We start from the raw sequence: 72,089 nt of genomic DNA on the forward strand, positions 1-72,089 counted from the left end.
GTAATTAACAAGGATAATCTGGTGTTTTTTAGTCGATGAGTAGTGCAGATATCACTGTAAAATCAATCGACAGTAAGAGGAATACTTACTTCCGGGTGTACAATTCTCCGTTATCCAATGGGAATGGACGCTCACATTGCCTTTAAGGGCAGCCGACACAAACGAATGCCGTGCTTCCATGAGCGTCAAATCCCGCCGCAGATGGGAATACATTGCAATCAGTTGAAAGCTATTTGCGTCCCTTTATGAAGCTGAAGGAGCCTAGGAGCGTCACAATTGGACGCCACGGACACTGACCAAACGTCGCTCCTGGATGCTTAGGGAGTGAGAGTGTGTTGGAAATACACATATACATCCTGTTGAGCAGGATCTACAGTTTCCAGTATTTTCCGTTTCGTAAAATGATCAAATGCGGCGAAGATATTCAAATATGTGCTTCCATTTTTCATACTTTTGAAATGTATTAACTTTATATCATCGTATCTCCGTGTTTACTGGGTCTTTTTACATTAAACAAAGACTGGGATATAGTTTCAAGCCAGTACTTTCGACAGAAACACAGGGCAATGTTGTCCGGACTGTTGTTTTTATGCGGCACCGTCTTGAACAGGTCATGTGATCTGATCACGCCGGCGTGACGGTCGACTCCAAAGGGTTAATATTAAATACATATAAGTATTTTTACAACTTGTATTTAGAAATACTCTGTTGTAATTATTGATGCATACATGTGTTCATCCATTCAATGTGGCATCTGCTATAATGGGGTTAATGTATGATATTACTTAATAATACAATACATTATAATATATGATATGATAATTACATTTTAGTTTTATTCATTTCTTATTTTTATAGTTTCTCATTATTATTATTTTTATCGCTCATCTTATTTTTGATTTTATTAATCTGTGTGATTCTGTGCTGTCCTGTTTTTCACTCTCACCCTGTTGCTGTTTGAACTACTGAATTTCCCCACGGGATTAATAAAGGTCCATTTTATCGTATCTTAATGTATAAATTCAATCTACTGTACTGTGTAAAAACACCCCAACAATATTACAAGAAATATACTGCATAAAGCAAACTATATACTTTATTTGATCTAAAATATTGATGTTTTTTCATTATAGTAGCTTGTGAAAACCATACAGTAACAAATAAGTGATTAAATGCTACAGTATTCAGCAAACGCAACTGCAGAGCTGCAAACATTGCAAACAGACTAAGTTCTACAACACCCAGTTGTCTTTGTGTATTTTGTGAATGAAGCGCCATCTCATGGTTAAATCCTGTAATTGAACAAATGGGGAAATTGGGCAACGCCCTCTAGCAATTTGGCAACAACTCCGCTGGGGTTTTGACTGGGACACACCCATTTGAGTCTGATCTAGAGTGCTACATCTGTATGACAGTAAAACAAGAATACAGTTTGAAAGGGGAGTGATTAGTAAAATATCCATAAAGAAAAAGAACATCTGCTTACAGTTGTGTTTCATCTGGGTGTTGAGAGATGTATCCATAGATCTCTTAATGTTGCTCTCAAAGTGCACCAGATTGATGCTTTTAACTTCAATATTTAAAAAAAATCTTCCCGGGGGAGCATCCCCCTGGACCTCCCTAGAGGAGGTGAGGTCCGCTCCCCACTCGTAAAAATAGCACTTTACCCCTGCCTATATGCCGTAAGCTGATTATCGAGCCTTCATTGTAACAGTCGCGGGTGTACTGTGTGTTTGCGTGTGGGGAGTGCTTTTGTGCGTGCTCTATAGTGCCCGTAATAGTGTTCACTGGAGTCCAGCACACCTCAACACCCCCACTCAAAATACCTTCCCGTGCCTCTGCATGCACACACACACACACACACACACACACACACACACACACACACACACACACACACACACACACACACACACACACACACACACACACACACACACACACACACACACACACACACACACACACACACACACACACATACCATGTATACATCACTTCAGGGGACATTACATTGACTTACATGCATTTCCTAGAGACTTATCATAACCATAACCAACACATGCCTAACCCTAACACTTACCCTTAACCTTACCCTTACCCTAAACCTAACCAAGTCTTCACCCTAAAATGAATGATCCCCCTTATGGGGACCTACAATTTGTCCCCATAAGGGAGGCGAGTCCCCACACGTGACTATGTAAACAGATGTAGGTCCCCACAAGTATAGTAATGCCACACACACACACACACACACACACACACACACACACACACACACACACACACACACACACACACACACACACACACACACACACACACACACACACACACACACACACACACACACACCTCCTCAGTTTAACTGTCTGCTCAGTTTTATATTTTACTGAATGGTACATGTTCAGATATGGAGACAGATTTGCTGTTTGATAGATTTGATAAACATTGGATAAAAGTCCTGGAGGCAGCACTGGTTATTGTTGACACGTATACATGTGCTACAGCGTGTTACTCATTTTGTTAAAGCACAGCTTTATATGGGCTCAGAACAGTCTCATAATACACACATGCACACTGTCACGATCTGTCTTTATGGTGTTTTGTCTTGTCTATATCTGTTTTTGGTTTTCTGTCTTCGTTGTGTTTTGTCTTGTTTAGATCTGTCTGTGGTTCCCTGTCGTTAGTTTCCCTGGTGTGTCTGATTACCCGATTGTGTTCACCTGTGGCCCCTGTGTTTTCTCCTCCCTCCTCACCTGTGTCTTGTTTGTGTGATTAGTCTTGTGTGTATTTAAGTTCTGGTTTGTCTGTCTGTCTTTGTCGGTTCGTCTTGTGTATTGGCTTGTCCACGGTGAGTGTTCTGTTCTGTCATTGTCCTAATAGCCTTGAAATAAAGGAATTTCACGTAAATCTGCATTTGGGTCCTACCTGCTTCACACATCGTAACATTACGAACCGACCACAAATGGACCCAGCAGATGATCCATGGGAGGTTGAATTGCAGCATTTAACCTTCTATCTGGCTTGCTGCTTCGATTGGTGGAAGGGAGCGTCCAGTGTTCGGCAGAAGAGGGCCGCTCTGGTAGAGGCGCTCCGGTTGGCAGCAGAGAAACCATGTTTTGTTGAGTTCTTACCTGACTGGATTTTGGACTTCCTTGAAGCATGTGATTCCCGGCCTGCTAGCCCTAAGCATGCTAGCTCCATGTCTCCCAATTCCCAATCTGGCACCATAGGCCTTGGTGGGTTCCGCCTGAAGTCAACCCGTGCTTCTGCCCCAGTTCCTGCTCCTGTCCAGGAGTCGTATTCCGGAACTCGTCTGGCTTATGGAGGTCCACGGAGTATTCAGGTGACTGCTAAGAGGAGTCGTCGCAAGGCCAGGCTAGCAGCCCGAGCCCCAACAGCCATGGTTCCGGCTCCAGTGCCGGCCCCAGCAGCCATGATTTCAGCCCCAGTTCTGGCCCCTGCAGCCATGGTTCCAGCCTCAGTCCTGGCCCCAACAGCCATGGTTTCGACTCCAGCCCCTCGTCTCCGGCCGACGCCAGCTCCCCGTGTCCTGTCGGCGTACCGGCCGACTCCAGCACCTCGTCTCCTGCTGGCTCTCCAGCCGACGCCAGCTCCCCGAGTCCTGTCAGCATACCGGCCGACTCCAGCACCTCGTCTCCTGCTGGCTCTCCAGCCGACGCCAGCTCCCCGAGTCCAGTCAGCATACCGGCCGACTCCAGCCCCCCGTGTTCTGTTGGCGAACCAACTCTCTCAAGTCACCCCTCCAGTTCCCTCTCGAGTCTCCTCTCGAGTTACCTCTCAAGTCCCCTCTCGAGTCATCTCTCAAGTTTCCTCTCCAGTTCCCTCTCGAGTCTCCTCTCTAGTCCCCTCTCGAGTCCCCTCTCAAGTTCCTACCCAAGTCCCCTCTCAAGTTTCCTCTCAGGTCCCCTTTCGAGTCTCTTCTCGAGTCTCCTCTCAAGTTCCCTCTCAAGTCTCCTCTCGAGTTCCCTCTCAGGTCTCTTCTCAAGACACTTCTCAAGTCCCCTCTCGAGTCATCTCTCAAGTTTCCTCTCCAGTTCCCTCTCGAGTCCCCTCTCGAGTCTCCTTTCAAGTCACCCTTCCAGTTCCCTCTCGAGTTCCCTCTCGAGTCCACTCTCAAGTCTCCTCTCCAGTTCCCTCTCAAGCTACCTCTCAAGTCACCTCTCAAGTCCCCTCTCGAGTTCCCTCTCAGGTCCCTCCTCGAGTCCCTTTTCGAGTCCTCTCTCGAGTTCCCTCTCAAGTCTCCTCTCGAGTCCCCTCTCGAGTTCCCTCTCGAGTTCCCTCTCAGGTCCCCTCTCGAGTCTCTTCTCGAGTCCCCTCTCAAGTCTCTTTTCGAGTCTCTTCTCGGGTCCCCTCTCAAGTCCCCTCTCGAGTTCCCTCTCAAGTCTCCTCTCGAGTCTCCTCTCGAGTTCCCTCTCGAGTCTCCTCTCGAGTCTCCTCTCGAGTTCCCTCTCGAGTCATCTCTCGAATTCCCTCTCGAGTCATCTCTCGAATTCCCTCTCGAGTCATCTCTCGAATTCCCTCTCAAGTCACTGCTCGAGTTCCCTCTCGAGCCCTCTCTCGAGTCCCAACTCCATGTCCTGAGCCGTTGGAGGTCCCGCAGACTGCTCTTCTGCCGGGGGTCCTGCCAACCCCATGTCCTGAGCCGTTGGAGGTCCCGCAGACTGCTCGTCTGCCGGGGGTCCTGCCAACTCCATGTCCTGTGCCGTTGGAGGCCCCGCCGACTACTCTTCTGCCGGGGATCCTGCCTACCCTGTGTCCTGTGCCGTTGGAGGCCCCGCCGACTACTCTTCTGCCGGGGGTCCTGCCATCCCTATGTCCTGTGCCGTTGGAGGTCCCGCCGTCTACTCTCCTGCCGGGGGTCCTGCCAGTCCTGTGTCCTGTGTCCTGTGCCGTTGGAGGCCCCGCCGACAACTCTCCTGCCGGGGGTCCTGCCAATCCTATGTCCTGTGCCTTTGGAGGCCCCGCCGACTACTCTCCTGCCGGGGGTCCTGCCAATCCTATGTCCTGTGCCTTTGGAGGCCCCGCCGACTACTCTCCTGCCGGGGGTCCTGCCAACCCTGTGTCCTGTGCCGTTGGAGGCCCCGCCGACTGCTTTCCTGCCGGGGGTCCTGCCAACCCTGTGTCCTGTTTCGTTGGAGGCCTCGACATTACATGTCTCGCCGGGGGTCCTGCCAACTCCTTGTCCTCTTCCGTGGGGAATCTTGCCGACAACTGTCCCACCGGCTCTGGTTACTGTCCGGTCAACACCGGCTCCTGCCCGGTCCCCTGAGAGCTGTGGTCTTCGCCCCTCCTCGAACTCTGCCTTGCCCCCGGGCCGTCCGCCCGAGAACCCCTTTTTGAACTCTGCTTTGCCCCCGGGCCGTCCGCCCGAGATCCCTTCCTGGTCCTCTGCTTTGCCCCCGGGCCGTCCGCCCGAGATCCCTTCCTGGTCCTCTGCTGTGCCCCTGGGTTGTCAGCCCAGACCCGTCCTCCGGACCCCCTCCACTCACCCTGGTGGCCCTAGTTTTGTGTCCCTCCTCCGGACCCCCTCCACCCACCCTGCTTGAGGTTTTGGACTTTTGTGGGGTTTTTTTTTTTAGGACGTCTGGAATCCGTCCCTTGAGGGGGGGGTTCTGTCACGATCTGTCTTTATGGTGTTTTGTCTTGTCTATATCTGTTTTTGGTTTTCTGTCTTCGTTGTGTTTTGTCTTGTTTAGATCTGTCTGTGGTTCCCTGTCGTTAGTTTCCCTGGTGTGTCTGATTACCCGATTGTGTTCACCTGTGGCCCCTGTGTTTTCTCCTCCCTCCTCACCTGTGTCTTGTTTGTGTGATTAGTCTTGTGTGTATTTAAGTTCTGGTTTTTCTGTCTGTCTTTGTCGGTTCGTCTTGTGTATTGGCTTGTCCACGGTGAGTGTTCTGTTCTGTCATTGTCCTAATAGCCTTGAAATAAAGGAATTTCACGTAAATCTGCATTTGGGTCCTACCTGCTTCACACATCGTAACACACACAGAAGGATTCACACTTGTATTTCATGATCCGCAAAAGGATTCACACTTGTATTTCCGGATCCACACTTGTGTTTTTCAATGCACACACAAATGTATTCCGTTTAATATACATGTAAATAAAATCCAAATACAGAAAAAAGTTTTACATATGTATTTTTGATTCTCACATATTTCTTTTCCGTTTAAAACCTCTGAACCTGCAAACACAAACAGCTTTCTGTGCACGGACCGCTGTGCATTCGTGTGTGGGTTTTTTGAGACTCCCCTGACGCTCACCCGATTCGTACTTGTAATTATTTCTATCTATAGCCTATCAGATGTCTCCTCAATTCTAAGCCAATCACATGAGCGCGCCCCCACGAGGGTAGATTTCTTGCGTTCATGACGTAGCGCTTCATGTACGCATTTTGCGCAGTCCGGAGCTGACAGCTCCTGCCTGCAGGCGCTAATCTCAGGACACCTCCACTCTCAGTACATTGCCACTTTCCGAACAGGAAATGCACGCAAATACAAGCCTTTATATTACTAAGGCACCGCGCCACTTTCCAAACCATTGATGAATGCATGTGTACACAAAAACGGCAGGCAAAACCGTTTTAAATGCGTGTTTCCTGTATGGCGAATACAGCTGCTTTATTTATGTCTGTATGAAGTTGTTGTGAGTGTGGAGGGAGCAGCTACAGGTTAGCTTAGCCTAATCGATCAGTGCACTACGAAGCCAGTGCTAGACAGTGAACTGTTAACGGGGGGAGCCCCGCCGGTCATTATCGGCCGATATTCACTCTTAATAGTTTGATCGGTGCTCTCTATAAAGGCCAATCAGGAGAGCTGGATCTGATCGATATGGACATAAACGCGAGTGAAGTATAACCGGACGCAAGAGAGAGAGATCAGATCAGCTGCTGAGTCTGATGGAGACACGCTGCTCTGCATGATCACCTAATGCTCCGCCCTCTGTTTAGCGAGCTGACCGGACTGCGCAAAATGCGTATATGAAGTAATCTTACCCTCGTGGGGGCGCGCTCATGTGATTGGCTTAGAATGAAGGAGACATCTGATTGGCTATAGATAGAAAAAATTACAAGTACGAATCGGCTGACCGTCAGGGGAGTCTCAAAAAACCCACACACGAATGCAAAGCGATCCGTGCCCAGAAAGCTGTTTGTGTTTGCAGGTGCAGGGGATTTAAACGGGAAACTAATAAGTGCGGATCAAAAATACATTATGTAAAACTTTTTTCTGTATTTGGATTTTATTTACATGTATATGAAACGGAATACATTTGTGTGTGCATTGAAAAATACAAGTTTGAATCCTTCTGTGTGCATGTGTGTATTATGAGACTGTTCTGAGCCCATAGCTTTACGCTTAGATTTCTCTACTCACCGCACATCTAAGTCAAAACCAACCGTTGTATTATAGATAATCTGTCTATAATTAATTATATCTTTATTTTAAGAGCATCAAATGTTTTCATTTTAAGAAAAAAAGGCAGATCCCTCTTATATCTTCTTGGATGTTCACCACTTCTCGTTGTTTCCTTTTCTTGTTACTATGTTTTATTTCCTTGTCTTTTTATATTACCCTTTGTCCTTGTCTTACTGTAAATGTCTGTCATGGTATTTCCTGCCTTGTTTTCCTTTGAGCAATTTATTTCACTTTCTAACAGTGGGTTGTCACAGGAAATTACGTTCTTGTAATTCAGAAAAGGTTACACAGTTAACAAACAGATGGAGAGGAAGATTTTCTCAGATTGTTCATTTTTGGTTGCAATAGAAAATACATTTTGATTATGTTCACTTTGCGGTTTGGGTTTTCAGATTTATTTTGGAAAGAAAACTTGCAGTTTTCCTTCTCCTGATGTGCCTCCTTGAACACCTGATCCCACACTGCTCCTCAAACTGGGATGGGTTCAATGCAGATTTGATTAGGATCCTCCATTTCTTAAACGGCAAGCAATTTAATAACAGAGGATCGGAGAATGTGCTCACCACCTATAGAGCAGGGTTTTTCTCGAGAAATATAGTATGAGTGCAATAATGTGGCTCTGATCTCGTATGTAAGCTATATCAAATACGAGAACATAACGCCTCTATATACAAGATGGCGCCGCAAAATAAATAACAACGAGACGTCTGAACTCCGTGAAAACAAAGCTGTCTATGCCGTCTGACGGTCTATTTGACCAGATTTTCATATTTTTGGAGTATATATACAGTTTTTGACGAACAGAAATATTGTTTTCTGGCATCACTTCAACATTTTACGGGGAAAATCTTTATTTTGGTATGAGGTCGCACGCCGAAAGTCAGAGGGCACACACCCCTGTTACCTGGTTTGACAAAACCCTGCAGGGAGGCATTTATGATGCAACCACGTTCACCAGACTTAATGTATGTGTTGACTGAATATTCTTTTTCTACACAGGCTCAAATTCTGTGCCTTGCGGCCTCCCATCACTTTCACATCTCAGTCATTTCTTTGAGCAGCTGTTACTCACGGAAAATGCCTATTGCTGCTGGCCCACCGATGGGAAAAAGCTACAGATGCTGCTTCCAGTCGCAGTTCCTAAGTTGCATGTAACAACTGATCAAGGGATGCCAACTTTACCTGTCTTCTGGAGACTAAACCTGACTCCCTACCGTATCAGTGTTCCCCAGACTTTGTTACTCAAACACAACGACTATGTAATTATTTTAATTAAGAAGATTTAGTTTATAAGAGGACCTTTGTGCTTTGTGGTTTTGCCTTTCCTGTAGTTGTAGTGTATTATGTTTTTTTGCATGTAAATGTTTCAAAGTTAAAATCCCAAAGTTCCCTCCAGAGGGAACCGAAATAAGATAAAATACTTTGCTGCGACCAAAAGATTGAGAAAAGGGAAATTAAGCAACACCATTCAAAAAGAAAACGGGATGATTTACAATCATTCAGGCTGTCAATCATCTTAGACATGAGCTTACTTGTTATGTGTAATTATACCAAGATATCTGATATTTACTTAGTGGTTGAAAACAGTCATATGAAGCAACTTTCTCTATTGACTCTTTCACTCCATTCATCCATCCGCACATCCATGTGCGCCCATGTATCCGTGGATTAATTCATCAGCCATTCTGAAGCGTCACCATTCTGTTCCCTCTCTCATTAACTCCTCTTCTTCCCCATCAATCCATCCGTCTCTGCCCCCCCACCTCGCCCTACTCTCCTCTCTCTAAGTGCCAATCATTAAGCTGTCAGTCATCTAAAGTTTGCCTGTTGACGAAGCCTCAGGAATCACATAAGGATTTATGGCTTTACAGACGCTAATGTAAAGGTTTCTTTTTGACTAATTTGTCTTATCTAGTTTCCCTGATCTAGTTTCTCCGACTCCCATTCCTCTATCTCCACTCTACTCTCTCTTTTATACTTCTTTTTGAGCTCCCCTATCACTCTTTTTTATACCTCATCTCTGCCCTGTGTCGTCTATTCTCTTTCTCCAAACTCGCCCTCTGTCTCTGGCTGTCATGCCTGTAACTCCCTCATCCATCTGTGTATTTTTATTTATTTTTACAGCCATATCTGTTAAAGTACCTTCTGACTCTATTCCCGTTTCGCAAAAACACAGCGATTTACACCCCGATTCCCACCGAGGCGGGGGACGTGGATGGCGGGATGGAGTTTTGAGATGAGCCATCAACGAGCAGATTTACAAGTCTCCCTCGGACAATCTCCCTTCTATCCAACCTCTGAATGGTTCAAGGTTCAATTCCATTTGGAGCCTGTTTAGTAAGAGCGTGTCTTCCCGCTTAAGAAAAAAAGAAAAAAAGATATGACGCTTAACACACCGAGCGATGGCCGTGTGTTTATGCTGCTGCCAGCAGCGAGGCGGGGAGATTTACGTGTTGGTGCTTGGAGGAGCGAGAGCTTTCGATCCCTGTATAGCGCAATATTTTATTGTGTCAGGGATACAACGAGATAGGCCGCTCCGTTCCCTTCAAGGAAAAAAGAAAAGACACCAGAGTTTTAGACAGGGAAGAATGGAAAACGGGGGTAGAGAGAGAGAGAGCAAGAGGGAACGATGAACAGAGCATGAGTGAGCATTGTACCGCTTTCAGAGAGCTTAGAATAGAAAGCCGGAGGGTCGTATAGGCATCAATCAAGACGCTGATCAATGAATTGATTAGTAAATCAGGCACCATACAGTAAGTCAAGGCTGAAGCTCCATTAGGGAAGAGCTATGTCATCATTACAGACCAGAAACCAAAGGCTTTAGGTAAAAAACCTGCCATCCATTTTCACAAAGGCCTTACAGAGAGGGTCAATAACACAAGAACTGGGACAGTGAGTTTAAGTTAAGCATTTATTTTCCCGCTGTTGACTCATCTACACTGAGATGGATTGTATGTCAAAAGTTGCATGTGAGGCATAACGAGATACAATTGCTGGATGACACCATGCTAATATCATTAACTCTTAACACACATCTGTAGCCAATCCACACAAGAAATGTATGTGGCTGTAAAAGCTACAATATACACTTTCTACTGCCACATAATCACATTGTATTATCTATTTGTGCCACTCATCCTGTTGTGACTGTCTTTTTAACTGACATTATTTTGTTTATGGTAATATACATTTTACAAATGTTTCAAATGAGGACATTTACTTTTTCTATTTAGAAACAACTAGACATGCTGGTGTAGTAAATGATTTGGTTGCTTCAGATATATTTACTAATTTGTTTGTTCTTTAAATAAAAAGTTTTCCAACAAAAATGTGTTTTCCTTAAGGCAGAATTGTAAAACTCCAATACTTTTCTCGTCTATCTAATTACTTGCAACTGTGGAGTTTGCACAATGTTACATGGCATTCAAATGCATTATTTTAAATATATGTTGGAATTCCCACCAAGAAAAAAACAAATCCATGATCAAGGTTGCAGAAATGAATATAACATATTTGAGAGAGTCTGTAAACATAAACGTATAAAAGCATAAATAAAAAACATGTACATTATGCTATACAGTAGGATAGTGAAAAGGCAACCGAACTAATAAACAAAAAATCAACAAGGAATAACATCTTCCATCAATGCAATGTCAACTAAAACAAGGTCAGTTGCAGAGAGCTGGGGGCACGTTGTTTGTGAGACTAAATATCCATGTGTAAATGTAACATATTAATATTTCATTTTTTAGACATCACAGTATTCATCAATATTGCTATATCCCTCCAACACCTTTGAAAACCCAGACACCTTGATTTGTTTTATTCATAGTTATGCAGCCTTATGCATAAACATACAAACAGGCACACAAATAACACACACACACAGGCAGTGCATAAATATCCACACGCACAGTTATTCACTGCTGTTTTACAAAGTAATATAGATCACTGTATTTGACAGGATGTAGTGCTTAATGGAATGGGAATCTGCTGAGGAGGTTGTAGCGAGGCAACAAATGGACGGACACACATGTTTCCTAAGGGTCTGCTTAGCTTACCGCTGCCCCTGTGATAATGTCCCATTTGATGCATAAAGCCCACTCTGGTACCAATAGCTTTAAGACCTCGAATTCCTTGTTTCCACCTCTGCATTGCTGCGAGTGTCCATGGGATCAGCATCTTGATGCTCAGCTGCTGCACAGCGCTGTCTGCAGCTGCACAGCGCTGTCTGCAGCTGTGAATTTTCACAGACTGCCCATTATTAGGCAAGGCAAAGCAAGTTTATTTATATAGCACTTTTCAACACAAGGCAATTCAAAGTGCTTTACAAAAAATGAAAGACATTAAGAAAATGGCATTTAAAATCAGTCATTAAAAAGAAAAGATAATAAAATAAACATTAAAAGAAAAAATACATGGATAAAAGTTACAGTGCAGTCTAAGATATGAATAGTTCAATTAAAAGCAGCGACAAAAAAGAAAAGTCTTCCGCCTGGATTTAAAAGTAGTCAGAGTAGCAGCGGACCTGCAGGTTTCTGGGAGTTTGTTCCAGATATTTGGAGCATAATAACTGAATGCTGCTTTACCATGTTTAGTTCTGACTCTGGGGACAGAAAGCTGACCAGTCCCTGAAGACCTGAGAGATCTGGATGGTTCATAAGTTCATTTAGCAGGAGGTCAGAAATGTATTTTAGGCCTAAACCATTCAGTGCTTTATAAACCAGCAGCAGTATTTTGAAATCTATTCTTTGACACACAGGAAGCCAGTGTAAAGACTTCAGAACAGGAGTGATGTGATCCACTTTCTTAGTGTTAGTGAGGACTCGAGCAGCGGCGTTCTGAATCAGCTGCAGCTTTCTAATAGATGTTTTAGTGAGACCTGTGAAGACACCATTGCAGTAGTCGAGTCTACTGAAGATAAAAGCATGGACAAGTTTTACCAAATCCTGATGTGAGATTAGTCTTTTAATCCTAGATATGTTCTTTAGGTGATAGTAAGCTGATTTAGTAACTGTTTTAATGTGACTGTTGAAACTCAGGTCAGAGTCCATGACTACACCTAGATATCTGGCTTTATCTGTTGTTTTGAACATTGCAGACTAAAGCTCAGCGCTAACTTTTAAACGTTCTGCCTTGGCTCCAAAAACCATTACCTCAGTTTTATCTTTGTTTAATTGGAGAACATTCTGACACATCCAGTCATTGATTTGTTCAATGCACTTACTCAGTGTTTGAATTGGAGCATAGTCTCCTGGTGAAATTGTTACGTACATTTGTGTATCATCTGCATAGCTATGGTAACTTATTTTGTTGTTCTTCATTATCTGAGCCAGTGGTAGCATGTAGACGTTAAAGAGAAGAGGCCCGAAGATGGAGCCTTGAGGTACCCCACATGTCATATTTGTCAACTCAGGTGTGTATTTACCTATAGAAACAAAGTTGTTTATGTCCTTTAAGTAGGATTCAAACCAATTTAGAACTGTTTCCAAAAGTCCCACCCAGTTTTCCAGTCGGTCGAGTAATATGTTATGGTCAACAGTGTCAAACGCAGCACTGAGATCTAATAATACTAACACTACTAACTGAAGTTCTGCCACTGTCTGTGTTTAAGTGGATATCATTGACGACCTTTACAAGAGCAGTCTCAGTGCTGTGGTTTGGACGAAAGCCTGACTGGAACACATCAAAACAGTTATTTAAATGAAGAAGTTACTCAACTGTTGAAAAAAAACATTTTCAATGATTTTACCTAGACATGGGAGGTTTGATATGGGCCTGTAATTGTTCATTACTGAAGCATCTAGATTATTCTTTTTTAAGAGCGGTTTAATGACTGCAGTTTTCAGGGCCTGTGGAAAAATACCTGAGTGAAGAGATTTGTTTACTATATGAAGTAGTTCTGAGGCCATGCAAGGCAACACATCTTTGAAAAATCCTGTTCGAATAATATCAAGGCAGCAGGAGGAGGATTTCAGAAGTTGAATAATGTCCTCCAGGTTTTTATCATTAATCTGATGGAATTGTTTCATGATGTCTGAATTGATATTAGGTGGACATAGGGACAACACATTTGCTGTACCTGATACAGACGCACTGACTGCTTGTCTGATTCTCTGAATGTTGTCAGTGAAGAAGGAGGCAAAATCATTGCACGCCCTGGTAGATAGAAATTCAGAGGCTACTGACACTGGGGGGTTAGTTATGGCGCGTTTCCACTGCAGCGGGTAGCTCGCTTTAAGCGTGCCGAGCCATGCGGGGCCCGTTTTTGGTTGCGTTTCCACTTGGCCTAGTACCGGCTAGCGGGTCCCAATTCATAGTTTTTCTAGCCCCATAAAATCGTGGTTCTAGGGCCAGGAACAACCAGGCTGAGTCGGGCTGAGTATGCTAAACTAGAGAGAGAATCGCTGGCAAGGGGGCTACAACTACAACAAGATGAACATATTTGACTGTGATTTAATTGTAATACATGTTTCAAAATGATGCCGAAGTAACAACATACTGTTAGTAAAAACCATGAATTAATGCTTTGACAAGTCTGCAGACAGACGGCAGGCGAAAACCCTTTTAAAATGCGTGTTTTCCAAATGGAGCTTGGCTAAGCTAACGTTATATATGCTCCGACCGTCCACACTCACAACAACGGCCTATACAGACATAAATAAACCAGTGACTGTATTCGCCATGACACAGGCAGTCTGTGGTTTGTACTTGTTTAACGTTTGTGTAGTTTCTGAACAGATATGAAGAGCTGTGAGCTCTGAGTGCTAAGAGCTAACGGCTGTGTTGTTTTTATGGGGCGCTCATTGAAGATGACGTCACGGCTCCGCCTACACTGCGTTACTATAGTAACTACCCCAGTTCCTAAACTGTAATGGAAGCGCAGCATTAAAGTGAGCCGGACCTAATAAGGCCTAACCACACCGAGCGAGGCCTGCAGTGGAAACGCGCCATTAGTCTGTCGACGGTAGCAAACAAGGCACGTGCGTTGTTTTTGTTTTTGGTAATGATGTCACAGAAGAAAGACTGTCGTGCGTTTTTCAATTCCAAATTATAAAGGCCAAGTCTCTCTTTATAGATTTCAAAGTGAACCTGGAGATTTGTTTTTCGCCACCTGCGTTCAGCTTTTCGACATTCTCTTTTTTCTGTTTTCACGGTCATGGCCTTTCTACATGGAGCTATTTTCTTGCCAGACACTTCCTTTACCTTAGTTGGAGCAATGGCATCTATACAATTTTTAATTTTTGAATTAAAATGATCTACTAGCTCATTTACTGAGATGTTAGCAGGGGCAAGTGTGGAAGAAAAATAAACATTTCCCTAGTATTTTCTGTTAAATATCGCTTTGTGGTTACCTCTTTTTGAAAAATGTTGTGAACAGAAATAGAGCTCTCAAAGAAAACACAAGAATGGTCAGAGAGTGCAACATCAGTCACCACAACCTTAGAGATATTCAGACCCTTTGAGATAATTAAGTCCAGAGTGTGCCCCTTATTGTGCGTGGGCACCATAGACTGTATATATAAATGGACGTAGTGTCCGTGACGTCACCCATAGGATTCTGCAGAGTTGCCGGGAAGCCCTTAGTAGGCGGAGTCGGCCACAAACGGCTCGACTGTGACGTCAGAGTCTAATCTCGCCTGCTCCAAATAAGGGCAAAGAGGCGGAGCCGAGGCAGGACCTGCTGCCTCAAAACTGGAAGTAAACAGAGCTAGCTCAGGCTAAGAAGCTAAGCTAACATGAAATACATGCATACCAAGTTACTGCTAACAGTGTAGTTCCCCTATATAAACGTTACATTCATAATCAAATGAGACAATCTGCAAGAGAATTAGCTATATTTTGTTATTCTTAATGCTTGTCATTCACACGTTGAGAAAAGACGGACTCCACCGCCCGGACGGAGCCGCAGTGGGCTAGCTCCGGGACGCCGGCTGGAGCTAGCCCCCCGCGGCTACGTTAGCTCCGGCGGCCACCACTGGGATAATTGGTTCCCCTATTAACATTTGCTCCCGTTTAGCATTATAAAAGTCTTACCCAAGGCTGAATCATAAACGAAAATGTATATGTATGCATAAAGGGTTACGTCCTTAGCTGGCTAATAAGTAACAAGCTAAGCTACCAAGCACACAAACACCTGCGAACGGGGTTAACATGTATAATATTATCATTGTAGACTTCTTGGAAGTTCTGTTAGTACATTAAAGCGCACAGCACGACATTTTAATTGTCTGGTATTTGTAACAATATTCCCTAAAAGGCACAATCACCACGAACACGGCTAAAGCTAAAGGGTCAAGTACAGTACTATGACTAACTAACGTTGTAGCCTCTATGGTTGTAGCCTAGGAGAGTGGACAAGTTGCTGTTAGCTGACAGTGAGGCATGTACGTGTCCATCAAAGTGACCACGCCCTAATTTATGCAAACACTTTAAGACCTAATATAAATAAAAGGGTCGTGTTAGAAAACAATTCACTCACAGATTCATAATCATGAAGGTGGAATCTAACTATATCGATAATAATATTTATTGCATCTGTAACAGTGTAAAGAATGAATGTTTGTTTTATTAAATCCTGTTAAACTGGGACTACAGACATAATTTTGTTATTTTATTTTATTTTGAAAAGCCGCAACCGGAAGCTAGTGTTGCGCTGAATGTGGTGCATTTTGGGAATCCGTCAGTATTAGAGGATTCTTAGCTTTGGGTGAGTTGTTGCTCTGTTCACTCAGTTGTAGATATAATAATAATTGTGATCTACGTGTACTATTTTGTGTATAATCTGTGCATTTATTGGTTAGCTAAATGTCTTTAGATTCTGTAGTGTATCACTTTTTAAAAGAATTGTACATAAACTGAGAGTGAGCCGTTTTCCAGCTAACTAGTTAGCCGCTAACTAGTTAGCCGCTAACTAGTTAGCCACTAACGTTGTGGAGGAGTGCACGTGGCATTTACGTTACTGACGTGAAACTTTCCTTTGTAGAGCAACATCTCACTGAACTGTGGCTAAACTGTTGATCTGTCTGTTTATTCCATGGTTTGCAGGTATGTTTATTTTGAACTGTTAAATGTTTTATTGAATACTGTTCATCTAAGTAATTTGATTAATCTTTATTGTCACAATTACAAACTAAATAGTTTTATGTTTGTAATAAATGTTATTGAATTTCTTTATATTTAGAATCCTTTTTCTCTAAACAAATGATACCACTATACGATCACTGTAAAAGTATTAGAGGATTCTTAGCTTTGGAGCAACATCTCACTGAACTGTGGCTAAACTGTTGATCTGTCTGTTTATTCCATGGTTTGCAGAATAAACTAATTGATACCTCAAACTGACTCCGGTGAAGTACAAAAAGCAACAGCAAAGCAGGACCCAAGTGTCACACATCCATGGGTAGAAACATGTTTTTTTCTGCTGTAAAGTTGGGCATTTTAACATGGGGTCTATGGAAATTGCTCCTTTCTGCAGCCAGTCCCTAGCGGCCCATGTATGAACTGCAGTGTGTGGCACTTCCGTATTGGCTTCCCGGCTGTTCCCCAGAGTTTGCCGCTTGGTGGGCACCGTCACATGCTGAGTCAGTCCATAGCTATCAAGAACACAAAACAGTTATTTTGCCCCTCTGTCCTGGGGGTTGTCAACATGGATGTTAAAATCACCAACAATGACTAGACGGTCAAAGTCAATACACACCATAGTACGGTGGCCCTGAAGTGCAAGACACCACAGCATTTCACAAAACACAACAGCATTTCACAAAACGCCGCAGCATTTCACAAAACGCCACAGCATTTCACAAAACGCCACAGCATTTCAGAAAACGCCACAGCATTTCACAAAACACAACAGCATTTCACAAAACGCCACAGCATTTCAGAAAACACCACAGCATTTCACAAAACACAACAGCATTTCACATTGGACGGAAAGGGTATTCCTTAGGGAGAACACTTCTTGTTTGTGATTGGACAGAGCCAGCCATAGAAGCACTGCTGTGATTGGTTGGTTTTGCTGCCAGTCAAGAAATTACGCTTCGTGATTGGCCCAACACATCAGCCATTAGCCGTTAGCACACACTCAGAGCTCACAGCTCCTCATATCTGTTCAGAAATTGGACAAAAGTTCAACATATACAAAACACAGACTGTCTATGTCATGGTGAATACAGTCACTGCTTTATTTATGTGAGTGTGGACGGAGCAGCTACAGGTTAGTTTAGCCTGATCGATCCGATTCCGATAGGATTTACATGGAGAGGCGGCCCGCCCCCTCTCCAGCGTCTTGTTTGAATGACAGGAGTAAACACATAATTAATGCTTTATTAATTCATGGTTTTTAAGGGGCTTATCTCCATGTAAATACTATGGTAGACCACCCAATATTCGCATCGCTCTAATCGCTCGAGTTTCACCGCGGCTGTCAGCTGTGTTTGCTCCTGTCATTCAAACAAGAGGCGCTGAGAGGGGGCGGGGCGTATCTCCATGTCAATTCTATGGGAGATACCAACTACAACAAAATGAACATATTTGACAGTGATTTAATTGTAATACACGTTTCAAAGTGATGCCGAAGTATATACTGATAACGGTTAGTAAAAACCATGACTTAACGCTTTGACAAGTCTAGAGATAAGACGGCAGACGAAAAGCTTTTAAAATGCGTGTTTTCTGAATGGAATCGGATCCATCAGGCTAAACTAACCTGTAGCTGCTCCGTCCACACTCACAACAACATCATACAGATGTAGCGCTTCGTTTCAGACGCCTACCCGGGCGGGTCCGTGATCGGCACGGGGTGGGCCCCTGCTGAAAAGGAAAACCCCCCCGCAGGATTTGAAACGCCCCCTTGATAAATACATTTAATTATAATGAAACCAGCTGCAATGGATCATGGATCCACCAGGGGGAGCCGTGAAAAGCTGCCACACTGAAACTCATGTGAAATAAACAGCTGATCTACAGGGATCTGATATAGCGGATATTTGTTAAGATCCATATATGTCACGGATAGGATCACATTCTGTGCTTAAGTAAGAGACATGTAATCATTTACTAAACATCACCATGTTTTTATTTAACAAAATAATGTTTAATTCACGTTGGCGTAAGTACAAAACCATCGCTATGTTTTTAGATCAGGAAATGCATCCAGGGTCAAACAAACGATGTTTGATCGTGATCCTCGCGATCATTTAATGTATCATATGTTCGCGAGTTGAAATGAATGCACAACATTTAATCCACGTGAGTTTACAACAACGACAATAATCGCTTTGTTTTTATATCACATCCGACGCAGCTACCGATCATCCTAATCCCACGGGCAAACAATAATATGTACAGTGTTAATAGTGTACTGTATTATTAGTGTCTAATATTACTGCTATAATAATCACACATTGAGTTCACATCCGACGCAGCTACCGATCATCCTAATCCCACGGGCAAACAATAATATGTACAGTGTTAATAGTGTACTGTATTATTAGTGTCTAATATTACTGCTATAATAATCACACATTGAGTTGTTGAAATCAGACCGTCGTTTTTTTTAAACGCTCTGAATGAAACGGCAGCTCTCAGGTGATCAGCTGTGTGTTTACACAATAACATATGCATAGTAATTTAATACCTTCCAACACACATTGTAAGAACAGTTCTGTTTCATATGAGTGTTGAGAGCCGTATCCACAAATCTACTAATTTTGCCCTCAGTGCACCAGATTGATGCATTTAACTTCAATTTAAATAAAAACATCTTCTGTTGTAACAACAATAACATTATAAATAGTAACATAGCATGGTATTGCACATTTACTGTAGCTTTGAGTGTTACTGGCCTGAGATTTTTTTATGACATGAATGAAGGTGACTGAGGCTTTTTAATATAGACTTTTCAGTGTCCCACATTTTGCACAGAACTGTCCCACATTAGGAAAACAGATTGTCTGAGACAACTTGGCACTAAGAGTACTAATATGTCTACCATTTCTTGTATGAGTTTAATATCTGCATGTTCTCTTTTGGTTTGATTAGGACACATCCTGGGGATTTCAGAATGTTACTGGATTTTGATTTATTGTATCGGCTTCATGTCGCAATATATTCCCGAAGTCTGAAATGCAAAAATGTTCCACATTAGGGCAATTCACCCTGCATTTAATCATTTTGTTTATTTTTAACGAAATAAATGTGGTTTAATAACTTTTAAATGTTATTTTATCATGTTCTTATACATTTTTAAATTCTATTTTATCATGTTTTATCACCACTGTAAAGCGTCTTTGAGCACCTGGAAAAGCGCTTCGAAATGAAATGTATTATTATTATTATTATTATTAATCCATCATGAAATTAATGTAGGCTATTTACTTAGTACATATCTGACATTAACGATTAACACACTGTTCATACTGCTCACAGGCTGATATCTAGTGTATTCATACCCCTCACTGTTTATTCATCATTCAATTCATTATATATTTTATTCTGTAGATTGTGAACATTACTTTTCACTTTACTGCTTGTTGCACCTGGTTAGAAGCTAAACTGCATTTCGTTGTCTCAGTACCTGTAATCTGTGCAATAACAATAAAGTTGAATCTAATCTTGAGCAGGAACTAATGTAGGCTATTTACTTAGTAGGCCTACATATCTGACATGAACGATTAAACACGTTTGTGCATTCTTTATGAATGCAAACCGAGTCATTTCGTTTATTTTTAACGAAATAAATGTGATTTAATCCACATAATTTACTGTGTTAATTGTTTACTTAGTATTGTTTAACTTGAATGTTCTTCACTTTTTAAATGCCTCTGTGATGTGCTGCTACCCATTTCCCCTCGGGGACTAATAAACGAATACTATGACATTAACGATTAAACACATTTGTGCATTCTTTATGAATGCAAACCGAGTCAAGCCGACTCTAATAAACGAATAATATATATTGAACGTCTATTGAATGGCCTTTGTATGTATACAGTACAGTATAGCCCAACCATTTACACCTTCCTTTTTTCCCGTCAAGAGTTTGAATTGGAGAAAGGTAATCGATGGTGCTTTTATAGCCTATTGCATAATAACTGTGTGCTTTATATTGCTTTTCAAATGCATATGGCCACCCATTTACACGGCTCTTCCCGTCAAGAATATGAATAGAACTTAGTTAGATCACTTTACATTTCTGCGAATGAATTTTTAATCACACACGTCTCCCCATCCCGAAAATAAAAAGAGGAAACAATTTTCAAGTTCAGTTTTCACCATTTTATTTAAAATAACTGACATACAGTAACAGACACATGCTGTAGGCCTATCTGCTGCGGAAACCAGGACGAGCGATTTCGGGATCTGTTTTTCTGGGGCTCCTCAGTCTCTCGTTTACCCGGCTCCTGATCTTATGCCACTGGTCAATGTTCAGATTTGGGAACCGATTGGAAACATAAGACTCAATCTGTTGCTTCACATTGAGGGGAAGAGGCATTTTCCCATTGGTCCCAGTCCAGTTGGTTATTTTCACCATTCTCCCATATGTTACAAATGGCGTTATGGCCATGAACATATTAGCAGCATAGATCTCAGGGCGATGCTGTCCCTTAAAAAAGCTGTCCTGGTAAAAACTTTCCTCTCGTTCTGAGGAAACAGCCCTGGTGGGTTCATCAGGAGTGACCGCCGATACTGAGACAACGAAATGCAGTTTAGCTTCTAACCAGGAGCAACAAGCAGTAAAGTGAAAAGTAATGTTCACAATCTACAGAATAAAATATATAATTAATTGAATGATGAATAAACAGTGAGGGGTATGAATACACTAGATATCAGCCTGTGAGCAGTATGAATAGTGTGTATGAATATGCTAAGATATATAAAGTATGAAAACGGTAGGACCATACCGTTCTCCAGCCCCAACCCCCCCATGTTTCATATGTATGTTGGGGACCCTTTGTTTAAAACTAATTGGCCATCGGAATGTGTGGAGTCACATTCCACAGCTCTCCCCCCTCCTGTGATCCCCCGCACACAGAGAGAGAAATATCAAACATTTAATAAAAGTGAAAAACAATGAACAAGACTTAACGTATTCATCATAATTAATTATATTTATTTCGTTTGGATGTAGGTGATCTTCTACTATATGAACATTTTGGACCCAAAATCACAACATATATGTAAAAACAGATTTTGAAAATGAACATACACAACGAAACCATTTAAAAGCTGGAAATATATACATGGGATGTGACTATGATAATGTGAAAGTTTGATTGAGGTAGCATGGGATTTCATTCTGATAAGGAAAAAGTGTTATTATAAATATAATACAAATATATATATATATACACATTATGTACAAAAATCTGTTTTTTCTGTCTTTATCTGTGCCACGCTTCAAAGCGGTTTCTGTCAACTACGACACAGAGGGCAACATCACAGATTCCTCCTCCTCCATGTCAAAAAACAAGCTTAAAGCTTGACTCACGTTCAGAGTTCTCTTCATCATAGTTGAGTCTTCAAAACTCTAAATATATCTAACTATATCTACATTTTCATCGCTATCGCGGCTTCCGTACGTCGTACAAACGTAACCTATAGTTCTCATTCATAACACTCCGTTCGATGTCTCACTATGGGATATTGTAGCTCCCGTATTGCCAGACGAGCTTATCTCGAAGATCACCGATCAACCAGAATTTAACAGGTGGAGTCCCGACTCAACAAGGTGCCCAGCATTGCTCGGGCCACGCTTGGAGCGGAGACGTCTAGCCTGTAAAAGCGGACAAAAGTGAGCGGCGAAGACCAACTTGCCGCTGCACAGATGTCTTGGATGGAAACACCCTTGAACAAAGCCCAGGATGTAGCCAGGCCCCGAGTCAAGTGAGCCCGCAGACCCGAAGGTGCTTGCAGATTCTGACTCGTATAGGCCAAAGCAATCGCCTCCACGATCCAGTGGGAGAGCCGTTGCTTAGTAACAGGCTTACCCTTGTGAGGTTTAGCCCAGGACACGAAGAGTTGGTCATTAAGACGAAGCTCTTTTGATCTGTCCATATATGTGTGTAAAGCCCGGACTGGACACAACAGATCCTGCTGCTGCTCCCTGGAGGAAACCAGCTGCGGAGGAAATGCCTCAATGTCAATTGGGGTACACGAACCAACCACCCTTGGTGTAAAGGCAGGGTTGGGTTTCAACAACACTCTCGTTTGCCCTGGGGCGAACTGAGTGCATGAGGGATGTACAGACAGTGCATGGATATCGCTGACCCGCTTGGCGGATGCCAGGGCCAGTAACAGCACTGTCTTGAGTGACAGATGTTTCATATCAGCTCCTTCCAGGGGTTCAAATGGGGTCATTTTGAGCCCATTCAAAACCACTACCAGGTCCCATAAGGGCACCAGCGACCTGGAGACGGGGAGGAGCCTGCGAGTTCCCTTCATAAAACGGCAAACCAAAGGATGTTGGCTAGCCGTCTTACCCTCAAAGCCCACGTGGCATGCAGCAATAGCAGCCAGGTACACCTTGATCGTGGAGAAAGCTCTGTTTTTTTCGATCAAGTCCTGTAGAAATGATAAAATCACCCCGACAGGACATTGAAAAGAGATGTGTCCTTCTTGAAGGCACCACTCCTCAAACACCCTCCACTTACAGTCGTAAAGAGACCTGGTGGAGGATGCTCTCGCACTCTGAATAGTGTTTATCACCTTCTGAGGGAGTCCCACTGTATTCAGATTGTACCACTCACGGGTCAGGCCCATAGTGCCCCGTGCTCTGGGCGTGGGTAAAGGATCGCCCCCCCCCCCCCGCCTGAGACAATCTGTCCCTGCGTGGTGGGGGCTGCCCGCACAACAGCTGATATATCTCCGCCAGCCCGTACATTACGGGCTAGGGCGGAAACATCAGAGTAAGTGTGTGGCGTTGCTCCTTCACTCTGGCCAGAGTTGGGGGTAACAGAGCCAGGGGTGGGAACACGCACAGAGGACCCAGAGGTCAATCGTGTACGAGTGTGTCCCCGCCTAACAGTGCGTTTAAATCGTGCATTAAAGAGAACAGCTGTCATTGAGCATTTTCTCCTTTTGCGAACAGACTTAACGCGGCTCCGCCGTAACGCACCCACAGCGGACTCCCGATCCTTGGATGAGGAGTCCAGTCTGAATAGAGTGGTGCACCTCTGGACAATAATTCTGTCCCGAGGTGCATAACTCCCGGTACCTCGGTGGGCATTATAGATAAAACCCTTCTTTCTAGGAGAGAGAGAACCTCTCTCTCCAGAATATGGGTTGACTCTCACTGGGTTTGTGAAAACAGATAAAGTATAACTGTTTTGAGAAGCCCAGGCAGATGTCGTGAGTATCTCCTGCTGTATGCTCCTTAGAGCCAGCTGAGATGTCACGTTTACGGCTCCGGCCGGCACTGCGCATGCGCGTGACGGAGGTGCCCTTTCAGCTCCAGCCGGCACTGCGCATGCGTGTGACAGTGGTGCCTTCACGGCTCCAGTCGGCACTGTGCCTGCGCGTGCCGGTGGTGCCCTTACAGCTCTAGCCGGCACTGCGCATGCGCGTGGCGGTGGTGCCCTTAAAGCCCCAGCCGGCACTGCGCATGCGTGTGGCGGTGGCTTCACGGACCCGTCAATAATCCGCCTTTTGAGAGATGCCGTAGCTGCTCTCAAAAGGGGAAAAAATTGGCGGGCTGCTTATTGGTTTTATTGATTTTCTCTTCATTTTTTTGAGCTGCGCCCTCGGCCTGAAGCCTGGATGCGTCAGCGGCAAATGTTTTATGACAGAGGAATCAATCAACGTGTGACATGTGTTTGTGCGGACTTGAGGATGGTGTTTAGGCATCTCTCGAGGCGACGGGAACACATTCACGGAGGGGAGAAGGAGGGGCTGTCACACCGCTTGCTTCTTCTTCCTCGACTGCTGGCCGAAATTCTGGGTTGGCTCAGCCTGAGCTGCAGCCGGAACCGGAGATTTCTCGGCCAACTTGCCCTTGTCTCCAGCCTGGGCTGGGGACTCGGGGTGGGCTGCGACCTCTGCGTCTTCGGTGTTTTAAACCGAGCAGAGTTCGAGGGAGCTTGGGTGTCGTGAGTATGTCCTGCTGTATGCTCCTTAGAGCCAGCTGAGATGTCACGTTTACGGCTCCAGCCGGCACTGCGCATGCGTGTGACGGTGGTGCCTTTACAGCTCCAGCCGGCACTGCGCGTGGCGGTGGTGCCTTCACAGACCCGTCAATAATCCGCCTTTTGAGAGATGCCGTAGCTGCTCTCAAAAGGGGAGAGAATTGGCGGGCTGCTTATTGGTTTTATTGATCTCCTTTTCATTTTTTTGAGCTGCGCCCTCGGCCTGAAGCCTGGATGCGTCAGCGTCAAATGTTTTATGACAGAGGAATCAACCAACGTGTGACATGTGTTTGTGCGGACTTGACGATGGTGTTTAGGCATCTCTCGAGGCGGCGGGAACACATTCACGGAGGGGAGAAGGAGGGGCTGTCACGCCGCTCGCTTCTTCTTCCTCGACTGCTGGCCGAAATTCTGGGTTGGCTGAGCCTGAGCTGCAGCCGGAACCGGAGATTTTCTCGGCCAACTTGTTTAATCTGGCCGCAGCGCGCTGACACACGGCTTGCAGGTCCATGCTTAGACAGGGCGAAGCTGGTGTGCTATCGCCCGGGAGAGCAGCCATCGCTCCCGGCTTTGCAGCCTGAGCTGGTGACACGAAGATGTCGTCTTCTTGCTCGTCCGAATCAGACAGGAGGAACTCAGAGGCATCCTCTTCGTCCTCCATGTAATCCAATTCTAGGACATCCTCAACGGGTGAAACCATGGTGAGGTCCAGCCGGGAGCCCCAGCTTGGTATAGCGTGGGGCCCCGTTCCCGCGTCTTTTGCTGCCACCGGGTCCCGGCCTGATATGGCGCGGCAATCCGGTTCCGCGGCTGCCGCAGTTGATGAGCCCCAGACCGTAAAGGTGAGGGACTCAGTCTCTGCGGCGGATGCCCCCGCGTCTTGATTGCCAGCCGGCCAATCAGTGGACATGAGGGGATCCTGTCCCGACAGGCTAGCTTGTCGTGCTAACCGTCGGCGGAGGCTCTTTATGGTGAGGCAGGCACAATGCCCGCACGAGCCGGGGTTGTCAATAGCCTCCTGGGCGTGTTCCAGCCCGAGGCAGGACGAGCAGACCTGGTGTGAGTCTGTGCCTGATATCTTCAACCCGCAGCCTCCGAGTCGAGCCTCCGAGTCCCTGACTCCTCTGGTGTGAGGGAGAGAGGTGTCCATCTCGTTAAGGCGTGGAGAGGACCCACTCTTAACAGGTACGTCGAGAAAAAAGTGTTCCCAATCTGTCTTTAATCCGGAGAAAAAAAGGCAGTGTAGGTCTTTTTTCTCAAAGAATATTACCTAGTGTGGTAATATTCTTTTAATCCTTTTCTCCTCCGTGAGAAGAGAAAAGAAAAAACTTCCTCGCTCCCGTGGTGTCGGCAGTGAGGGAAAAAAGCACAAGCTAGCAACGGGTGTGTTGCTAACTTGAAAGTCAAAATATTACCTTAATTCCAGAGGAAGAACGGCGAGGTTGACTATAATACTAACTGGTGTGTTAGTATCATACTCTTCTGTAAGGCAGAATAGGGTAGCCGGCTAACGCCCGTCGAGCAACAATTAGCTTTGGTTCAGTCTGTGGACTGTTAAGCTAGCCCGGCTACCATTAGAGATGTGCTCTGAAGCGAGAAGAGGTGTTTGAATGACGCATGCGTCGTGGCACAGGCTACTTATAGGGGGTGATTTCCCCTGACGTTGATGTCAAGATCACCAGCCAATCAGGATTGGCGTAATGAGATTGATGCTTCTGTTTGCTCCGCGATGAGGCGCATCCCATAGTGAGACATCGAACGGAGTGTTATGAATGAGAACAATTAAACTGCAGAAAAACACCAAACATCATCAATTTTTTCCATTTGTACAATTGAATGAAAAAGATGATATTGCATAGGATAAGCTATACTACTTTACAAACAGATACTTTGATGTGAACAGTGTCAGCAGATCTAAAATAAACATAAGTTTGGTCCCTATTACTGTTATTACCTATGCATTCCAACTGTACACTCTTATAATGGTTCCAAAGAAAAAATATATAAAAAACACAGCAAACTGGAATAAATGCTGTGTCTGATACAGGAGTTTTTCTTTAAAAAAGCACTGGGATGTGCGTTGTGCCTGATCGGACCAAAACCACGATCACGATTCTTATGTAATGTCACGGTTTTAGTTTTGTGTGTCTGGTAATGGGTTTTGATTTGCTGTTATTTTCTCCCTGTGTTTTCCTCCCTGTCGTTAGTTGCCCTGGTGTGTCTTATTGTCTGATTGTGTTCACCTGTTGCGCTGGTGTTTCTCCTTCTCTGCCCGGCTGTTTCTCGTCTCGTGATTACCCCTCCCTGTATTTAGTCTTGTCTCTTCTTGTGTTCAGTGTTGGTTCATTGTTTGTCTTTCCCTTCATGTCACGCTCCATGTTTGTCCTTGAAGTTTTGGTCCTGGATTATTTTCTCGTGCTCCCCTGTTTTGGTTACACTTCGAACACTTCGAAATGTGGAGAAGTTGTGAACAAAAAGACAATTATCAGTAATATAAAAACAGTTCAATATTTTAAGGAATAGATAGCCCAGTGGGTAGAGCCGGCGGCCCGAATGCAGCGATGTTCTCTGCGCAGCTGGTTCAAAGCCCGGAATGGATTTATTTTAATCATTGCTTTTCAACTTTAATAACTGATAAAAGGCCCTCTCCTCCCAAAAAATGTTCCAGCACTCTCTCGTCTCTTCTCAATAACCCAATACACACAAATATCAATCTTTAATTGCAAATAGAACATGATATTCTGTGTGTGTGTGTGTGTGTGTGTGTGTGTGTGTGTGTGTGTGTGTGTGTGTGTGTGTGTGTGTGTGTGTGTGTGTGTGTGTGTGTGTGTGTGCGTGTGTGCATCGAATATTTTTCAAGGCAAAGATACGTTAAACCCACTGCAGCCTTGCACTTCGCAAAGAGAGGTCGCTGTAACTGAAGCTTTGAGAAATGAACCTATTTCCGACACAATTGTCCAAGTGGTTCAATGCTTCATTCAAAGCTTCATTTTGCCATCACTCGCCTGTACTACGAAGCTGGTTCAACCTAACCTGGATATGTTTGAGTTAGCCGGTTGGCCTAATCCAAAACATAAGCGCTCTCGCTAAACGGTACTACGACGCATCAAGTGGATCGCTCAAGCCAGCCGTGTCCTATCTAGTTAGGTGCGCGTTCACATGAAAGGGGTGGTATTTGGAGCATTCGACCAATCACAAACATGGAGAAGCATACTGACAGCGCAGCGTCATACTTCCTGAATGAAAAGTAAACTATAATATTAGACATATGAAGAAGTTAAACTTTAAACATCCATGACTTAAACACTTTATCCAGGATAAAAGCCACATAGCTGCACATGCAAGGTGAATACAGCTGGTAAAAGAAAAAGTGTTTGAATGCGTACATTAACAGGTTTATGCCCCGTCTAAAACACGAGTGGATCTGACTTTAATTACATTTGTCTCGAGTGTTTCGTCAACTTAATGTGTGCTTAAAATAATACTTCTGCATACAGTATGTGACACTGTGAGTGTTGCACGGCCAGATACGGCTCAGCTGACTCAGATAAGAAAATATATGATACATTATGAAGTGATATGCCGCGGACTGTACTTAATGTTACTCTGATCTGGTTACTTATGTTGTGGCAGATATTTAAGTAAGCTTTCTTAACGCTAATGTTATAATAGTCAGATTGCTCTGAAGATGGGAGGTGATATTCTATTAATGTTCACGTTCACACAGTCGGTGATTTTTGCCGGCCGTCTTTCCTGCAACGGCAGCTTTTCTGTATTTTCTTTCTCCTGTAATATGACTTGATCGCTTTAAACTCCGCACACTGAGCTCTGATTGGTCAGCATGCAGTGCTTTCACTGAGTTGAGTTCTTAGCCTGCAACCTAACCTGGTCCCGACCAGGTTAGCCGCTAAGCATAACCCCAGTGAGATGATAGTGAACTGTTCATGAACTTGTCATGAAAAGTTCATGAAATATTAGTGAACCATATTCATGAACAGCTCATAAACAGCTCATAACAAAGTTGAGGAACTGTTCATGAAAGTGACATGAACATTAAATGGCACTAGGGCAGTTCATGAACTACTCATGAAACTCCTGTGCTGGAATGGTTCATGAACAATTCATGGATATGGTTTTAGGCAGGTTCATGAACAATTCATGAAATGGAGTTTTCAGTGAGTGTGTAGGGATATTCAACCAAGAACATTTCAAGAATTGTTCATGAACATATCAAGAACTGTTCATAACAACTTCATGAACCGTTCATGAACAGTTCATACCCAGTCACTGAATATAATTCAATGGCTGGCTATGAACTGTTCATGAACTGTTCATGTACATGAACTGTTCATGAACCATTGACTGTGGGTCAATTGGCAACCATAGAAAACAACAATTATGTCAATCACAATGGAACTTTACTCAAATTAACAAACAAACAAACAAACATACATGTATACAGGTGGAGCACTACAATTAATCCTATCACTATTTGAAGCAGTTCTTGACACTCAGCTGCACAACATTTTTTGTTTGGGTACCACAGCAACAATAAATGATTTCTGTAGAAAACAGAAAAGTGCAGCAGCAATAATTATACACAGGATCCGGTTGATCGTCTGGAATGCTTCTTATTCAAAATTCAATGTACACAGTTATATTCAAATAGCTGAACTTTACAAACATCACATTTCTCCATTTAAGTTATCTGTCGGTCACAGTCAATTACGGTATCTCAAGGAGAAATTCAACATAGTCAATATAAATTATTACATTACATTGCATTTAGCTGACGCTTTTATCCAAAGCGACTTACAATAAGTGCGTTCGACCAACAAAATACAAACTTGAAGAAAACAGAATCATATAAGTACATCAGGTTTCATAGAGCAAAAACATTTCAAGTGCTACTCAACTGGCTTTAGGTAAGCCAGTCCATAAGTGCTTTGTTAATAGTTCTATTGCTCGAAGTGGAGTCGAAAGAGATGAGTTTTCAGTCTGCGCCGGAAGGTGTGTAAGGTTTCTGCTGTCCTGATGTCAATGGGGAGCTCATTCCACCATCTTGGAGCCAGAATAGCAAACCCACGTGTTTTTGCTGATGGGAACTTGGGTCCCCTTCGCAGCGAGGGTGCAGCGAGCCGTTTGGTTGATGCAGAGCGGAGTGCACGTGCTGGGGTGTACGATTAACCATGTCCTGGATGTAGGAAGGGCCAGATCCATTCGCAGCATGGTACGCAAGTACCATTGTCTTGAAGTGGATTCTAGCAGTTACCGGAAGTCAGTGGAGGGAGCGGCGTGGTGTGGGAGAATTTAGGAAGGTTGAAGACCAGACGAGCCGCTGCATTCTGGATGAGCTGCAGGTCGGATGGCACATGCAGGTAGACCAGCCAGGAGGGAGTTGCAGTAGTTTAGGCGTGAGATGATGAGAGCCTGGAACAGAACCTGCGTCGCTTTCTGGGTCAGCTGGGGACGCATCTTCCTGATGTTGTAAAGCGTGTATCTGCAGCAGCGGGTTGTAGCAGCTATGTTTGCAGTGAAGGACAGGTTGTTATCTATAAACACATAACGCTATCAAATAATACTTTCTTTCAATATATCTATCTTTACCAAATATAACATATTATGGAGATCACAAAAATACACTGTCAATGTTAATAAACAAAAAACAAGGCAATGTGCCTGCAAGACTGCACTCAGGTAAACAAAACATATTACCCGTGCGCAGCAGCTAACCTGCCTGCAAGCCTTCGCTCAGGTCACATTTACCCAGGTGTGGCTGAAGCCCGCGAAAATGGCATCTATTGTTGCCGACAGTTTAGTATTTTTAAAATACCGTTACTATGTCAAACATGCTCAAAACCTTCTGACACACTCTCCTAAACATCTCCAACATCATATCTAATTCACACAAGTTTACATCGATCATTTTCATTATGTACTGACCTGTAGAAAACAGAAAAGTGGAGCAGCAATAATTATACACAGGATCCGGTTGATCGTCTGGATTGCTTCTGAGGAGGGGGCGGAAGTGTCCCCCCTAAGGTAACCCAGATGTCACCGCTCACCTGCCAAAGGTTCCACCTTGGCGCTACTTACTCGTACTGCTTCTCAAACAGTACAGATAAACCATAAAATGATATGAATGTCACCAAAATAAATACAGATAATGTTCAGTTTCAAATTCACTATTGTTTTGTTTTAAGATTAAAAGTTTTAAAAAAGAAAGAAATGTTCAAATAGTAGATGAATATTCAAGAGGTCTTTAAAAACATCACACTGATCATCAAAAGTTCATAAAATGCTCATGAATATTCCAAAATATTCTGAACTTGCCACAATCATCCAAAATTCATGAAATGCTCATAGTCATGAAAAGTTCATGAAATACTCATGCACACTTTTTGGGGTTTTAATTATAATGTTGTGATTGGCTGGATCATGCAAAGTTCATCAATTGCTCATAAAAGTCTGTCATGAGCAAAACAGGAACTTTATATGAATGAACAATGTTCATAAACATTTCATGAAGTGCTCTTTAAAATGGTTCCTGAACATTTTAAGAATTTTGGTTCATGAACATGACAAGTGAACATATAATGAGTTGTTCATGATATTCTAATATGTGCTTCCATTTTTCATACTTTTGAAATGTATTAACTTTATATCATCGTATCTCCGTGTTTACTGGGTCTTTTTGCATGAAACAAAGACTGGGATATAGTTTCAAGCCAGTACTTTCGACAGAAACACAGGGCAATGTTGTCCGGACTGTTGTTTTTATGCGGCACCGGCTTGAACAGGTCATGTGATCTGATCACGCCGGCGTGGCGGTCGACTCCAAAGGGTTAATATTAAATACATATAAGTATTTTTACAACTTGTATTTAGATGAATGAACAATGTTCATAAACATTTCATGAAGTGCTCTTTAAAATGGTTCCTGAGCATTTTAAGAATTTTGGTTCATGAACATGAAGAGTGAACATATAATGAGTTGTTCATGAATGTTTCACGAGTGCTCATGAACAGCTCATAAAGTCATGAACTCCATCTCGCAGGGGAAGTTACCATGGAGATCTAGCCTGCTAAAAAGAGAACCAGCTTCGTAGGACCGGAAAGCCGGAGTTTTCCTTGAATTTAGCCGGCTAAGCGAAAATCCTGCTTCGTAGTATACCCCCTATTATATGGCTCTGATCTACAGGTATCTGATATAACGGATATTTGTTAAGATCCATCTGTCACGGATAGGATCATATTATGTGCTAAATAAGAGACATGTAATCATTTACTAAACATCACCATGTTTTTATTTAACAAAATAATGTTTAATTCACGTTGGCGTAAGTACAAAATCATCGCTATGTTTTTAGATCAGGAAATGCATCCATGCAGGCTCAAACAAACTATTTTCAATCATCATCCTCACGATCATTTAATGTATCATATGTTCGCAAGTTGAAATTAATGCACTAAATGTAATCCACGTGAGTTTACAACAACAAAAATAATCGGTTTTTTTTATATCACATCCGACCGGAGGAAAATGCAGCGGCTCTCACTAGCGATCATCCTAATCCCACGGGCAAACAATAAAATGTACAGTGTTAATAGTTTACTGTATTATTAGTGTCTAATATTACTGGGGATTTCGGAATGGTACTGGAATTTGATTTATTGTATCGGCTTCATATCGTAATATATTCCCGAAGTCTGAAATGTAAAAATGTGCCACATTAGGGCAATTCACCCTACATTTAATCATTCAAACAAAATCATATTTCGTTTATTTTTAACGAAATAAATGTGGTTTAATTCACATAATTGACTGTGTTAATTGTTTACTGTAGTATTGTGCACATTACTTTTCGCTGCTTGTTGCACCTGGTTAGAAGCTAAACTGCATTTCCTTGTCTCAGTGTCTGCAATAATATGTGCAATAACAATAAAGTTGAATCTAATCTTGAGCAGGAACAAATGTATTTAGGCTACTTAGTACATATCTGACATAAACGATTAAACACATTTGTGCATTCTTTAAACCGAGTCAAGCCGTGTCCGGAGGTGGCGGCACATTAAAGTGTGCACCTGATTGTTTAACTTGAAGGTACCTTATGACATTTAATCATTCAAACAAAATCATATTTCGTTTATTTTTAACGAAATAAATGTGGTTTAATCCACATAATTTAGGCCTACTGTGTTAATTGTTTACTGTAGTATTGTTTAACTTGAAGGTGCCTGATGCAGAGTCCTGCACGGGTCTGATTTTCAAGACCCGCTCCCGCCCCGCGACGTGCAATACCGAATAGTGAAAACGTGCAATTATTAACACATGCAGTTGCATATTTGTCTCAAAAAGCGTGGGATGTTGGTTATTCTCTCCATCTAGGATGACACCAAAAGCCTCCCAGACGTTGGATTTCGCTCTTGAGGAAGTGTTATTGAAAATGCTGTATTCTCCACTAGAGAGCTTTCACCTCAGCCATTTCGAATGTGGCGCACACAGCAGCAGATTGATGCGCTGCAGAGGTTATGATTATGCACGGTCCCGCGGGGGAGAAGTCTGAGGATTTAAACATTAAACTAAATTATTATTATTTTAATATATTTATTATGCAATACCCGCGACCCGCGACCCGACCCGCATCATCTTTGTTTTACCCAGAACCGAACCCAGAAAAAAGCGTTTGAAAAAATACCACCCGTGAATCACCTTTTTTGCGGGTCACCCGATGCAGGACTCTGGCCTGATGTGAACATTTCCAGAATAACAGCTTGAATGGCCTTTGTATGTATACAGTAGGCCTACAGTACAGCCCAACCATGTACACCTTCCTTTTTTCCCGTCCAAAGTTTGAATTGGATAAAGGTAATGGTTGTCGATGGTGCTTTTATAGCCTATTGTATAATAACTGTGTGATTTATATTGCTTTTGAAATGCATATATGGCCACCCATTTACACGGCTCTTCCCGTCAAGAATATGAATAGAATTTAGGTAGATCACTTTACATTTCTGCAAATTAATTTTTAATCACACACGTCTCCCCACGTCTCGAAAATGATAAATAAAATAAAAAGAGGAAACAATTTTCAAGTTCAGTTTTCAAAGTTTTATTTAAAATAACTGACATAACAGACACCATACTGTAGACCTATCTGCTGCGGAAAAGAGGACGAGCTATTTCGGGATCTGTTTTTCGGGGGCTCCTCAGTCTCTCATTTACCCGGCTCCTGATGTTATGCCACTGGTCAATGTTCAGATTTGGGAACCAATTGGAAACATAGGACTCAATCTTTTTCAACCTCTTGACGGGAAAAAAGGAAGGTGTAAATGGTTGAATGATGAATAAACAGAGAGGAGGGGTACAGTATGAATACACTAGAAATACACAGCAGCCCATCCTGTGAGCAGTATGAACACCAATGAGCGCTCAGCTCGAGATACCAGCGAGTCGAGAGAGAGAATGATATCTGCATTTTCTCTTTTGGTTTGATTACGACACATCCTGGGGATTGTGTTTACAAACATTGACCAGACCGTTCACCAGCCCCCACCCCCCATGTTGCCTATGCTGTCCTGTGTTGCGAACTCTTTGTTTAAAACGAATTGGCCATCGGAATGTGTGGAGGAAGGGTCACATTCCACAGCTCTCCCCCCCACCCCACTCCTGTGATCTCCCATCCCCCAGTCTGTAGGTTTTTGTTTGCATATTTCTATGCCGTAATTCATACTGGTCCTCTCACGCACATACATTCTCCTTACAGTATACATACATAGTCTATATGAGTCCGTGTATCTACGGACCATTTGTTTTTCTTTATTAAAAAAGTAAACGGAAGAGCGTCTGAGAGGCGTGTTTGCCCTTTTGCTTTTTACCTTACTAAATGGTCTAATGGTCAGTGGAGCGAGGGGGGGGGGTCCGCGAAACTCACGGAAGTGATTTCAAAACAAAAAGCACTCGTTTGCTTGGAACAAAGAAAACGGCCAAGACACACATTGAGTCCAGAAAATGAATGTTATTAAGGACTGTAAATATAATAAGCCTGTGTCTAAAATTGACAACAGGCTTATTATATTTACAGCCCTTAAGATACACTGTTGTGTTTAACAGCTGACCACCATGACATACTTTTGTTTTAGTAGATTTCGCATGAGAGCAAAATGTATAAGTGAGCATTAAATTATATGAGTATGAGAACAAAATGCATGAATGTGTGAGTGACAATATATGAATGTGTGCATTGAAATATGATAATATGAGAGCAAAATGTATGAATGTGTGAGTGTAAATATATACGTGTGTGAGAGTGAAAATGTATGTAAAAGGAGAATATATGTGTGTAAGAGTGAAATATACTGCATTTTGAATGTCCGATAGTCCACCATTTCCACCGGAAATATCAAACATTTAATAAAAGTGAAAAACAATGAACAAGACTTAACGTATTCATCATAATCAATTATATTTATTTCGTATGGATGTAGGATTTTTGACTTTGTTTAGAGCAGTGATCTTCTACTATATGAACATTTTAGTAGAATAGCAGCATCTACAGTTTCCAGTATTTTTCGTTTCGTAAAATGATAAAATACGGTGAAGATATTAAAATATGTGCTTCCATTATTCATACTTCTGAAATATATCTGTATTAACTTTATATCATCGTATCTCCGTGTTTACTGGGTCTTTTTGCATGAAACAAAGACTGGGATATAGTTTCAAGCCAGTACTTTCGACAGAAATGCACATATACATCCTGTTGAGCAGGATCTACAGTTTCCAGTATTTTCCATTTCGTAAAATGATCAAATTCGGCGAAGATATTCAAATATGTGCTTCCATTTTTCATACTTTTGAAATGTATTAACTTTATATCATCGTATCTCCGTGTTTACTGGGTCTTGTTGCATGAAACAAAGACTGGGATATAGTTTCAAGCCAGTACTTTCGACAGAAACACAGGGCAATGTTGTCCGGACTGTTGTTTTTATGCGGCACCGGCTTGAACAGGTCATGTGATCTGATCACGCCGGCGTGGCGGTCGACTCCAAAGGGTTAATATTAAATACATATAAGTATTTTTACAACTTGTATTTAGATGAATGAACAATGTTCATAAACATTTCATGAAGTGCTCTTTAAAATGGTTCCTGAGCATTTTAAGAATTTTGGTTCATGAACATGAAGAGTGAACATATAATGAGTTGTTCATGAATGTTTCATGAGTGCTCATGAACAGCTCATAAAGTCATGAACTCCATCTCGCAGGGGAAGTTACCATGGAGATCTAGCCTGCTAAAAAGAGAACCAGCTTCGTAGGACCGGAAAGCCGGAGTTTTCCTTGAATTTAGCCGGCTAAGCGAAAATCCTGCTTCGTAGTATACCCCCTATTATATGGCTCTGATCTACAGGTATCTGATATAACGGATATTTGTTAAGATCCATCTGTCACGGATAGGATCATATTATGTGCTAAATAAGAGACATGTAATCATTTACTAAACATCACCATGTTTTTATTTAACAAAATAATGTTTAATTCACGTTGGCGTAAGTACAAAACCATCGCTATGTTTTTAGATCAGGAAATGCAAAGATATTCAAACATGTGCTTCCATTTTTCATACTTTTGAAATGTATTAACTTTATATCATCGTATCTCCGTGTTTACTGGGTCTTTTTGCATGAAACAAAGACTGGGATATAGTTTCAAGCCATTACTTTCGACAGAAACACAGGGCAATGTTGTCCGGACTGTTGTTTTTATGCGGCACCGGCTTGAACAGGTCATGTGATCTGATCACGCCGGCGTGGCGGTCGACTCCAAAGGGTTAATATTAAATACATATAAGTATTTTTACAACTTGTATTTAGAAATACTCTGTTGTAATTATTGATGCATACATGTGTTCATCCATTCAATGTGGCATCTGCTATAATGGGGTTAATGTATGATATTACTTAATAATACAATACATTATAATATATGATATGATAATTACATTTGAGTTTTATTCATTTCTTATTTCATAGTTTCTCATTATTATTATTTTTATCGCTCATCTTATTTTTGATTTTATTAATCTGTGTGATTATGTGCTGTCCTGTTTTTCACTCTCACCCTGTTGCTGTATGAACTACTGAATTTCCCCACGGGATTAATAAAGGTCCATCTTATCTTATCTTAATGTATAAGTTGATTTACTTCAATCTACTGTACTGTGTAAAAACACCCCAACAATATTACAAGAAATATACTGCATAAAGCAAACTATATACTTTATTTTATCTAAAATATTGATGTTTTTTCATTATAGTAGCTTGTGAAAACCATACAGTAACAAATAAGTGATTAAATGCTACAGTATTCAGCAAACACAACTGCAGAGCTGCAAACATTGAAACAGACTAAGTTCTACAACACCCAGTTGTCTTTGTGTATTTTGTGAATGAAGCGCCATCTCATGGTTAAATCCTGTAATTGAATAAATGAGGAAATTGGGCAACGCCCTCTAGCAATTTGGCAACACCCCCAGCCACTGGCATCCGCTGGACTTTTGACTGGGACACACCCATTTGAGTCTGATCTGCAGTGCTACATCTGTATAGGGGGTGATTTCCCCTGACGCTGACGTCAAGATCACCAGCCAATCAGGATTGGCGTAATGAGATTGATGCTTCTGTTTTCTCCGCGATGAGGCGCATCCCATAGTGAGACATCTCACTTCATGTTACTCTTAACACTGGGGTTACGTAAGTAACCTATAGTTTAGCGAGAGCGGCTTTGTTTTGGATTAGGCCAACCGGCTAACTCAAACATATCCAGGTTAGGTTGAACCAGCTTCGTACAGGCCTTTGGTGTAGCACTGACTGGAAAACAGCAGGTGCGGGCGATACAAACGTACAAGCTCTCAAACGGAGGTTGAGGCGTCTCAGGGGCCCCCAGGGGTCCCCAGAGGATATGCCGTACAATTTTGTTTAATTTAGTCATATTTTTCTTTATCAAAGTGAGTAATGCCATATTGATCATATTGCTTCCTTCACTTGATATTTACTATATTCTTGCAGCTTTAAATACATCTGTACATTATATACTGTCCAATTGCTGCAGGATGTTAATACCTTTTACAATACACAAACACAAAGTTGGTACTTCTATTTATCTAAAAGAAAACTTGATTGAAAAAGTATTACTGTTAAAATATATACATTGTTATAAGATCATAGCGTAATTAGTGTTTTGTCAGATAAATTGCACAATTTTTCTTCACGTTCAACTTTTATATTTTCAGTCTTTCCTCTAGTTCTGTTTATCTTCTATTTTGCGGTTTTTATATTGAATAATTGTTTATTTTATACTGTTGTTTATTTATAATTATGTGCGTTGCTTGTTTTACATGATGCTGCAACGAAAACATTTCCCAAGTTTGGTTTAATAAAGTAAATATTATCTTATATAATCTTGTTGTCTCCATGAATCAACTAAATGTCTCCATGAATAAATATAAAAACAAAAAACTATAAGTCACAAAACTACTAAATCTTACAGACGCCAGAACATATGAATAGGGAATAAATAAATGTGAATAAAGAGAAATGATATGTATTGGTTTTTGTCAGAAAAACATTTTTTTTATAAAAAGTGGACTTCATAAATACACTGAAAAGCAGATTGTTATGAGTATATGATTAAACCCATTTTTTAGAGTCAGTTTTCTGGTTAGATTTTGAGTGAAGAATGAATTGGCAGGCCTGTAAACAGCAGGTTGGTCAAGTGAAGCTTAGCCAACAGTGGCAATATGCTCCCCTGTAAAATATGTATGCTACTCAAAAAAACATCAGTCACATCAAACTGAGTTTACCAGGCCATGGTGATGCATGTTGTACAGACTGTACACTATAAAACAAACCTGCAATGTTAGGAGAATTACAAATAAAAACAACCATTGGATCAAACAACATTGCATATTCAGTCAGTGGCCACTTTCTAAGGGACCCGTTTACAGACCATAATGCAGGGGCTTTAAGACTGAGTCTGTGGGCCTCCTCTCAATTCACTTGCTACGTTTTTTTATAATTTATTTGATAATACAAACAGTCAAGCCAAGATAGCCATATGTTGTTGGCTGACATAAATTCAGATTTTAACACACATAATATAAAGTCTGTCACAAGGTATTCTGACTCAAGGAAAGTTGGGAAAATTCCCCAAAACGTTGTCTGAATTTTTTCTTCAAACCAAACACTCATTTAAAGTTTGTGTATGATCTTTTGATAATTAATGAAATTAGTAAACTAATGAATGACTAATGTTGTATTTTTCCTCGGGGAAAAATCGGGGTCATGCTCACAGGAAACTAAATGTGATCAGTCTGTGTCACAGTCTCATGCTTTGTGGATCCAGTCATTCACCACAGCTTCACACCTTTGTGAGAATCAGGATATACAAAGGTCTTTTGATATGTTCAACGTGTCTGATTATGGATGATCAAAGACTTATAAATTGGCAGAATACACTTCGGACCCTGACCAAATAAAGCCTCTTTGCTTTCACAACCCGTGCACATTTGTTATTGGATGTGTAATGTTGCTTTAATGAGTGAAAGTGAACCTAAAACTATTCATTGTCACTCTGCGGTAAAGGTGGGCTTTGTATGTTTCCTCTATTTTTTTTTACAAATAATTTGGTATACTGTATCAATTGTGACCTGAACATCCAATGGTCATATCTTAACCTAAATGAAACAACATCACTCTGTTCCTTCTACATCTTTTATCGTAGATATTTGAAATAAAGGAAGTTCAGTTTTTGGTACTTCCTTGTTGGAATCAGTCAGCACCCAACATACACCCAACCATTTGAAGTCTGTGTCAGATTGACAATGGCGCATTTCCACTGCAGCGGGTAGCCCCGTTTAAGCGTCCTGAACCGTCCTCAAGCGGCCAGGCCAGTTTTTGGTGGCATTTCCATATAGCCTAGTACCGGCTAGCGGGTACTTTTTCCCTCTTTTTCCGGCCCCATAAAATCGTGGTTCTATCAGACGTCCACACTCGACTGCTGATTGGTCAGAGAGAATCGTCACAAGATCGCGCGCAAGATCATCCCTCGCGTCACATATATATCAAGAAGCAAGCTTGCAGCATTTTGTAAACGGAGGAGCTACAAAAATGGCAACGTCGAAGAAAAGCACACCGTGGTCGACCGAGGAGGTGACGACGTTCCTACATCTCATTGGGGATGATAAAATCCAGCGGGAGCTCGACGGAACAACGCGAAATGTGAAAGTGTTCCAGGATGTCTCTGCACAGATGTCCGAACGCGGATTTTCGAGGACTTTCCTGCGATGTAGGGAAAACGGCAACGGCTTTACTGGAGTCCCTGCAAGGTACGCTCACTTCTAACAAAGAAGTCTATGTTATCCTTACATTAATGTTCGACAACCCGTGCTTTTATGGAGCCCCGAAGAGCTACATAGATAGCTAAGGCAGATAGCCTAGGCAGATAGCCTTAGCTAGAGCTATTGTTTGCTAACACTATATGTGCCATTGTTTACGTTCAGTTTTTCTTTTCTATAGTTGTTGTTGCTATTTAGTATTGTGCTGCAGTAGTTTGTGGAATTAACAAGTCATTTTGCTGTTCTAGATGATTACATTGGGACTCGTGAGGAGGAACATTCCCGAACAACGGTTGATGGCAGTGTTCCGTCCACATCGTCATCGAATCCAGAACGGACCCCACCCGAAGAATCGACACCAACTCAACCACCAACACCGAGTGCCATCACGACACCACAGCGTGTGGTTCTAGGTAAGAAATAGAAATGGCAAAGCGACTGGAATTGTGTTTTGTTTTTTTAAACTTTGGATCATCCATCGTCAGTAATTAAAATAAGCTATACCACTGTGTGGAAATGCTCTGTTTCAAGTAAAGTCTTAGCTAGTAAGCAGCTAGTACAGTTGTGTGTGACATCCTATCATATACATATATTTATATTCATTATCAACAGGCTGGACATAATGTAATTCACTTTCACAATCATTGTAAACATCTAGGGCCAGAACTTTCTTTAGTTCACCTTACTGTTGTTCTGTTTATACATGTTATTCTTATATCCTTGTGTGACCTGTACCTGTCCTGTGTTTTTTCCTTATTGCTAATTATTATCTTATTGTCACCCAGGCAAGAGGAAACGAGGAGGAGAGGATCGGGCCCAGCAGGAACGGCACCATGACTGGGCAGCCGACGTGGCCCGTCTCCTCCGTGATACTTCAAAAAACCTTAATAGTTATTGTACATATTATATATTTTTTTATCTAGTTAATTTTTAAATGCAACATTTGTACTTCCTTGTTTATTTATTTTCTTTAAAATGTTCATTTTATATTTACAATTCCATGTATATTTATGCTGGCTGCAATACAGTTTTACATTTTTTATTTGTATTGTTTAATGGCATGCCTTTTTGATACAACATTTTTTTTGTATTTTTATACTGCCATCAATAAAGTACTTCTTTGACTTATCTTATCTCTTGTTGATAATGAATGGCACCCAACAGAAAAAAATCAGATTCACATAATCTTGATTTAGAGAAGATATAAACATATGAATTTATAAAGCAATAACCAACACCATCAGTTAGGAAAAAGCCCCTTACTTTTAAGAGATTTAAAGCAAGAAATTGAGTTTGCTAGCTTGAAGTCCTCCTCTAAAACATTATTACATGTTTATTTTGTAATAGTATTAAGAATACAAGATAAATACATAATACATGTAGAAATTGCTCAATTGTAATACCCTCGTTCTACTAGACTCAAACAACACATTCCTTATATATTTCAAAGACGAGAGAACAAAATAAACCTATAACCCATTCAAGCAAGCTTTTAACATGTCTAGAAGAAAGATTGAGGTTATATTTAATATATTATTTTATGTTGTGGATACTTTAGTCTCCATCCATGTTTACAATTGTCCACACTATTTTACACTTGCATTTATGAATATAGTTTTGCTGTGTTTTACACTTTAGTATTTATGTTTATAGTTAGCTTTGATATTCGCTTAATTTATTAGAAATATTTTCTTTTCATGATCTGATATTTCCTCAAATGTTCTTATTATGGGGCAGTACTTACTGGTGCTTGAAATTCACATATTTACTAAATATTCAATTCAGATAACATTTGTTTAAAACATTTCACACACATGTATATGAAAAAAAAAAGATTTATTTATGTTCAATACAATGAATGCAATACAATGCATATGTAGGTATTCAGGTAGCGCATCAAACCCTCTCTGATATCAGTGCCCTCCTCCTCTGCACCTTGAGCCGCTGCTACCCCAGGCTCTGCTGCTGGTGCATTCCACCCATCATCATAGTCCTCTCCATGACTCTCGCAGACGTTATGCAGAGCACAGCATGTCAGCACCATGGATTTCACAATAAACAAGAAAACAATCGCTTCCACATCCTCCATTGTTGTGTGTGTTTTGTGAGTTGTGTCGCATTGAAAATGACGCCACTGCAGTTTTACCCAGCGTCGCTCCGCCCAAAAAGCCGACGCCCCGCCTACACTGCGTTGCTACCCCAGGTCCTAAACTGTAATGGAAATGCTCCACGGCCTCGGACGGCCAGCGAGGCAGCCCGAGGCCTGCGCGAGGACGCTTAGGGACGCTTAAACGGGTCTACCCCGCTGCAGTGGAAATGCGCCATAAGAAGGTCATTTTAAATAAGATGTTCTTGGATGGTAGTCTCCGGTGTTATATCTAGAAACACCTCTCAGAGAACAGTTTAATCCTTCACAGAGGATGATGCTGTGTGTGTTATCTGTTATCCTGTTCATTATATGTTTATATATATATATATATATATAAAACGTCTTGGCTGAACGTTTTAACTATAGAAAAATGTTCATTCTTTGTCCAATTTCTCACTCCATTGCCCTTCTCTTTTTTCTCTTTCTTGTTTTTTTCTTTCCCCTCTTGCCTCTTACTGGCTCCCTCTCCTCCAGCACTATGCAATCTGTCAGTCATGTGAAGTTTTCGGCTAAAACCTGGCTAATCCTGCCATCGCCGAGGCTGTTAACTGGCTAATTACGGAATATATTGGCCGTCACAGCCCCCTAATCCTCTGCTCTCATTCACTTTCGCCCATTACGGATCCTGGGGGATTACTGTAACAATCACACCTCCTTTTCCCTTTGATGGTTTACGGGGATTAGTATTAAAATATACAGTGTGTGTCGGAAACGATGGCAGTGCTGTCAAGAGAGGGGAGAAAAAGAGCTGCTACCCTGAGGAAGTTGTACTTTCTAAAAGAAAAGGTTGTCATACATGTATTAAAAAAAGCGTTACACCAGATAGTAATGCTTGGGTCATAAAGCCACATAATTACACGTTCTGGTCTTACACAGTGGTAGTAATAGTACCATTGGAATATCATTTATTAATCCAGAATATCCTCATCTTGTACTGAAGGTACAATGGTTTACTTTCTGAGAAATTAGAAAAAGGAGGTTAGTTTAAAAGTCCGATATCGCATGTTTTCAAGCTATTCCTGGGATCTTTCACAGGCTGAGACAAGAAGATTTCCTGATCAATTATCTTGGGAATGCAGCAAAAGCCAAATGAAATATGTCTACAACAAAAAATAGCTTAAAGTACAGAACCTGTATTTAAAAAGTGTGTTAGAAACAGTATAAATATGTTGAAGAGAATGAGAATGTAGTGCCAGATGATGAAATCATTAAATTAAAATGAATGTTGCATTTATCTGATTAGTAAACAAATACCCACTAGAGGAACCAGGGATCTATGTGGAGGAGATGGAAGCTCATATTTTGTTGTGTGTAACTGGGGAGTGAGCAGATAATGTTTCTCACTTACAGTATAATTAATATTTCCAAGAGAAACATTAATATAATTCTTTCCATTCTCCAGGACAGTTTTGTTAACAGAAGGTATTTAGTCATTGCCATCTTCCATGGCAGCTATTTTCCATGGCAGTCGTGTTCCTTGTCCATTCCTTATGGCTGTAATCACCGACCATTTGAGTCATTTTTTTCATTTTGGTAAAAGCTTTGGTGATATATAATGTGTATTCATTGGGATAAACCCCTTGAGATGCACCATCTCGTTTTCAAGGGGGTCCCGACAATAGCAACAACTTACAGACATACATAAACAAAAAGACAAAATGCAAAACATGACACACAAGACAAACCACATACAGTCTGTTAAGTAAAATTCAAGCAATGCACACAATCATTACAATTTGAGACAGTCGAGCAAATCAGTTTCATAAATATCAGTTTCATTAATAACAAGTACAGACCAGTTGAAAGTGAGATGATAATGCATGTTTAAACATACCCAAGGATGCAAAAGATCTAATAGCAGCAGGTAAAGTATTCCAGTCTGTTGGGGCTTTGAACATGAACGCTCTTCTGCCAATCAATTTTTTTGCAGAGGGGACAGAGAAATAAATCTGAACAGAATGTCTAACTTGATGATTTGGTGAGTAGGGTACAAAATACTGCTTTAAATAAGGAGGATAGTTAAGATAAATGCATTTAAATATCAGTTGAAGCCAATGCGTGTGTCTTCTTACATTTAAAGAAGGCCATTTAAGTTGGTTATACATTGTGCAGTGATGTGTACGAAAAGGACAACCAAGAACAAATCTGCATAGTCTATTGTAGGCTATGTTGAGTGGAGCAAGATCTGATGTGCATTTTGGTAGACAACATCACAATAGTCCATAATCGGAAGAATAAGTTGAGAAGCAATTCTCTTTCAGACACTGAGCGTAAAACAATTGCGAGAGCGGTGTAAAACACCGATTCCGTAATTGACTTTTTGTATTACATGCTTTATATGTAGTTTAAATTAAAGTTCAGAGTCTAGCCATACACCAAGATATTTAAAGCTATCTACTTTATGCAGAGAAGTGCCATCCTTACATGTTATTACTACATTAGGTTTGGATTTGAGCTTCTGCCTGGTACCAAAGACCATGGTATGAGATTTTGTTTTGTTAAGCAGTAGTTTATTGTGTGATAGCCAGTACTGTAATTTACTTTCAGCACTTCGTGGCCGAGAGAAGTGAGAACAACATAGAGACTTAGACTGAGTCCTCTACTGATCGGAATTATGTGTGGAAAAATATAGTTCACGTTTCAAACCAAATGATTTCAACCATTAGAGATTTTAACTTCTCAATGTGTCCCTCCAAAACACTGAAATCAACCATTATTTTTCTCACCTGCTAAAATATTTCTCCATAGTTTTAGTTCTTGTTTGTGTAAGGGCTTAGCCAGCATGTTGATGTTTTTGTTATTGTTCCTGTTTTCATTGTTGTTCTATATCGTATAAGGCTACGCCCTCTAAGGCTATCGCTATTGGGTAATCCCCTCTGCACGTGTGCAGCACTGACAGACTTATTCCACGCCCACCTATGACGTGGGCCCCACCTCCAGGCTCACTTCCGTATAAAATAGGAAGTAGGCCCTACAATCCACTCCTACTTTTCTTCAGCACTCCGTTGCAGAAGCATTGACAGGCAAAACCAGTTCTTTTAAGAGCTACTTACTGAAAAACAAACATTCCTCCTAAAAAGCTTTGTTTTTCTGGTAAGATGGAGACTGGGCAGGAAAGTCAAGGTTGCATTAGGGATTGCCTCGTATGCGGGTCGGGCTACATTATGAGCTTTGACAGGCACTCACAGTGTGAGTCCTGCCTGGGAATAGAGCATGCGAACGCTGCTCCCACTCCCGGGGTATCATGCTCGCATTGTGCCAGTCTGCCGCTGGCCCTCAGACAGCAGAGAGCGGACGCTCTCGCTGCTACAGCTGCCGAGGACGATTGGCCCGTCCAGGAGGAGTACTCCGGGGACAAAGCCCTTGCTTTCCTGGATCCGAATGGTGGGCACGAGTCGGACGACTACGTCCCCTCCATTCAGGGATCACCGGGTGAGGAGTCCCCCATTATCTCTCCCCTCCGGACGGAGGAGACAGGTAGGGGATCCGGTGTAGGTCCGGTGTATGATCCCGTGATCCCTATCTCCGCCACCACGGCGTTGCCGTCGATTGGCGGGATTCTCCTGGAACTTCCAGAGATTATATCCAAGGCGGCCGCCTGGAGAAATCTCCCCGTTCCCCTAGCTCAGGAGAGCTCGCCTCCGGATGACATGTCCGGGGTGTTCTCCCGGGTACACAGGGTAAGGAGTGACCCGGTCTGGCCACGCTTCCCGGCCATAAGGAAGTACCAGGAGGGGGTGGCGGAGGACCCTGGAGCAATGAGGGCTCCGATAGGGACATAAGTGCCCCTCACGAGAGTGGTGGGATTCACGGATGTAGGTTTCCCGACCGTGCCTCCTCTAGAGCCGAACCTCACGGCGTTCTTTGGGGCTAGGCAGGCCAGCGCAGTTACCGGACGGCAACCCATGCTGGCTGCCACCAAAGATCGGTTTGTCGCCCGACAGACGGACAGAATGCACCAGTGTGCGTTTCAGGCGTCAGCGGCGGCGAACAATATAGCGTTGCTGTCAAACTCCATGGTGGAAATGTCCGAGCGGTCAAAGACTATGTCCTCAGTGGAGGCTGAGGAGATAGGGAAGGCGGCCAGTACTGCACTTACACTGTGCGCAGCAGTCGCAGTCTCGCAGGCGCGGATTGCGGCATGAGCGACACAGGTCCACCGGTATCTCTGGCTACAGCAGGGAAATGGAGGGTGCAGGAAAGGATCTGCTGGAGGCTCCAATCAGTCCGGACGGACAATTTGGACCACAGTTCCACAACATGGTGGAGACTATGAAATCTGCGGCAGAGCAGGCAGATGACATAAGGCGTCACGCTAGCTGGCTTAGGGACAAACGGCCTCAGCGACAGCAACGACAGCACCCGCAGCCCCCGCAACAGTCTCAACGGGGCCAGCGCGGACAGCGGCGAGAACAGCAACGGCGTCAGAATCGTCCTTCGGCAGCTGCAGGGGCTCCGTCCCAGATCTCCGCTCCTCCGCCGCAGAGACAGGATCTGCAGGCGACGAGCCAGAGGGGAAGGAAGAACCCCCGCTCCTGGTCTGCTTCTCCGAGTGAACCTCCAAGGAAGCAGAACCGAAGATGACTCTTTGGAGGGGTTATGTGGGAAGAGAGAATTGTTAATAAAAATGATTCAAATCTCAACAGTGTGTCTGTAGCAACTGTGTCTCACGTATCCCCCACACTAGTCAGGCCGGCTGCCATTAATCTATTGATTAAAAGGCAGCAGGATTTGTTGCATAAACCCTCTGTTTTTAACCTGTCAGTTAATAGACAGAGGGACTCGCCGTTTGAGCCAGCGGTTTCTAATCTGTCGGTTAGCAAACAGCTAGGCTCGCTGTATAAGCCTGCGGTATTTAACCAGTCGGTTATAAGACAGCAGGGCTTGACATTTAAATCGGCCGCTTCTATCCTTTCGGGTAACAAGCAGCGCGGTTTTTCCTCTGTCTCAGTTTTGCCTACACACAGTCGTATTAAGCCTAGCGCGGCTATTACGCACGAGGTGAAAAGCACTGCACACACCTCCACGAGTTGGAGCGTAAACCCGCCTCAGGGTCCTGTTTATGAGCCTTCTCCTAAACAGAGACAGGATGAGAGTCAGTGTGTGTTGCAGCGTGTGGAGACCCCTGCACAGCCCTTTAGGGAGGGGTCCCCCTTGGGTTGCTTCACAAGCAACGGCGGCGAGGGATCTGGCATGGCTTGTCACCATGACTACCACAGCACAACAAAAACAGGTACGCCCGCTCTCAGAGCGATGCTCAGAGTGGAGGCGGCTATGTTTAATGGACGGATGGATGAGCAGGCTGATCGGCAGAGGTTACTCTCTGCAATTTGCCTTACCCCCCCGCAGTTCGAGGGGATTCAGGAAACACTTCTGTCATCCCGAGAACAGTGTCTTGCGCTCCAGTCAGAGCTGCTGAAACTCCTGTTAAAGAGAGCAATCTCCAGGGTTCCTCAAAGGGAAGAAAATCAGGGGTTTTACTGCCGTTATTTTCTTATCCCGAAAAAGACCGGGGGGATGAGACCCATCCTAGATCTGTCAGCAGTCAACAAAGTGATACAGAAAAGGCCGTTTCACATGCTGACAATCAAACAGGTAATGGAGTGTGTGCACCAGGGAGATTGGTGCACTTCCATAGACCTAAAGGATGCTTACTTCCACATAACCATCATCCCAAAACACAGGAAATTCCTGCGGTTTTCATTCTAGGGAATAGCGTACCAGTTCAATCGACTGCCGTTCGGATATTCCCTGGCTCCTGAAGGATAAAGATAAGGCAAAAGTAACAGTGAATATAAGATATAGTAAATCCTATCATGGAAACGCTAAAAACATTGAGCTGTCTGAGTGGAAAAGTACTGTGTTAAAGTTTACTGCTGAGATGCCTCAGCAGTTGGCCGGCTACATCCTGTTATCTTCAAGGACTAGAACACCATGTTACGAGTATGTGTGGCCCTGACCTTCAAAAGGCGCAACTGTCTTGTGAGCGAAAACTAGATAAAGCAGGTAATAAAGACACATCGAAATTAGGAAGAGGGAGTAGGGCCCTGGCCCTGACCTTGGCTAAATCTGGGTGTTGCTGGGCAGAAAAGGCAGATTACAGTAAGAGAGAGCACCAAAGGTGGGGGCTTCACAGCAAATACTATAAAGAACAAGATGTATTCAGGATTCGGGGCTCTCTTCAACTGGGATCTTACACTGACGAGCTTGTCACGGTGAGAACTCAAGAAGGAGTCCAAGGCGCTTTGTGGTATAGTATCAGATTGATATATCTTTGTTGAACTTTGTAATAAAGTGCTTATTTGAAGAAACAATCCATTGGAGTGCAACGTGTAGTTTTGTACAGCTAACAGAGAATAGTGTCTAGGACACAATTCCTTTTCCCTCAGAACTAAGAACGGTCATCGGCAGATCCGGACGGCGACCCCGCTCTGGCCATATCCAAACGATCTGCGCGGAGGACGGACCTGGTCCGGTAGACTCCAACACTCCACGCACTTTTTCAAAGTGTGTGGAGACGGCGCTGGAGCCGCTACGCAGAGGAGGGATGAGAGTGTTATTTTATCTGGACGACCTGCTGTTGCTGGCTCGCTCCAGAGAGGAAGCTGCTTTACAGACGGTACAACTCGTATCTCACCTGTCAAGCCTGGGTTTCATAATCAATTGGGAGGAGAGCTGTCCTCTTCCCTCCCAGATCATCATGTATCTGGGAATGGAATTCAACTCAGCCCGCATGAGAGCACGACTCTCACAGCGGAGAGTGGAGAATTTGACAGCTCGCACGGCGAAATGGACATGGGTTATTAACTGAGTAGATGTGTTTTATGCTTCTGGTAACGGACGGAACCAGTGGGGCGTGGACTACATCCTGCTTCGCCCTTAACCCAATAGCGATAGCCTTAGAGGGCGAAGCCTTATACGATATAGCACTGGGGTTACGTAATGTGACCCAGCTTCTATGAGTATAGGCGCAGCCCTCTAAGGTTCGGGCCCCACTGGTTCCGCGAATAGCTGAAGAAAAGCTGTTGGAGTGGATTGTAGGGCCTACTTCCTATGTTATACGGAAGTGAGCCTGGAGGTGGGGCCCACCTGTCATAGGTGGGCGTGGAATAAGTCTGTCAGTGCTGCACACGTGCAGAGGGGATTACCCAATAGCCTTAGAGGGCTGCGCCTATACTCATAGAAGCTGGGTTACATTACGTAACCCCAACTTCTCTCATTTCAGTCTCAGCTTTCCTGCCCTTGATTGAACTCCACCTGCTTTCCTTCCCTAATTAGCCTCACCTGTGCCCCATTATCATCTCTCCCTCTGTCTACTTAGTCTGCATCCACATTCCCTCCAGTGCCAGTTCGTCTTAGTTATTCCTAGCATTCCAGCAGTGTTTTTCTTAGTATCTGATTCCACGTGTACCTGACCCAGCTTCGTGTCCTGACCCGGTCCTTGTCTACTCCTCGTCTGTTTTGTTAGCCTTATTGACTGATCTCCCGTGTACCGAACCTTGGATATAAAGACATTTTTTGCATCCTAATCCTCTGCCTCTGAGTCGTGCTATTGAGTCCTCCACTTGTGTTCATTCAGTCGTAACAGTACAAACTGGCTAGAACCATGAACTCAGCCGACTCAGAGATTTTGCGGTCCGCTATTCGATCCCAGGGGGCTCGTCTTAACCTGCAAGATGAACAACTTACCGCTCTCTGCCAGGGAGTAAGATAATTGTCAGAGCGTCATGAGGGTTTCCAGTCATCCATCGGCAGCCAGGTTTGCCAGCTGGCAGATCAGATCCAGCAGCTGGTGGCACATCTCAATCCACAACGCTCTGCTACTCCGCTTCCTGCGACGGATCCGGCTACAGCTCCCGGTCCTGTTCCTGCCACCGTGCCGACACCGCTGCCTTCGGTTCCTCACCTCTCCAGACCAGAGCGTTTTTCCGGAGACTCGGATAACTGTCGTGCGTTCCTGGTCCAGTGTGGGTTGCACTTCGAGCTGCAAGCATCTTCCTTCCAGTCTGAACGGGCTAAGGTAGCCTACATCGTTTCTCACCTCACCGGCAGAGCGGAGGCATGGGCTACGGCGGAGTGGGCTCGAGATTCCAGTCTGTAATTCCCTGAGAGGTTTTACAGAGACTTTAAGCACAGTATTTGATCACACAACTCCAGGCAGGGAAGCAGCGAGAGCTCTAATGGATTTACACCAGAGAGGGAGGCGTGTCTCCGACTACGCCGTGGAGTTCCGCACTTTGGCTGCAGACAGCGGCTGGAATGATTCATCCCTCTTCTACGCTTTTCGCCATGGGCTGTCTGGCTCCATCAAGGACCAGTTGGCTCCTCTAGAGCTTCCCTCTGACCTGGATAGTTTTATTGCTATGGAATAAGAATTGACACTCGCCTCGTAGAGAGAGAAAGGGAGAAGTCGAGAGCTGTGTTTTCTCCGCCCAGCCAGAGAGGGCAGTCTCAGGCCAGTCCTTTTTTCCCCAAGCAGCGTTTCCAGACGACCGACTCTCCAGCGCCGCCTACTGCCCAGGAGGAACCCATGCAGTTGGGAAGAGCAAGGCTGACTCCTGAGGAGCGCCAGCGCCGCCTAAGGGAGGGGAGGTGCATTTACTGCTCACAGAGGGGTCACTTTGTAGCCAGATGCCCAGTAAAAGACCAGGCTCATCAGTAAGTAGGAGGGTCCTGGTGAGCCGAACTGTTTATTTTTGTCCCTCTCGTACTCTCAGCTCTGCTCAGCTAATTACTCCTACTCAGACTTTGTCGCATGCTGTTCTAAGATAAGATGGACTTTTATTAATCCCCGTGGGGAAATTGTTTCTCTGCATTTGACCCATCCTAGTGTTAGGAGCAGTGGGCTGCCATTTTGAACGGCGCCCGGGGAGCAGTGTAGGGAACGGTGCCTTGCTCAGGGACACCTCGGTAGCACTTGGTCTTGCCGGGACTTGAACTGGTGACCTTCCAGTTGCCAAGCCAAGTCCCTATCGACTTCGCCAAGCCAAGAGACTTGGACTTAATTGCGTTCCCCTGTTGAGGCCTCTTGTAGCAAAGGCTCTGGATGGACGTTTATTGTGCCGAGTCACTCACCGTACTCACAGAGTTTTCATCTTTTTAACTCCCCTTCACACCCTCTTATTTTGGGCTACCCATGGCTGGTAAAACACAATTCCCACATGGACTGGTCCACCGGGAGAGTTTTGGGTTGGCATAAGGATTGTTTGGCCCTTCTCCAGAGAGACCTCTGCCCTCCACCCATGTGACTGTTGCCCTGACTACTGCTGTCTCTACCCCTCTCCAAGCTGCAGCAGACTCTGATTTTTCGGATCTTAGCACCACCTGTTACCGGGACCTGAAGGAGGTTTTCAATAAGACTCGTGCTTCCACCCTGCCTCCCCATCGACCCTATGACTTCTCCATTGACTTGTTCCCTGGGACCTCTCCCTCCAAGGGACATCTCTACTCCCTGTCTGGCCCGGAAAGGGAAACAATGAAGAGATACATTGACTCCTCCCTTGCTGCCAGGATAATTCGGCCTTCCTCCTCTCCGGCTGGAGCAGGCTTCTTCTTCGTCGACAAGAAGGATAAGACTCTTCGTCCATGTGTCGACTACAGAGGGCTAAATGACATGTACCCCCTTCCTCTTATCTCTTCAGCATTTGAACTATTACAGGATCCAAAGATTTTTACTAAACTTGATCTTCGAAATGCTTATCATTTGGTAAGGATAAGGGAGGGGGATGAATGGAAGACTGCTTTCAACACCCCTTGTGGCCATTACGAATACCTCGTAATGCCATTTGGGTTAACCAATGCTCCAGCTGTTTTCCAGGCTCTGGTTAATGATGTTCTCCGTGACATGCTCAACCAGTTTGTTTTTGTCTACCTAGACGACATTCTCATCTTTTCTCCGGATGAGACGACCCACATTCAACATGTCCGCCAGGTGTTGCAGCGTCTCTTGGATCATTTATTCTTTGTGAAGGCAGAGAAGTGCGAATTCCACGTCTCCACCGTCTCTTTCCTGGGATTTGTCATTTCGGAGAACAGCATTCAGATGGACCCATCAAAGGTCAGTGCAGTCACTGAGTGGCCTATACCTTCCAATCAGAAACTCATGCAACGATTTTTGGGCTTTGCCAATTTCTACAGACGTTTCATCAGAAACTATAGTTCTGTGGCTGCCCCACTGCATGCTTTAACCTCCCCCAAGGTGAAGTTCCAGTGGTCCCCTCTAGCAGAACAGGCTTTCCGGAGGCTTAAGAGGAGCTTCACTTCGGCCCCTATTCTCACGCTTCCTGACCCACTTCAGCAGTTTGTGGTTGAGGTGGATGCTTCAGATGTGGGCGTTGGGGCAGTCATCTCGCAAAGGTCGAAGAAAGACAACAAGCTCCACCCCTGTGCTTTCCTGTCTCGGAAACTCTCCCCAGCCGAGAGAAACTATGATGTGGATAACAGGGAGCTGTTGGCAATTAAGGTGGCTTTCGAGGAGTGGCGCCACTGGCTGGAGGGAACCGAGCACCCTTTCCTAGTCTGGACCGATCATAAGAACCTTCAGTACATCAGATCTGCAAGACGCCTCAACTCCAGACAAGCCAGGTGGGCCCTATTCTTTATCCGATTCAACTTCACCCTGTCATACCGTCCCGGTTCTAAGAACGCTAAAGCTGATGCTCTATCCCGCATGTTTGATTCCGATCCAGCTCCTCGCACTCCCTCGCTAATCATGCCCCCCTCTTGTGTAGTGGGGGCAGTCACATGGGACATTGAGGAAAGGGTCAGGCAGGCGAGTGCTAATGTTTTGGTTCCCGACGGTTGCCCACAGAACCGGTTGTTTGTTCCTGACCCTCTTCTCTCACAGGTCATCCACTGGGCACATACTTCCCTCCTCTCCTGCCATCCTGGCTTTCGCCGCACCATGTTCTTCATTAAGCAGCGGTTCTGGTGGCCCTCCATGGAGAGGTTGGTCAAGGAGTACGTGGCAGCCTGTTCAGTCTGTGCCCGGAACAAGACTTCCCGCCAGCCCCCTGCTGGTCTTCTGCGCCCGCTCCCAGTGCCACATAGCCCCTGGTCTGACATCTCGTTGGACTTCGACACAGGGTTTCCGCCATCTCAAGGTAACACCACTATTTTGACAATTGTGGATAGATTTTCGAAGATGTTCCACTTTGTCCCGCTGCCTAAGTTGCCATCTGCCAGAGAGACAGCAGAGGCAGTGTTGTTCCATGTTTTCCGTCTCCATGGTTTCCCTAGGGATGTTGTGTCAGACCGGGGCCCACAGTTTACCTCACAGTTTTGGAAGGCTTTCTGCTCACTCATCGGTGCCACAGTCAGCCGCTCTTCTGGATATCATCCGCAGTCTAACGGCCAGACGGAGCGGCTGAATCAGGAGCTTGAGACCTGTCTACGCTGCCTGATGTCTCAGAACCCTGCCACGTGGAGCACACAACACTTTGCCTAGTTCTGCTACTGGTCTCTCACCTTTTCAGTGTGCCAATGGATACCAACCACCGTTGTTCCCCGACCTGGAGAAGGAGGTCAGTGTTCCATCTGCCCATGCCCTCATCCGCCAATGTCATCGCACTTGGAGCCGGGCCCGCCAGGTGCTACTACGGAGTTCAGCCCGTTATAAAAGGATGGCCGATCGCCGACGTATCTCTGCTCCTGCCTACCAACCTGGACAAAGTGTATGGTTCTCTACTCGAGACCTGCCCCTTCGAGTGGAGTCTCGCAAACTGGCTCCTCGTTTTGTGGGTCCCTTCCCGGTATCCAAGGTCATCAATCCTGTGGCAGTGCGGCTTCGACTACCTCGATCCTTGAGGGCCTATCCTACATTCCATGTGTCACGCATCAAACCGGTTAAATTGAGTCCACTGGTTCCCACCTCCAGACCCACTCCACCCCCCCGGTTTATTGATGGTGGACCTGTATATACTGTGAAACGCCTCTTGGCAGTTCAACCTAGAGGCCGGGGACGTCAGTACCTGGTTGACTGGGAGGGCTACGGTCCTGAGGAGAGGTCATGGGTCTCCACCAGTAATGTCAGTAAGGACCTCATCCAAGACTTTCAACGTCAACATTCTGAACTACCTGGGACGTCAGGTGCCGTCCCTAGAGGGGGGGGGTACTGTAAGGGCTTAGCCAGCATGTTGATGTTTTTGTTATTGTTCCTGTTTTCATTGTTGTGTCTCTCATTTCAGTCTCAGCTTTCCTGCCCTTGATTGAACTCCACCTGCTTCCCTTCCCTAATTAGCCTCACCTGTGCCCCATTATCATCTCTCCCTCTGTCTACTTAGTCTGCATCCACATTCCCTTCAGTGCCAGTTCGTCTTAGTTATTCCTAGCGTTCCAGCAGTGTTTTTCTTAGTATCTGATTCCACGTGTACCTGACCCAGCTTCGTGTCCTGACCCGGTCCTTGTCTACTCCTCGTCTGTTTTGTTAGCCTTATTGACTGATCTCCCGTGTACCGAACCTTGGATAAAAAGACCTTTTTTGCATCCTAATCCTCTGTCTCTGAGTCGTGCTATTGAGTCCTCCACTTGTGTTCATTCAGTCGGTACAGTTTGTCTCCCTCACTTTCTCAATAAGTTGGATGAACTTTTTTGTTAATATTCGTTATGGCAAAGTGGGACAGGGAGATAGAATAGAAGGTAAAACAGGACATAGACATCAGAGCACTGACTGATATTAGCCACATTAAACGCACCGCTCCTCTGTTTCCCAGCAACACTCCGTGGGAAGAAAAGACACGAAGAGGAGGGAAAAAGGAGAGGGAAAATGATAAGCCGGCATATCTCTTATTATTAGACACATGGAAGAGTTTGGTTATCTCATGTGTTTGCCTCCTCGCCTCCTCTTCTTTAATGTTTCTTCTATACCCGATTTCAGATTTCTTCCTTCCCAATTTGACCTCTATTTCTGTCATTTGTCAACACATGTACACTTACTTCCCCTTTTTCCTTTCTCCTTATGTACTTCATTTTAACCACCCTCCTTCCTGCATCCTGCCTGTAATCACAGTGAATGTATTTGTGTTGAGTTTGCTGTCTCCCTGCAGCATAATGTGTTAACCTGATTTTACAGAGGATGATAACACCTCTCAGGCTTGCTAGCCATTTTCAGGCATTCTCACTCGCACAGATGCACACGCACGCACGCACGCACGCACGCACACGCACGCACGCACACACACACACACACACACACACACACACACACACACACACACACACACACACACACACACACACACACACACACACACACACACACACACACACACACACACACACACACACACACACGTAATGCCAAGACTGTCTCTTGCTAATATACACACTCACTTCTTTGTTCTTTCCTCTGGTACATTAGTTCCTGATTCCTGACAAGGAGACTTCCTCACCTCTCTTCTTTGTCTTGACAGTGTAAAACAATTTTTAAAAATTATTATATATCATTTGTATGTATTCAAAAGCTACTGAAAGATGTCCTGCCACATCCTGTTATGGAAACCAAACTTTTTTCATGATTGCATAACATGAGCATAGCATCAACAATTTGTGTTTTCTTCAGTCTATTGATCATATTCGCCAAATATTCACATGAATCCTGATCGCTAGCATCAACCTTTTTCAAAGTATTTAGACTAAAAGCGCAGGTGTAAGCAATGAAATGAATGAGCATGGCTCCATTCCAGGAAGCAGTGCATTATAGCAATTGATAATGCTAGTTACACCTTTGTTTGGTATCTCAAAATGTCAGCAGATTGGGCATTATAAACAAAATTCGTGTGTATATCAGCAAGTAAATAATAGTATTATATTGCCATTTTAAAGGTTTTGTGTCCTTTCACCATGTGTCTCTGTTAGCTGAAAGCTTGTTATTGCATCTATGTCAGTAACAACAAATTCCTGCTGGTCGGGCAATGACTTTGGCTGATTTATATTGCATGATGTTTTCCTTATAGGTCAATGAGATTATGAATGAAGTTGCTCCAAACAGTCAATATGAGTTAGTGGTCTGTGTGCCACAGTGTGGAGAAAGTATTCTCTCTGACATTAGATGTTACTGTTTGTGTTCTCAGCCATGTTAAGATATGTGGAAAGCATCCATTTAAAAAAAGTTTGCAGAACGTTGTCAAGTAATAATATATATATAAGATAGACTAAGTAGTCTTGTGTGGTGTTCGGGTCAAATTGACCCGATTTCCATTTTCAATGAATAAAAACAAATATAAGGACATTTTCGTTCAACCTGAAACTCAATGGCCGGGGCTTATTTATTGTGAAGGACATGTGGAATTGTTTTTATTTTTTTCCACTTATGAAAAAATGCCCACCCGCATTTATGTCCTTCATAAGAGGTTCGGGTAAATCTGACCCGGATACAATACCAGGACAGACAGACAGAGAAAAACACACAGAAACACACAAACTAAAGACACACACACACACACACACACACACACACACACACACACACACACACACACACACACACACACACACACACACACACACACACACACACACACACACACACACACACACACACACACACACACACACACACACACACACACACACACACAATTGTATGCATAGAGAAGCTGTTTGATCCTGTTTTCCCTTGATCTTTACCCTTTGTAGTGTGTACACAAAACTATTCTAGAACATTATAAACATTTTAGATCTTCCAGAAATGTATAAACATTTTACATTTTCTCGCATTGTCCCCCCTCGCACCTGCATGCCGGAGGAGGGACTAAACAGAGACATAACATCACATTACAGTGTATAGTGCAGAACTACAATTATCTACCAACAAAATGGCCAAAATATATTCTGCTCAGAGAGCCTTGGAGCTAATAATGGATGAGAGTGAGTGGAATGCATTAGAAGAACACGGTGAAGTGGAACAGGAAGACATTTCTGAAGATGAGGATAATGTGGAGGTAAACTCAGAATTTGACAGCAAATTGGAAGATGAACTTGACTCATAGCCAGCTGCTGGAAGACCCCCACAGCCAGCCCCAAGAAGACCCCCACAGTCAGCTTCTGGAAGACCCCCACAGCCAGCTGTGAGGTCTGTGGACCCTCAAAGGACTCCAAGACACAGACTACATGCAGCAACTGCAACAAGTACATCTGTGCTATACACACGAATAAGTTCTATACATCATGTGTTTCCTAAACGGACTTGCCCATTGACTCACATGATGTTCTGCAGCGTCACTTCATCAATATATTTTTCGGATATACTGTATTTTATGAATAGTGACTGTTAATTGTTTTTATTTGCTTTGTGTTTATCTGTTCTATGTAATTTATATGGATGTTTCATTCTCTCTATATTTCACAGCCAAATACTTTTGGATGTGTGGTTCTTGTGTTCCAATTGCTGATAAATTGCTTTATTTCCTTCAGGGCTTTGATTATTATATGACAGATTAAAATTAATAAACATTAATGAAAAAAATGTTTAATTTACATGTGTCCTAGAAAAGCATGAGCAAAATGTAAACTTAGTTTGTTATTACAGTGTATTTTTTTTAACATAAATTACATTTTTATCAGAAAAACGATGGACACTTCCATTGTTAAATTTGATCTAGCAAAGAGTATTTAAAAAAACTAATCATATATTTCATTTATATTGTTGGGGAATGAGTTAAAGACAATATATATAAGGAATTGTGCATGTTGAATTTAATTCTGTATTTTTTTTAAACCCTGAAATATGTCCCGGGTCAATTTGACCCAAACATTACCAAAGGGTGCGAAATGTAACACATAACACAAGGGATATGGAAATAGAAAGCATTGTCTGAACCTGCTGTTTTATTATGACTTTTCTCACAGGAAATATGGCTTGTTTTCTCTAACATAGGTGGTCATTATATTTTATTAAATTGGCTTTGTTTGCGGCTCAGATAGTAGATACTCGAAGATGTATATTAAAAAAAGCATCATCCTTTAAATGATTTCTCAATTATTTCTGTCCATGTCACATGAAAATGTTGTTCATGAGAAATACTGATGTGAAAATCTAATGTGAAATCCAGCTGTTTTTGGATGATAACCATCAAAGTGCAGCTGTGACCAATGTCTCTTTGCTGATGAGCCTTGACGATTGATTGGCCGAGTTATCCACATCATTCAACTTAACAGGAAATGGACACACTTGATATTATTTGTGATGCTCTCTGTCAGGGCCGGCCCTCGGCATAGGCAGTATAAGTGAATGCTAAGGGCCATAGGGGGACCCGAAAATTAGGGAGAAAAAAATAAAAAAATAAATAAAAAATAAATTTCATAACACAATTTTCCGATTTTGGATCAACAAAGTACATCTTATTATCTTATACTAACAGAACTACGCCTATACAGCGCCCATACACTATGGCACCCCCCCCCCCAAATCAAGTTGGAACTGCCCCAGCCCCAGTACAAACTAGAGGTTTATGTGAAATTGTTATTTTTTGGAAATAATGGCAGTTCTACATTCTACAATGAAGCGGGACAGTGAAGTGTTCTCCTGTATGTGAGAGGGCGATCAAGAAAAGAGAGCGAGCTGCCCCGTTGAGGGAGTTTACGGAGCAAATGAAAAGGTGTTTTTTGTAAATAACCGACGGTGTCAAGAGGAAGTAAAGTCCCTGCCATGAGAAAACTCAAAATCCATTTTCCAAAATCCGACACTAGAGGTGGTCTTAACGCACCGGCACCAGTAGCCTATAATAAATATTATATATATAATACGTAATTTGTGTAATCACACACTTAGCAATATAGAACATAAATAATAAAAACGTAGGCCTACCTGGTTTAAAACACTTTTGTGGTCATACTGTGGAATGATGAGTTCACACTGAAACGAGTTCTTCATTCAAAATGTTGCGGGCAATTACATGTAAGACCTTATCATGTTAATTCGACCACAACAGAAAGAGAAAAAAAAACCTCTCGGTCTCTCCAGAGGGGCAGGTCAGCCAAAAAGGGAAAACGGGCCGTAGCCCGTACCTGTGCACGTCCCTCTGTGTAGATACGGTGTAGTCCACCAGTAGTTTATAGAGACAGTGTTTAGATCTGAACACAGCTCTGTTTGTGCTGAGCTGGATGCCACTGCAGAAGTGCCACTTGTTGCATTTTTGCTGACATACTACTGCACTCTGGCTTTGCGACTCCAAATAATAAATGGTTCTAATGGGTTATAAGGAGAGTCTGAAACCATTTTGGACACAATAACCCACCCTCCCTTCCACCAGCCCTCTTCTAACATCCCCAGCCACCACCTCCCCTCTCTAGTGGTTAAAAGCACAAAGCAATTTCTCTTTTTAGGGTGAAAGTGGAAGGCCAATCCCGCACAAAGCAATTACTGCAAGTTCTTGTTCACACACACACACACACACACACACACACACACACACACACACACACACACACACACACACACACACACACACATTCGCGCACACAAGCAAGGGAACAAGTACACATAGAGTAACACACACTCCCTGCATTCAAACCTTCTTAAATAACACCAAACTGCCTCTAATTGCCTTTCTTGGCCAGAAACTTCTGAACTTATCAACATTTTGAGAGAGACACCATGTAACAAGGAGGAACAGATAAGTAAAGAAACCCACACACTCTTACAACACACACACACACACACACACACACACACACACACACACACACACACACACACACACACACACACACACACACACACACACACACACACACACACACACACACACACACAATTGAAACAACACACATTGCCAGCAAACTACCACACAAGCACAAAATACAGTTAGAACCTTTTTTCTCTGTGGCATATAATCAGGATCGCCAAAAAAAAGTCAGCTAACAGGACCAAATGAAAGAAAAGTGGCTGGAGAGACAGAAATGAAGGGATGTGAGGGGGGGGTAAAAGAGATGGATGAGAGGAAAAGAAGGGCGAGGTCTTGTTACGGCTTCTTATCTCTTCAGAATCAAAGAATCACTTGTATTCCTAATGACTGTGATGTGTGACAGTATTTAGAGCCATTAGGGAGAATATGAGCAAGGAGGAAAATCCCACAATGCACCACCCACACACTCTCCAGCACTGCGAGAGCCAAGGAGGGCGAGGGGAATCGAGAAGGGAAGGGGGGGTGTGGGTGAAGGCGCAAAGGGGAATCAGAGAAGTACGAAAAATAAAGTGGAGAAGTGAAAGCATGAAGAATGTGAAGGAACATTAGAAAATGAGGGACAAAGTAAGAAAGATTGAGGAGAGAGTGGGAGAAAAAGGTGGGGGAAAGAGGAATGGGAGGGAGGAAAGCAAGAAAGCGAGCCAACGTGTGAGAGGATGAGATGAGGAGGGGGGGTCTGGTGACTACAGGCTCTCTGGTGTCTTCTATCTTTGATCTAAATGTACTTTGGCATTTATCCTCTCCTCTCCTCAGATGCAATTAGATTCCTCGCTAGCCAAGCAGACGCAGATGAAATGGCTGCTTAATGACTTCCTCGGCAACCCGCCCCGGCAACGCAAACCCTCCATCTGGAGCCTCCTGTTTCCCCCTCTCTCCCTCTCCTCTTCTCAATTATCCTTTCCATATTTTACAATTTGATTTTCTGCATGTTGCCGTTTGTACTTTGATTTACTTATTTTCTCTTTTCCTCTTGACTTTTCCTGTTTAGATTACTTTCATGTATTCCACTTATGATCTTGTCACATATCTTGTCTTTTCTGGTTAGTTATACTTTTCGCATGCCTTTATCACTTCTTCCCCCTAGAGACCAAGTTTTTTATTTCATCTGCTTAACCAACTGTCTATTTGACTCTGAGCAAAATCTTATTTGAGCATATAAATGAATCTGAAAAACTAATATTCTTTATTAATCCTAATCCTTGCAGCAGGATACAGGAAGAGACAATTGCTGTCATAAATGATCAAATGTAAGGCAAAAAACAAATCATCTCCAAAAAAGCCACAACAAGTATTGCAGGTGTGTGACAGGATGTGAACTCTTGTTTCCTGCGAGGAGGTCAGAAAGGGTTCATGCCATACCACCATAATCTCTTTCAAATGCTGTATCATTGCAAAAAAAATGGCACAATACTGCAATCGGCACCCTAAAACGTAGGCACCTGATGCAACGTATTAAAGTATGATTGTCTGATATAGATATATATCTGATTGTAGATTCAGGTCTGCACACTTAAAATATATAAATAAATGCAGAAGGTATAACAGTTGAACATGGAAACTTTAATCTAAGGGCCTTTTTTTAAACCTGAAAGTCCATACCAAGGTGTTTTTGGTTGCACATACCTTTTGTTTCATATTGCAATCATGTTAGCACACTATCAATCAATCAATCAATCAATCAATCAATCAATCAATCAATCAATCAATCAATGTTTATTTATATAGCCCAATATCACAAATGTTACATTTGTCTCAGTGGTCTTCACAGTGTGTACAGAATATCAGTATGACAATACGACACCCTCTGTCCTTAGACCCTCACATCGTACAAGGAAAAACTTCCAAAGAAAACCCAGTTTAAAGGGAAACATGGGAGAAACCTCAGGGAGAGCAACAGAGGAGGGATCCCTCTCCCAGGACGGACAGACGTGCAATCGATGTCGTGTGTAAATTGAAAAGATAATACATTTGCAACATAGGTAGTCCAAATGTTTGGAAATGCATGTGTCTATAATAAGAAGATGAATCCACGAGGATGTCAACAATCCTATGGGAGCCATCAGGGAAGTAGTATGATGAAAGTCAGGCAGGACCAAAGTGATTCATCCACAACTCGAAATCCAGGACTTAGATCAGGACTCAGGATCCCGGCTTAGATAGACACCAAAAATAAATTTGGGGAAGCTGGGTTATTCGGAACATGAGAGTACACAGGTACAGACAGAGAGAAGGAAGAAGTAAGGTGTCCCCCGACAGTCTAAGCCTATAGCAGCAAAACTAGGGGCTGAATCTAATCAGCCCTAATTATAAGCTTTGTCAAAAAGGAAGGTCTTAAGCGCACTCTTAAAAACGGATAGGGTGTCTGCCGCCCGAACACAAACTGGAAGCTGATTCCACAAATGTGGAGCTTGATAAGAAAAGGCTCTGGCTCCCATTGTACTTTTAGAGATTCTAGGAACAACCAACAACCCTGCATTCTTGGAACGCAATGCCCTAGTAGGACATAATGAGTTATTTAAGGTAAGATGACGCCTGCCCATTAAGGGCTTTGTAGACAAGAAGAAGAATTTTAAATTGTATCCTGTGTTCTATAGGGAGACAGTGTAAGGCAGCCAGAACAGGAGTAATGTGGTCCCTTTTCGGAACTCTGGTCTGTGCTGCAGCATTTTGAATCAGCTGAAGCGACTTAACTGACTTCTTGGTACACCCTAATACTAAGGATCTATAGAAGACATATCTCATTATCCTGTCATCATTGTCTCTGAAAGCTGCAGCTTCGTATACAGTACTTGCATTTGATTGGTTTGAAGACAGCCTTTCAATACCTCTCCTTTACAGCCGTCCATATGGCCAACAGCTCATGACAAATATGCTAAGGTGTGAATAGGAACTTCTCCTGGGTTTGGAGGAGATGCAGTATTTATTCAGAGACAAACCCAAACCCACACTGTACACCAAATTGTGAAAACGTAACTGCTAACTCCTCTGCTCCGATGACTTACACTGCACCCAGTGAAGAGAAATATGTGCAAGTGACATGTTGTGGCTGTTCGTCTAACCTTCAGGTTACTGTTCTCCTCATCTCTTCACCCTCTGTCCTCCGCCTCACCGTTGTTTTGCGGTACTCTTCTCCTCTTTTCATCCCTCCACAGGAGGGAGGGAGCATTTTCTAATCGGGCTAAGTAATACAAATTTAATGAATTTGGCAGGGAAGTTGTATGGTGTGTGTACATGCACCCACACACACACACACACACACACACACGCAGCCTTACACCCACATACACACAAATGGATGCTCATCCCAAACAACAAAGGCATGCTTACTATCAGTCACAGGTGTAAGCCAATATCCCCCCCCCCCCCCCCCACACACACACACACACACACACACACACACACTTTTTCCACACACATACATTGGATCTTAGCTGCATTAACCTAACATGTGTTTCTCAGGTCTCTATGGATACTGGTAGCCGCACATTAGATAAGATAAGATGAGATAGAACTTTATTGATCCCAATTTGGTAAATGTTTGAATGATGGACACACACACACATGCACAAAAACACGTGCACATGCATTTATGGTTGGAATACTGCTGTTCTGTTAATGCTTCTATGTTGTGTCTCTCAATTCACTGCCATTCTGTATTATGTTGTCTGCCATTCAGCAAGGCTACTGTTGTACCAATGCCAAACCTAGGACACATGTAAAAGTACGCTTGGCACAAAAGAAAGTCCATGGATGCATTGACTTTTAAGCGTACCTTCCATTCTCAGAAAAACTGCATTACAGTATATACATCTATTACAGAATTACCTCATTTTTGACAATGTAAGAAAAGGCGAGAGACACTGGTCTTAATATACAGTACAGAGAGACTGCAGAGCAGATGTGAAGCAGGCCAGACAAAGAAGAACAAGTACCATAGTGTCTATGATAGTAGCTGATGTGCCAACAGCACCATGGCATAAGCAGGAATGGTCTTAATCCGTCTCAAGGGTAAAAACTATTGATTGTCATTGACCACAATTCAAACATCTCTGGATGACTGCTATCTAACTTGTGCCATGTCTACTGTGTAAGGGAAACTTCTGTAGCAATGGAGAGTCAGGACTCAGAGTGACACGGGACGAGCAGGAGTTCTGATGTCAAACACTGAGATTTATTGAGAGACAAAACGGCCGGAGGGTTCACAAGGAATATTCACAACTTTCATCATGAAATCCCAAGCCAACTCTGGAGACAAAGGGGCACAGCGCAGATCTATACATTAGAAAAGGAGGGATCTATATTCCCGCCTTTTCCATATAATCAGCACCAGACATCGGAACAAAGCACCTCTGTTTTGCAACTCCTCATGTACCCCAAACCCTTCCCCCACAGGAAAGGCAGAAGACCTTTTGACCTGTGTCTTCCTGAAGTCACTTGCAGGAAGATATGTGGAGCATATCTTTGTAATCCAACAGTTTCTAAGAAAGACTGAGAATCTTAAAACACAAAGAGATATCCTTAAAATATTCTGACATACTTTATATGCAAAGTGGAAAAAACTCAAACCTAATTTCATCATACGCCTTAAAGGCTCCATAATCTTCTCAAAACATTTGATAATATCTGGCAATCGCTATTTGTCTGTAGGCAAGGTATTTAAGAAAGAGGTGTAGTGATGTACTTTGTCCCCAGAGGGTGGGATGAGAAGGGAATTAGTAACTAAATACATTTTCAAATAGAAAATATACAGATACACAACTGAAACCATAAGGTTAAAAGGAAATAAGATAAATAAGTGCACAAAACAAATGCACTTGTTCGAGAGAGAGAGAGAAATATATGAATGTCAGTCTTGAGTTGTTATTTTTTAAATGCCAAAGAAGATCTTATTCTTTATGTAAAATTATACATGTTAAATCACACGTATAATCTTTAAGCCTCGAGGTACTATTATAAAAAGCAGTCAAGTGTATTTGGAGGAAATTGTGAAGTTGTTTTTCATCTAAAGACACTGATTATATAAATTACTGTTTTGCTACTGCTCCTCCCATTTAAATGAACATACAGTATAAGGCAGACTTGTAGACTTGGAGAAGGCGTATGACCGGGTTCCCAGGGTGTTACTGTGGGAGGTGCTGCGGGAGTATGGGGTGAGGGGGTCTCTACTCAGGGCCATCCAATCTCTGTACTCCCAAAGCGAGAGCTGTGTCCGGCAGTAAGTCGGACCCATTTCCGGTGAGGGTTGGCCTCCGCCAGGGCTGCGCTTTGTCACCAATCCTGTTTGTAATATACATGGATCGGATTTCGAGGCGTAGTCGTGGGGGGGGGGGGGGTCTGCAGTTCGGTGGACTAAGGATTGCACCACTGCTTTTTGCAGATGATGTGGTTCTAATGGCTTCATCGGTCTGCGACCTTCAGCACTCACTGGATCGGTTCGCAACCGAGTGTGAAGCGGCTGGGATGAGGATCAGCACCTCCAAATCTGAGGCCATGGTTCTCAGCAGGAAACCGATGGACTGTCCACTCCAAGTAGGGAATGAGTCCTTACCCCAAGTGAAGGAGTTCAAGTATCTCGGGGTCTTGTTCTCGAGTGAGGGAACAATGGAGCGTGAGATGGGCTGGAGAATCGGAGCAGCGGGAGCGGTATTGCAGTCGCTTTACCGCACCGTTGTGACGAAAAGGGAGCTGAGCCAGAAGGCAAAGCTCTCTGTCTACCGGGCCATTTTCGTTCCTACCCTCACCTATGGTCATGAAGGATGGGTCATGACCGAAAGAACGAGATCGCGGATACAAGCGGCCGAGATGGGTTTCCTCCGCCGGGTGGCTGGTGTCTCCCTTAGAGATAAGGTGAGAAGTTCGGTCATCAGGGAGGGACTCGGAGTTGAGCCGCTCCTCCTTCGCGTCGAAAGAAGCCAGTTGAGGTGGTTCGGGCACCTAGTTAGGATGCCACCTAGGCGCCTCCCTAGGGAGGTGTTCCAGGCACGTCCAGCTGGGAAGAGACCAAGGGGTAGACCTAGGACCAGGTGGAGGGATTATATCTCTTCACTGGCCTGGGAGCGCCTTGGGATCCCCCAGTCAGAGCTGGTTGATGTCGCCAGGGAAAAGAAAGTTTGGGGCTCTCTGCTGGAACTGCTACCCCCGCGACCCGACCACGGATAAGCGGGAGAAGATGGATGGATGGATGGACAGTATAAGGCATTTTAGTGAAGCACTCATCTAAAGTGGAACAAGTTATTTATCAGAGCAGCAGTATCACAAACAATTAGGAGCTACTGCAGAAAGCTCTTTTGCAGCTCTGATCGCCTTTTATTTCGAAGTTCCTCTCTCAGTGCCTCTCTCTTTGTGAATTACACCAGGGTCATCTAATTGCCTGTGATGTAAAATCCTAAAGTCCATCCTAATTGACATATCTTGGCCGGCTTGTACAATATTCAGCCAAACCATTAGTTGGATTCAATACTTTGAAAGTGTGGCATGAAATACCAAAATTAAAAGATGCCCGTTAAAAGCTTCTAACCATTGGTCTTTTTTCCTTTTGTTTTTTTTAAATAGGGTTCCTTAGTCAGTCCACCGAGGATTTGTAATACTGATGCAATATTCAATATTGAACGTTAAAATGGAAATGAATTGTTACTGAAATGCATTTACTATGAAAAGCCTACATTTGCAGAGCACACCCTCACTGCAGAAAATCTGGTTTTAGCTATTACTTGAACATATTTAATACAAATTGTGACTGTTCCGACAAAAAACATCCAAATTCAGTATGAGGACACAATGATGAAATTACTATTTGCCATGGGAAACTTCCATTTGTTTATGTAGGTGACAGAATATTGACAGTAAGAAGAACACAATATAACCAACCCAGTCTCACGGCATTTCGTGTTCACCAACACGATTTTTAATCTATTGATTCGTGTTCACCATCACGATTTGCCCCTTTTTTTCGTGTTGCACAGGACGATTTTAAAAGCAATGTATTTCTACTGGTAACGTGTTTCGTGCCTGCAGGCTGCAGCACGTCTTTTTCTCCGGTCGGGTCGTGGAAGACCGGAAGCTGTGTGGTTCATAAAAACATGTTCTTACTCAATATCAAGCCACAATTATTGCTTTTATTTTAAATCGTATAATTTCGGACTTTTGTTGCCGTCTGTGAGGAAAATAAATGGGGCTCAGAGCCTCAGGATACTGAAATCCGTATTTTTAAATATTTTTTTCCTTCTAATTTGTTATTCTTTTCAAAATAACACACTGTTATTTACTCACCAATAACACACAATTATCCTTGCTTTTATTTATTGGTTTAATTCCATAATCTCGGGCTTTTTTGGTGTCCGTCAGGAACTGAATTTCAAAATAAAAATAACCGGAAACAGACGTAGGCCTGTAAGGGACATTTCGAGCATCATTGCGATTGTCAACATCTCTGAGTCTAGGATGGCCAAAGACACTACACTACCCATAATCCCCAGCTATCGTTTAGGACTACAGTTCCCGTAAAGGTTACGCAGAGCGTCAAACAGCTGTGTGAAATGGAACGAAACCACGCCAGTCTATCCAAAACTGGAATCGAACGCCCCCCCAGAACTACACATGCTGGCTATTGTGTTTCGCAAAATGTTCTATGGGATGTCTCTACTGAACATTTTCGTTTTTCCCACAATTAGAAGTTGCCATTATTAAACACATTGGTGTTATCAAATGTAAAACATATAATTAATAAATGGGTGAAAATCACTTGTGTCCATAATGCGCAGCATTAATACATACCCACATGACAGCTCATTGCTACTTTGTAATTCTACTCCACTACAGTTCAGAGGTTAACCTGGTATGTTTACTGCATTTATTTGAGTTACTTTGCAGATTCTGATTAATTATGTGAAATATAAACAACCCTTAAATCAGACTTTAGTTACACCTGGGTAAAATTCAGGTAAGGTGATTGTCAAGTGCCAACAACCAGGAGAGATATTTGATAGTTGGTGCTTGAGAAGACTAAACATGTATCTGCAATTGACATGAATGGAAACAAGTAATAAAGTATATTCATTACTCGTTATTCTAATAGTTAATTAAAGACTGTATATTATGGCTATTTTGCACATCCCTTTCAAGATTTTAAAGGTTTATTGACATATCATATAAACAACTACGGTGTAGTTATGCAATGAATGAAAAACTTGGGTCACAGGTTCCTCAACAGTGCATTACAAGACATCTATCAATATGTGTGTACCTCCACCATTAAACTGTCATATTCTGCACATTTCTTATTCTATCTACATAAGAGTATAATTAATGTGTATAATATCAGTTAAAATAAGTGCTTCAACATAGTTAACATTGCAGGAAAGCAATATATTAGACGTTAATTACTTTGTCAGGCTTAATATTTAATATGTAATGTTTAAATAAAGGTTAATCCGTTTTTCTGTTTTGCACCTCCTCCTATTAATATCTGTGTACATCCTGCACTAAACTGTTTTATTGTAGAGATAACTTATAGTATCTTCTTGATTTTTTATATTCTATATTTATACTTTCCCCCTATGAAAGTATGTATTCTTAATATTTTTTTAATCAAATATATAACACATAAAACAATAATTCAATAACGTGCTTTAACCACTAGGAGGTACACACGAGGTGCACACAGCCATAATAACTTTGTATTATTAGTGTGTATGTACAACATCTGAAGATATATAGTTTTATGCATGCTTTCACATCATTTTACAGCATATTGCTATACTATTTCAGACTCAGTATTTACATTCTTACATTCAAAGAAAATCAGTAATATCTTTGAAAACTACAGTCCTTTTCTCTCAGCTGTGCACCGTTATGGTGTAAATATAACCTATCTATGAATTAGATCAAATATAAAAGTCAGCCGAATTAGTGTAGATACTGCAAGGAGACGTATTGTGTGAAGAGAAATTGAAGATGTTGTTTAATTGTTGATATATTTATGATCCACGTCAAGTATTCAGTTTCGGCGCCATTTCTTCCAGTTTTTCCAAAGGTCTTCTCATCAGGGCGCTATAAATAAAGAACTACGGCAGATCTGTAATATGTAATGTAGCCGAACCGTGTGTTACAATGCCGTTATGTGATGACTTTCAAAGAGAAAAGCAAGAGCACTCGGAATTAGGTATTATTTTATACTTTTAAAATGTTTTCCGGATTTCATATAATATAAACACCAAATCCCAGCATGCATTGCAGCTAACACATCCAATCAACGAGCTTAAAACCATAGCTGAGGATCTTGGGTAATCGCTCGAAATGCCTACGTCTGTTTCCGGTTATATTTATTTTGAAATTCAGTTCCTGACGGACGTCAAAAAAGCCCGAGATTATGGAATTAAACCAATAAATAAAAGCAAGGATAATTGAGTGTTATTGGTGAGTAAATAAAAGTGTGTTATTTTGAAAAGAACAACAAATTAGAAGGAAAACAAAATCGTGTTGGTGAACGCGAAATGCCGTGAGACTGGGTTGATATAACACACACACCCCCACACACACACACACACACACACACATTGATCATAATGAAAAACTTCACACTGTTTATACCGCAAATCAACATTTATTTGTAGAATGAAATGATCCTAGTCTTATCCTTCCATGTTATTTTACTGTGTCATCTTGTACACATTTCTCTCCCTCCCTCTCTCTCACTCACTCACTCACTCACTCACTCACTCACTCACTCACTCACTCACTCACTCACTCTCCCTCTCTCTCTCTCACTCTCTCACTCACTCTCCCTCTCTCTCTCAATCTCCATGCCACCTGCTGTGTGTTAACCAATGATAATGAAACACGTTCACTGTGTCAGAGCATGCAGCAGACTCACGGCTGGAGCCCTCGCTGCCTGCTGAGCATCTCACACACACGCACGCACATGCATGAGCGTAAAAGTACATGCACAGAGTTACCAGACATGTCAGGACCCCACTTGAACTTTCGGTTTTAACAGTGCCCTTTTAGATTTCCACATCTGTTAATAACATAGATTGACACATACCTCAATCAATATATGGTTCTCATATGTTACCTGAATTAAATAATGCATACAAAAGTGAATAAATCCTCATTGATACAGAAGGAAGACGGTTTTTAAAGATATTTTTCAAATTAAAACCTAAATGTAATCACTTCTCATATGAGCTGCATGCTGTCATATTGTTTGGCTGGGTACAGTAACTTCTGTCACGGTCAGCTTGCCAGGACAACAGCGAAGACAACACATTTGTACCCAAAACCCAGTCATTTATTCAATTAAACACTACTCTTTGACAACTTGGCTTGCCCCACTCCTGTTAAGCCCCACGGACCCGCCGAATGGGCCGAAACCACAACATCTGCAAGCAACAGTGTCTGAGAGGGCTTCTTAAGATTTAATAAACTATGAATGTTTCATATCCATGTAATGGGAAGAAACTCAGCTAACTGATGATATGAACAATTGTTTGCAAAAAAAAACACAAGACTAACACTGAGCCACTGAATTAGCCCAGAGCGAAAAAATGCTAACGCCGTTATCACAGAACTCACGGTATAACACCCTTATTACTTATCGTAACTGCACATCCAACCCATCAATTAGCATCGTGAGATTACACAGATTCGATAGATCTCGCAACATGAGAAACAAAAACAGACATCACAACACGTGGCATTAGGTAGAAAAAACGGCACATTTCTTACCTTAGCTGTTATTCTGATCAAAAGTTGTCTTCAATGGCATTACAACGAAAAAAACGCTGCTGAAGGTTAATCCATAGGTTAATCCAATGTGTCTGTGTCACTTTGAAATGATCTCTGATAATCCATCAGCAATAAACCTACTTTTAAGTTTTCAGATTTCAGAGCGTAAAATAGGTTTCACTTTGGGCAAAGTGCGTGCGCATAGCTCTCATCTCTCAATGGTAACGTTGGTGTGTATGTGGCAATTCCCCTTCGATTCTATTGGCTCTATTCAAAAGAGATCAAAATCGACCAATGGGTTCCAGAGAAACGTCAAATACGCCCATTTCCACCCAAATTACCCCAGAGGTGGAGTTTTTTTTGCTAAACCTTGTTTGTTGTCACTTGTTTTGCATCAATCTTGATACAGGGTACTTATTATATGTTGTACTTTGGAATCCTAAAGCTTTTAGTCTACTAACCCATCATCCAAGGGTGGTTTTCACTATAAGTCAAAAATATTTTTTGGACGGACACTATAATTTACATTTCTTACTATGTTCAATCTGAATTTTCTTTAAAATAAAATACTTCTATATTGATTCTGACTTTTCTACATCCAGCTCACAGGTTTATCATTACTTTGAGAAAAAAGATTATTAATTTACCCCTTTTTAGGGGTAAATTTGTTGTGGAAATGTCATTTTCGAGCCTGAGACCTGAAAAACAGGCTTGGGGCCTAACAGGTTTTAACAATATTAACATATTTATGATTTTACCGCAACAAATTATTAAACTACTATGCCTATCTGATGGGGTCGTTATTTAAATATTCATTATTTTAAAACAGTTTTGTTGGTGTCCGATGTCTGCAAGCTGTCTACCTCACAGGAAATTAGAAAGAGCTAGAAGTGAATGACACCTATGCCCTTTGACATTTTAAAATATATAACTGTAGATATTTCAAAGAATCTTCTCCTAAAGAGTCAAAGTGCATCGCCAGATTAGTAATAACATATCCATCTATCCTACATATTTTCTTCTGCTTATCTGGGGCCGGGTCACAGTGGCAGCAAGCTAAGCAAGGTGTTCAAGAAGCCCATCTGCCCAGTGACAATTTGCAGCTCCTCCAGAACGCCGTGGCGTTCCCATCTCACATGAGAGAAATATATCTCTCAAGTTTGTTATTGGAAACATCTTAAACCTGCATTTTTTCGAATGATCAGAATGGAGCGACTCCACTGGTCTCAATTTGATATTTTCCTAAAGATATTATGGTCTCAATAACGTTAGATCTACTTCAATACAGCATTAAGTTCTTCCCTCTGTAAATGACTTGCTTTAGGGCAATGGTTACTTTGTGATTTTTCAGGTCGATACCATGTGTTTCAATGGAATCGCCGCTAAAAGCTGATTATTTGGGAAATGTTTACATGGAAATATGTGCCATTGAATAGCAAACCACCTTGACAGACCTTTGAGGTAAAGTAGTCGATATGCTGTGTTTTAACATCCACTTTTATACAACAACACTTTGAAGTACAAACTGATTTACAAATGAGGTTAGGGGCTAGCCAACTCTGGGAC

The sequence above is a fragment of the Pseudochaenichthys georgianus genome, chromosome 9 (genome assembly GCF_902827115.2).
Source record: "Pseudochaenichthys georgianus chromosome 9, fPseGeo1.2, whole genome shotgun sequence".
NCBI lineage: Eukaryota > Metazoa > Chordata > Actinopteri > Perciformes > Channichthyidae > Pseudochaenichthys > Pseudochaenichthys georgianus.